At 40.3% G+C, this 72,089-nt stretch overlaps 2 protein-coding genes and 1 long non-coding RNA gene across 3 annotated transcripts; 1 reads left to right on the top strand and 2 right to left on the bottom strand.

Annotated features, from left to right (window-relative positions):
- Positions 1–26,034: 26,034 nt before the first annotated feature.
- Positions 26,035–29,776, bottom strand: LOC138908748 (uncharacterized). The gene is made up of 3 exons (XR_011415154.1): positions 29,313–29,776; positions 27,298–27,366; positions 26,035–26,390 (listed from the first exon to the last, which is right to left on the bottom strand). It is a non-coding gene; the product is annotated as an uncharacterized lncRNA (long non-coding RNA).
- A 7,076-nt stretch (positions 29,777–36,852) lies between these two features.
- Positions 36,853–44,628, bottom strand: LOC138907863 (uncharacterized). Its single transcript, XM_070198483.1, has 4 exons — positions 44,492–44,628; positions 44,299–44,440; positions 43,493–44,014; positions 36,853–36,972 (listed from the first exon to the last, which is right to left on the bottom strand). The coding sequence occupies exons 1-4, from the start codon at positions 44,626–44,628 to the stop codon at positions 36,853–36,855; spliced, it is 921 nt and encodes a 306-aa protein (XP_070054584.1).
- A 6,139-nt stretch (positions 44,629–50,767) lies between these two features.
- On the top strand, positions 50,768–51,513 carry LOC138907862 (uncharacterized). The gene is made up of 2 exons (XM_070198482.1): positions 50,768–50,999; positions 51,086–51,513. Exons 1-2 carry the CDS (start codon positions 50,768–50,770, stop codon positions 51,511–51,513), a joined length of 660 nt encoding a protein of 219 aa, XP_070054583.1.
- The last annotated feature ends 20,576 nt before the right edge of the window (positions 51,514–72,089 follow it).

Below are 72,089 nucleotides of genomic sequence, written 5' to 3'. Positions count from 1 at the left end.
TGAAGTTCTTGTTTCCTTTATTCCGTATTCATTATTTATTCGTTGAAATCTTTACTTGAAGTTGTTAAATCATGGAATATCTTGTTGTTTAAATTAGTATTGAGATATAAAGGCCGTAATTCACATTGAGTCAAAGTGTTAAGTTGTGAAATACCATTCTGTTGAGTTGTTCATTCCGGTTGTTATTGTTGAGATTCTTGTGTACTTTGTGGTTGAGCCATGGTATCTTTACTGTGAAAATACTATTATTGTTTGGTTTCTCTGGCAAGTTATGATATTGGACACTTGAGGTGCGATTTATTATACGTTGTGATATTGATACACATGCGGTGGTATAAGGTTTTGGGGTTGAAACGCATGCGGTGAGATAAGGCGGGCTTGATACGCGTGGATAGTAGGAAAACTACTAGAAGTCATGCGGTGTGATAAGGTGGGCTAAAACGCGGAATGCGATTTCGGGAAAATGGTTTTCAAAGCTAAATATAAAGGCTCCGGCGGTGATATAAGGAAAGATTGTGATTTATTCTTGTGATTTGAGACTACGAGGTGGTACCTCGGTAGTGACTCTTGTTGGCATTTCTCCATTTTTGCACTTGTCTTTGGTTGTTGTTTTTCTTAGCATATTATTAATTGTTTTCTCCATGTTGCACTAATTGCTTAGTTTTGTATAGCTAACCTTGTTATGCTATTTGTTGTTTTGATTTCATTACTGTCATTATTACACCGCCTTACACTTGTTCAGTCCTTTATTTATTCTAGTAGGGCCTTGACCTGACCTCGTCACTACTCTACCGAGGTTAGGTTTGGCTCTTATTGGGTACCGTTGTGGTGTACTCATGATACGCTTCTGCACATCTTTTTGTGCCGATCCAGGTACCTCCTACTAGTCCAAGCATCAGTGATTTGAGTCCGTGCATGGAGACTTCAAGGTATACCTGTCAGCGTTCGAAGGCCTCGGAGTCCCCCTCTACCTAGATTATTTGCTTCCTTATCCTTTATTAGACATTATTGTATACAGATATTCATTATTACTTCATAGAGTTTGTGACTTGTTTTTCGCCGGGTTTTGGGCAATTATGTATATAGTGAGTTGTGGAGATTTTGTTTTTATATTAGTTGTTGGATTTTGAGGCTTTAAGTATTATTTCAGTTATCTGTACATAAATGTTAGGCTTACATAGTCTTAGAGAATATGTGTCATCACGACATTCCACGGAGGAAAATAGGGGTAGTGACAAGTTGGTATCAGAGTTCTAAGTTCATAGGTATTATGAGTCATAAGCAAGTTTAGTAGAGTCTCGCGGATCGGAACAGGAATATCTGTACTTATATTCGGGAGGTTATGGAGTTGTTAGGAAAAGTTTAACTACTTTGAGTCCTTATCATGCGAATTTATTGACTTCGGAATTCTAAATCTCTGTCTTTCTATTATCTCACAGATGATGAGGACACGCACAATTGGATATGATGATTAGACACCCGCGCCCCCTATTAGAGCCACGAGAGGCCGGGGCCGGGGCAGAGGCCGAGGACGGGCACGTGGTGCATCCAGAGTAGTGGCCCGAGCTGCTACAGAGGAGCCACCGGTAGCTCCAATTGGAGGGCATGCACCTGAGATGCCTGTTACTATCCCTGCACTTCCGGAGACTCTCGCCCAATTTCTGAGCATGTTCGGTACTTTGGCTCAGGCAGGGTTGATTCTACTTGCTCCTGCCACATCTCAGGCCGGGGGAGGAGCATAGACTCCCACCACCCATACCCCAGAGCAGTATGTCCAGGTTGACCAGGTCCCAGAGTTCATACTAGTACAATTGGTTGTCCCAGTTCAGCCCAAGGTTAGGGCAATAACTTCTGAGGGGGAGCAGATCAGGCTCGAGAGGTACAAAAAGTACCACCCTCCTACCTTCAGCGGGTTAGTTTCAGAGGATGCCCGGGGTTTTCTTGAGGAGTGCCACCGCATCCTCCGTACTATGGGTATTGTGGAGTTGAGTGGGGTTGCTTTCACTACGTTCTAGCTTAAGGGAGCGACATATCAGTGGTGGCGAGCATATGAGTTAGGTAGTCCGGCTGAGGCAACTTCACTCACTTGGGCTTAGTTCTCAAAGATAGTTATGAGGGAGTTTGTTCCCCAGAGTGTTAGGGATGTATGACGCTCAGAGTTTGAGTATTTGTGCCAGGGTTCTTTGACTGTATCGGAGTATGCAGTCCGGTTCAGTGATTTGTCCAGGCATATACCATCCTTGGTTGCAACTGTGAGAGAGCGAGTTCGTTATCGAGGGGCTCAACCATAGTATCAAACTCAGCATACCCCGAGAGTTGGAAATAGACATCCCACACTAGCAGGTAGTGGAGATCGCTAGGAGATTGGAGGGTATGTTGGCCCAATAGAGAGAGAGAGGAGAGGGAAGCCAAGAGGCCTTGATATTCTAGCACATATAGTGGTGCCTGTTCCCTAGTTGTGGCCCGTCATGATAGAGATTATGTGAACCGCCTTGTTCATTCAGCACTTCCAGCTTCCAGCTGACCAGGACCGAGTCAGTCTCAGCAGCCACGTCCTCCGAGAGCTTATTTTGAGTATGGTGACACTCGTCATATGGTGATGGATTTCCCCAGACTACTCTTGCCCTGCGTATTCCACGGGGCCCTTAGGCTTCTCAAGCCATGGTTTCCGCACCAGTTGCCACTCCATCTACACAGCCAGCCATGGGTGGAGGTCAGGCAGGTAGAGGTCACTCTAGAGGTGGAGGCCAGGCCAGATATTATGCGCTTCCTACTAGGATAGAGGTGGTTGCATTCGATGCAGTTATCACAGGTATTGTTGCAGTTTGTCATAGAGATGCATCAGTCTTATTTGATCCAGGATCCACTTATTCCTATGTATCATCTTATTTTGCTCCGTATTTGGGTATATCCCATGATTCTTTAGGTTCTCCCATCTATGTGTCCATGCATGTGGGATATTCCATTGTTGTTGACCGTGTGTATCAGTCGTATTTAGTTGTTCTTAGTAGTTTTGAGACCAGACTTGACCTATAATTGCTCAGTATGGTAGATTTGGATGTTATCTTGGGTATGGACTGGTTGTCACCCTATCATACTATCCTTGATTGTCACGCCAAAATAGTGACGTTGGCTATGCTAGGTTTGTCGTGGTTAGAGTGGAGAGGTACTTTAGATTATGTTCCTGGTAGGGTGGTGTCTTTCCTTAAGGCACATCAGATGGTTACAAAGGAATATGATATGTATCTAACATATGTGAGATATGCCAATGTTGATACTCCTACCATTGAGTCAGTTACGGTAGTGATGGATTATCCAGATGTATTTCCAGCAGATCTTCCGGGCATGCCGCCCGACCGGGATATCAATTTTGGTATTGATTTATTGCCGGACACTCAACCCATTTCTATTCCTTCCTATTGCATGGCCCAACAGAGTTAAGGAGTTAAAGGATCAGTTGCAGGAGTTGCTTGATAAGGGTTTCATTCGGCCTAGTGTATCACTTTGGGGTGCTCCGGTCCTGTTTGTAAAAAAGAATGATGGTTCTATGCATGTGTGTATTGATTATCTCCAGTTGAATAATCTATTGCCACGCATTAATGACCCATTTTATCAGCTATAGGGAGCCAGAGTGTTCTCAAAGATTGACTTGCGTTCAAGCTATCATCAATTGAAGATTCGGGAGCCAGATATCCCAAAGACTGCCTTCAGGACTTGGTATGGGCATTACGAGTTCCTTGTGATGTTATTTGGGCTGACCTATGCCCCAGCAACATTAATGCACTTGATGAACAATGTATTCCACCCCTATCTTGACTCATTTGTCATTGTGTTTCTTAATGACATCTTGTTGTACTCCCGGAGCCGGGAGGATCATGAGCATCACTTGAGGACCGTTCTTTAGACCTTGAGAGAAAAGAAGTTCTATGCAAAATTTTCAAAATGTGAATTCTAGCTTGATTCGATGGCATTTTTGGGTCATGTAGTGTCGAGTGAGGGGATCAAAATGGATCCAAAGAAGATAGAAGTAGTGCAGAGTTGGCCTAGACCATTTTCTTAGTTTGGCAGGGTATTACCGTCGATTCGTAGAGGGTTTCTCATCTATTATTGCACCTTTGACCAGATTGACCCAGATGGGTGTCCCGTTTAGGCGGACCGAGGAGAGCTTTATAAAGCTTAAGACCGCTTTGACTACGACCTTAGTGTTGGTGTTGCCTACAGGCTCGGGGTCTTATACTGTGTACTATGATGCATCACATATTAGTCTCAACGTGATGTTGATATAGGACGGTAGGGTGATTGCCTACGCTTCTAGACAACTGAAGGTACATGATAAGAACTATCCTGTCCCCGACCTTTAGTTAGCAATTATTGTTCATGCCTTGAAGATTTGGCGGCACTATTTGTACGGTGTCCCTTGTGAGGTCTATACCGACCACCACAGTCTACAACATCTATTCAAACAAACGTATCTTAACTTGCGGCAACGGAGGTGGCTAGAGTTTCTTAAGGACTATGATATCACTATTCTTTATCATCCCGAAAAGGCCAATATGGTGGCTGATACCTTGAGTCGTAAGGTGGAGAGCTTGGGCAGTTTAATATATCTACCGGCAGCGGAGAGGCCATTAACATTGGATATTCAAGCCTTGGCCAACCAGTTTGTTAGATTGGACGTTTCGGAGTCGAGTCGAGTTTTGGCTTGTGTGGTTTCTCGGTCTTCTCTTTATGATCATATTAGAGAGCGTCAGTATGACGACCCCTATTTGCTTGTCCTCAAGGACACGGTTCAGCACAACGGTGATAAGGAGTTCACTATTGGGGATGACAATGTGTTACGGATGTAGGGCAGGCTATGTATGCCAAATGTAGATGGTTTGCGTGAGCTGATTCTTCAGGAGGCTCATAGTTCACGATACTCCATTCATCCGGGTGCCGCCAAGATGTATCAAGACTTGAGGCAGCACTATTGGTGGAGGAGGATGAAGAAGGACATAGTGGAATATGTAGCTCGATGCCTAAACCGTCAGCAGGTGAAGTATGAGCATCAACGGCCATGTGGATTGATTCAAAGGCTAGAGATTCCAGAGTGGAAATGGGAGCGTGTTACTATGGATTTTGTTGTCTGGCTCCCACAGACTCAAAGGAAGTTCGATGCAGTTTGGGTGGTTGTGTATAGGTTGACCAAGTCAGCTCATTTTATTCCAGTGGTGACTACTTATTCTTCAGAGAAGTTGTCTCGGGTTTATATTCGCGAGATTGTCAGACTTCATGGCGTGCCGGTATCCATCATCTCTGACCGAGGTACGCAGTTTACATTAGGGGTGTTCATAAAAACTTGAAAAATTGATAAAAATCAAAAATCGAACCAAAAAAACCGATACATTTTAGATTTCGTTTGGTTTTGGTTTTGAATTTTAAAAACCGATCAAATTTGGTTTGGTTTTGGTTTTAATAAAAAAATAACCGAAAAAAACCAAACCAAACTGACTATAGAAGTAACTATTTAAATTTATTATTACACCTATATATATGTATATTTTTATATAAAGTTTCTAAAATTTTATGGTACATATTAGTCATTTATATTTTTAGTCTAGTTCTTTGCTATTATAATAATCTTCTAGTTTGATTGGTAATTAAATTATTTATCACTATTTGATTCAATTATCATCAATATATCTTGGTAAATGATAGATTTCTCAAAGAGCAATTGGTTTGATAGTGTTACATTGAAAATGTATTCGGCGGAATATGTGTTTGGTAGTGTATGTCTCATATTTAAGATTAAAACCGAAAAACCGATAAAAACTGATAAAAAATTGACTTAATTGGTTTGGTTAAAATATTTGAAGAACCGACTTACTTGGTTTGATTTCTTTTTAGGGTATAATCGATCCAAACCAAACCATGAATACCCCTAGTTTACATCGCGGTTCTAGAGGGCCGTACAACATGAGTTAGGCAGGCTGGTTGAGTTGAGTACAACATTTCACCCTCAGACGGACGGACAGTCCGAGCGCACTATTTAGATATTAGAGGATATGCTTCGTGCGTGTGTGATGGAGTTTGGTGGTTCTTGGGATCAGTTCTTGCCGCTTGCGGAGTTTGCCTACAACAACATCTACTAGTCAAGAATTCAGATGGCTCTGTATGAGGCTTTGTATGAGAGGCGGTGTTGGTCTCTGGTTGGTTGGTTTGAGCCCGGTGAGGCTAGGCTATTGGGTACAGACTTGGTTCAAGATGCTTTGGAAAAGGTTAAATTGATTCAAGATCGGCTTCGCACAGCCCAATCTATGGCAGGAACTGTTGTGGGAACTGAGGATGGTGGTGGAGACATGGCTGGAGCATTAGATGAAGTCTTGGCCGAAGTGGATGGAAGATCAACTGCCTCTGCAACTACCACCGATGGCTCATCAGACTGGCCTGTGGTGGTAGACGATTGATCCTTTTCTTAGGGTTGTGTGCATCCATCAGTGAATACCTTGAGAAGGGCTTCTTCGGCCGCGCCTTTCTATCAAAATCCCTCGGCTTTACCTTCGCATTCGTGAGATACTCTATAATGGTGTTGGGATATATGTAGGATGTGTTAGCTTGTCGAGTGACTACAGAGATGTTGGACGACATCACAGCACCCACATTGATAGGGTACCCGTCCGTGATGGAAGCAACTAGAATAGCTCGAGGGATCGAAAGATATGCCTCGTTCTGGCACGGGTTTAGTCTGTTGCATACAAAGGTTGGCCACTCTTTTGCCTCAAAGCTCAGTGTACTCTTATGAATAAAAACCCATGCTGTGATCCATGGTGGTGGTGGCCCAGGAGCTGCTAGAATCTCTGCTAGCCAAGGACGAGCTGCATCCCCAAGTGCACATTTCTTTAAGTACTCTGTGGGCTCGACATCATCAAACCCCAAGTAGGTGTTCAATGTGTGCTGATCAAATCGCACTTTGAGGTTCCTCACTTTAGTCACCTTTGTCCCTTTCTTGATATGCGCCACATTGGTGTAGAATTCTAGGACAAGGTACTTCTTCGCATCCACCACGCTTTGGGTAAACCACATCCACCCTTTGCGTTCCTATAACTGCCTCAAAACTGTGGGGTTATACTTTTCTAAATCTTTGAACTGAAATTGTCGCTCAAGAGTGAGCGATCTCATTGGCCACCAATCACGGAAGCTGGAGAAAGCAGCCAAACTGACAAACCGATCCTCCCACACTTCTTTCTTCTTCAACCGCTCAAGGACGACAACTGTAGCATCTCCCCTCTGCCATCATCGGGGATGTCCTGAACTGATGTCTCTGGTGCCTGGGGGACAGGTGTAGTAGAAGGCTAAGAAGCCTGACTGGCACTCTCCGAACCCTTGGAAGTGTTGTGTGATCTAGATGAATCGTCCCTGAGCTGATACCTCTCTGGCGGCCTTGACTGGACAACCGGCTGCTCATGTACAGAGGTTGAGTTTCCCTCTGATGCTTCCCTAAATAGGGCATAAGAACTGGTCTCGAAAAGGTCTGCACCTCTCCCTCTGCCGGCTGCTGTTTCCTTCCTGATTTCCTGCTGTTGGGCACTAGGCAAGGGTCTCTTCCCTCGTCCTCGAGAAGGGTCACCCCTTCCTTTTGAAGTGTCGCCTCTGCCTCAATATCGAACCATTTTCTATACCAAGCAAAGGCGATTATTAGATGCACTTCAAGTTCAGACATACAATGAATGTAAGGACACACCAGAAGATAGGAACACAGTTGAAACATGTTTGCAGGGTAGGGATTTGCGGTTCGTATATTTTTCATTACGGCCACAGAATGGGACTTGCAGACCGTAAAATTCTCATTTGCGGCTGCAGAATTGGATTGCGGTCAGCACATTTCTCATTGCGGCCGCAACTCAGATACCACCAATATGCCAACTCCCTGATAACAGAGAATTGGCTCTTTTGCCTCCGCAACCTATTTTCTACGATCCGCACAATTTGTTTTGCGTCCGCACAATTTGTTTTGCGTCCGCACGTGTGAGTCACCAATTCGAAAACTCTCTCATCAAATGAAATAGGCTGTTCTGCGGCCGCAATGGGATTTCTGCGGTCCGCACAAATTTCTTGCGGCCGCAGAACCATTCCTTACTAAAGTACCCTAGACTCAACTTCTGCAGACTGCACAATTTCTTGTGCGGCCGCATATTTCAAACAATGAGGAACACGCAGTGCATTTGCCTAGGGCTTGCTATTTTTGCACAGTTTTGACATGGAAATAACATATAAGCATGAAAATCTATTGACCCATTCCCCCTAGAGCATTTTCTAGGCAACCCACTACAGATTTAGCCCACATGGTTGTTCAATTAGACTCAACATACAAATGGTCTAAGGTTTTACTAAAACTCTAAAAATTAAAAGAAATTAACAAGATTATAAAGATTACCAGATATGAATGAGTGCAAGATACGAGTGATCAACAGTTGCTAGGTGGGTAGGCAGACAATTTAAGATGAAATTTCAAATTTGTACAAGGTGTGATCTCAGAGAGAGAAAAGGGGAACAATGCCCTAGCCTCTCTATTTATACTGTTTGATGTTTGCCAAGGGAAGGGGGAAGTGAGTGCGGTCGCAAAATTCCAATTGCGGCCCACACTCTATTACCTGGGGCTCAATTTCCCTTTCATTTTATGGTCCGCAAAATTATGTATGCGGCCACCGATTTTGTTGCGGACCGCATAATTTGTGGTGCGGCCGCAGAATGGCCATTTTTCTGACGGACCAACTTCAGAGAGTTGTCATTTTCCACCTTCAATTTGTGCAGTCCGCAATGTAATTATGCGACCGCAAAGTACCTTTTGCTGCAACAACCATAATTGTGTAGTCCGCACAATATAATTGCGGTCTGCAATTCTTTCCACAGTTAACTAAATTTCTAGGCACAATTCCTGTAAAGCACACTCATCCCTGCAACATACTTCAAATCCAGTTAGCACAAAAATAACACCTAAATACAAAAGAAGAGAAGAAAAGAAAAAGAAACATGGGTTGCCTCCCAAGAAGCGCATGATTTAACGTCGCGGCACTACTCAAATTACCATCATTTGAAATGAATCACCGCCACAACGTGGCCATCACCAACTTTTCCCAAATAGTGCTTCACCCGGTGACCATTGATTAGGAATACCTCATTATTTTTGTTCTTCAAGTCCAATGCAGACTTTAGCTTTTCGGGAAACATCCTCAATCGTGATTTGAACAATAATACAAGATCACCCACCTTGAACTCTTTGTTCCAAATGTATTTGTCATGAAGATATTTCATCTTTTCTTTGTACAAGGACGAAATTTTATAAGCATGGTACCAGAACTCATCCAATTCATTCAAATGTGCAACCCTCAAGTTAGCGGCTACATCCCAATCAAGATTCAACCTCTTTAGAGCCCACATGGCTTTATGCTCAAGTTCCACCAGAAGATGACAAGCTTTGCCAAACACTAACCGGTATGAAGACATTCCGATAGGAGTTTTGAAAGCATCCCGATAAGCCCATAATGCATCATCAAGCTTCTTGGACCAAGCTGTCCGATTAGCATTCACTGTTTTGAACAAGATACTCTTTATCTCCCTATTGGAGACTTTCACTTGATAGCTAGCTTGTGGATGATCAGGAGTCATAACTTTATGAGTAACACCGTACTTGCTAAGTAAAGTGTCAAAATCCTTGTTGCAAAAATGCGACCCCCCCATCGCTTATGATAGCCCGCAGAGTACCAAACCTTGTGAAAATATTCTTCTTCAAGAATGCCACCACACTCCTCGCTTCGTTGTTGGGTAGATCATTGGCCTCAAGCCATTTAGACACATAATCAACCGCGACCAAGATGTATGTGTTTCCACAAGAACTCACAAAAGGACCCATGAAGTCAATACCCCACACATCAAAGATATCAGTATCCAAAATGATAGTGAGAGGCATTTCATTCTTCTTCGAGATTCCACCGGCCCTTTGACATTCATCACATCTTTTTACTAAATAACTTGCATCCTTGTAAAGAGTGGGCAATAGAAACCGCAACTTATCACTTTGGCCGCCGTTCTTCTTCACCATGGTGACCACCATATGGTGAAAAATGACAAGCCCCAAGAATAACACTTTGCTCTTCTTCCGGTACACATCTTCTAACTACCCCATCCGTACAAATCCTGATAAGGTATGGCTCATCCTAATAATAATCTTGACAATCCTGTTTGAGCTTCTTCATTTGATTTAAAGAGAAATCATCCGGGATAACTCCACACACAAGGAAGTTTGCTAGATCCGCGAACCATGGCATCTCTTTCATTGAAATAGCCAAGAGTTCCTCATCATGGAAGAAGTCATTGATTTCAAGTCCATCATGCGGCCTCCCCTCCTTCTCCAAATGAGACAAGTGGTCCGCCACTTGATTTTCACTCCCTCTTCGATCTTGGATATCAATATCAAATCTTGCAACAAAAGCACCCATCTCATCAATCGAGCTTTGGAATCTTTATTTCTCATAAGATAACGAAGTACCGCATGATCCGTGTGGACAATAACTTTCGCACCCATCAAGTATAGGCATAACTTCTCAATTGCAAACAAAATGGCAAGAAGATCTTTCTCCGTAACAGTGTATTTGACTTGGGCACCAGTCATGGTCTTACTGGCATAGTAGACTGGATTAAAAATCTTGTTGATGCGTTGCCCCAAAACAGCTCCAACCACTACGTCACTAGCATCACACATGAGCTCAAAAGGGATACTCCAATTAGGAGAGGTGATAATGGGAGTGGTTTTTTGAACTTTAACAATTCAAAGGTTCTCATGCAATCATAATTGAAGTGAAACTTAGCATCTTTCTCTAAAATCTTGCACAATGGGTTCACCACTTTAGAGAAATCCTTTATGAAACGTGTGGCCTAAGAAACTCTGCACGCCTTTCACCGAAGTTGGAGGTGGAAGTTTAGAATCACCTCAATCTTTGCCTTGCCGACTTCAATCCCATTCTTTGAGATCTTGTGGCCAAGGACAATGCCTTCCTCAACCATGAAATGACACTTTCCCAATTTAGCACCAAATTCGTTTCTTCACATCTTGCCAATACTTTATCCAAATTTTCCAAGCAATCATCAAAGGAATCTCCAGCCATCGAGAAGTCATCCATGAAAACTTCAAGGTAGTCCTCTACCATGTACGTGAATATAGCCATCATACACCTTTGAAAAGTCGTCGGTGCATTACATAAACCAAATGGCATCCGCTTGAATGCGAAAGTACCATAGGGACATGTAAAAATTATTTTCTCTTGATCTTCTGGAGCAATAAGGATTTGGTTGTATCCCAAATATCCATCTAGAAAGCAATAGAAAGCACGGCCGGCCAACCTATCAAGCATTTGGTCAAGGAAAGGAAGTGGAAAATGATATTTCCTTGTGGCTTTGTTGAGCTTACGATAGTCCATACACACTCTCTACCCGGTCACCGTTCTTGTGGGAATCAACTCATTCTTCTCATTAGTGACCACCGTCATGCCCCCTTCTTTGGGACACATTGCACCAGAGAAGTCCACGAACTATCGAAAATGGGGTAGACAACCCCGACATCCAACCACTTGATAATCTCCTTTTTGACCACTTCTTGCATAGCCTCATTGAGTCTCTTTTTATGTTCAGTAGATGGATTGGCGTCTTCCTCCAAGTTGATCTTGTGCAAAATGCGGGGCTTATTCCCCGAATATCCGCCAATGTCCATCCAATAGCCTTCTTCCTCTTATGTAGCACCGCTAATGTAGAGTCAACCTGAACGTTAGTCAAACAAGAGGAAAGAATAACTTGTAAAGTAGAATAAGGGCCAAGATATTCTTACCGAAAATGTGGAGGCAATGGATTCAACTCCAAGGTCGGAGGCTCTTCAATTGAAGGCTTTGTAGGAGGAGTTTTCCTATTTTCAATATCCAAGGAGAATTTCCAGGGTGCATAGATGTACGACTTCTTTACTTGCAATGAATTCACACATTCCATGAAGCCATCATCAAAGTTGAGCAAGACTTCCTACAACATATTACCCACATTGATCATGGCACTTGTATCATCAATAATCACATCGGTCACCAAGTCTACAAAAGAATACACTTTTTTGGTATTTGGATGCCGCATAGATTTACACACGTGGAATACCACCTTTTCATCACCCACCCAAAAAGTGAGTTCTCCGGCTTCCACATAAACAAGAGCCTTCCCCGTAGTAAGAAAAGATCTTCCAAGAATAATAAGTACCTCATAGTCCACTTCACAATCAAGAATGACAAAATCCGCCGAAAGAATGAATTTATCAACGTGAACCAATACATCTTGAATCACTCCCAACGGTCTCTTCATGGTGCGATCAACCATTTGTAATCTCATAGATGTGGGTCTTGGTTTCCCAATTCCCAAGGTCTTAAAAACCGAATAGGGCATCAAATTGATACTTGCCCCAAGATCAAAGAGTTTTAGCAAACTCGAAATTTTGCAATGGTACAAGATATTGTGAAAGCACCGGGATCTTCCAATTTAGGAGCCATTGAATGCACAATTGCACTCACTTGATGAATGACTTTGATAGTTTTAAAATTTATCGACCGCTCTTTTGTCACCAAATCCTTCATAAACTTTGCATAACTGGGCATTTGTTCCAAAGCTTCAATTAATGGCACATTGATCAAGAGACTCTTCATCATGTCAATGAACTTTTTGAATTGATTCTCGCCATTTTGCTTGGCAAGCCTTTGAGGATATGGAGGAGGAGGCTTAGGTAATGGAGCCTTAGCATTTTGCACTACCGATTTCGGTATGTCAATAACGTGATCCCTAGATGGGTTCACTTTCTCTTGAGTCTCTTCCACATTGTCATCAATATCAATCCAAACTTCATTATTTGATTGCATCACATTGCTCATGACCTCTTCTTCTTGTACCACTTGCTCATCATCTACAAGTTGCCTTTGACTTGATGGGGGTGCATTCCCACCTCTTTCACTTCTTGTAGTAATGGCCATGACATTCCCTGTGTTGTTCCCACCCTTTAGGTTCACCACCGTGTCACTTGGTAGTGCCCCCTTAGGACGAGAATTTAGAGCTTAAGAGATTTGCCCCATTTGAACTTCTAAGTTGCAGATCGATGTGTTGTGTGAGGCAAGTTGGGCATCAGAATGATCATTCTTTTCCATCATTTGCTTGAACATGTTCTTAATATACCCCATCTCATTGTTTAAAGAACTAGGACCATGGGAAGGATAAGGTGGTGGGTTGCTCGGGTATTGATACATCGTGGGCCTTTGAAAACCCGACCCCCGGTTTCCTTGATTATTGTTTCATCCACCTTGATTGTTACCTTCCCAATTACCTTGATTATTTCCATTCCAATTTTCTTGCATGTTGTTATGCCAATTCCCTTGATTGTTTCCACTACTCCAATTACCTTGGTTGTTAGAATTCCAATTGCCTTGATTGTTTTGAGGTCGCTATTGTTGTTGATTTGGGCCTTGAAAATTATTTCGTTGCCCTTGAAAGTTGTTCACATATTACACCTCCTCTTCTCGGTCATTGTAAGAATCATCTTGATCAAACCCACTATCTTCTTGCACAAAAGTTTCCACTCATTGTTGCACTTGTGGACCCTTGGTTTTTCATTTGTTCACCATCATGTTTACTACCTCCATGGCATTGACTTGCCTAGGATTTTGCACTTCTTGAATTTGAGCCTTTGCTAGATGATTCATGGTGGTAGTCAATTCGGCTATGGCTTGCCCATGGTCATGCAACTCTTTGTGGAGGTGAATCACATTGGGGTCACCTTGTGGAACATTAGCCCGAGATTTCCATGCCGATGATGTGTCCGCCACTTCATCTAAAATATCACATGCCTCCGCATAAGGCGTAGTCATGAAGTTCCCACCAGCAAGTTGATTCACTACACATTGGTTGGTTGTGCTGATCCCGCGATAGAAAGTTTGTTGAATCATGTTCTCCATCATATCATTGTTGGGATATTCTTTAACCATTGTTCTATATCGCTCTGATATCTCGTGTAGTGGTTCATTGGGTTCTTTCTTGAATGCTAGAAACTCATCCCTAAGTGTAGCCAAGTGCCCCGGAGAGAAGTACTTAGAAATAAACTTTTCCACCAATTTATCCCAAGTGTGAATGGAATTGTTCGGCAAACGTTCCAAACAATATCGTAAAGAGAAGGGAAAAATCCTTAGCCTCAAAGCATCCTCGGATACATTTGTTTGTTTACTCCCCCAACACATGTCCACAAACCCCTTCAAATGTTTGTATGCATTTTGACCTGGAGCACTAGTGAAGAAGCCTCGTTGCTCTAGCAAAGTGAGCATCACATTGGTTATTTGAAAGTTTCTCGTCCTAATATGGGGAGGGACTATTGCACTTGCATATCCTTTATTGGGAAACACCCGGTGTGGAGCCTATCATGGTGGAGGTGGGTATGGAACGGGCACATTGTCATGAGGCACTCGGCCTCTTCTATTGGCCCGAGGTTTAAGAGAAACCTCATCCACTTTATCATCCTCAATGTCCACATCCCCCAAAGCAATATTTCCGAACTCATTGTTTGATATGGTTGCACCTATAATTTCTCAAACACGTTAGTAACACGGAAGGAAAAGAAGATATTCCAAAAACACACCTAAATATATAGCTAACACCATTTTTAACTCCCCGGCAACGACGCCAAAAATTTAATCACGCTCAAATTCACACTTCAAAATAAGGTATGGAACGGTCAATTGGAATTATAGTAACCCAACGAAGAGTCGGGGTCGAATCCACAGGGAGCAAGATGGGAGTTAGGGGTATATATTCTAATACGTGAAATTGAATTAACTTAATTTGTACTTCCACACATTTGACTTTGTTTATATTTCTAAGTTTATACTAAAGATTGCAGAATAAAGAAATAAGACTAGGATGATTGTTTTTGATATTTTTTAAATTGGTAAAAAGCCTAGGGTTGTGACCATTATCTAGGTGTTTTCCTAATAGGATGAATAACTTAATGCTTGTTTTGTTGATCGGGGTGTGTTGTAGCTATTAACTCTCAATTACGCACTCAATACCTCTCGGTCAGAGAGTGGTTTTGCCCAATTTGTCTTTCTCAAGACCAAATGGGTAGCACACAAAACAGTTGATAAAAGCTCTAGTTGGGTTATTACTATCTCTAGGTTGAACCCTTTAATTGGGTTAATCATTCTCTCGATTGGCCCAATTCCTTGTTAGCCATATTTTCCGAGACTAAGTTTCTCTTTCTCAAGTAGAGACTAAGTCAAATAGGCATGAACCAATATTTGCAACTATTAATTCCACAAATTAAAGCATGAACTAGGCTAAATAACAAACTCCCATTCATAAACAAGCACTAATTTAATTACACATAAGATTAACACACTATGGTTGAGTTACAACCCTAGTAAAAATCTAGCTACTCATGCTTGGGTTGAAGAAAAAGAAGAAGAAAGATTAATTAAACTCATAATGTAAACTTAAAATGATAAAATATATTGTAAATTACACCAAAATAAAGAAAACTTTCAAAATAGGCAAAGAAAAATGGCTATAGTACTTGCTGATGTCAAAACTTAACCTAATTTTGTGAAACTCATCTATTTATACAAGGCTGGAAATTTCGGAAAAAAATGCCCCTCGGGAGGTTCTGCGGCCGCACAATTCCATGTGCGGTCCACATATGTCTTCAATTTGCAGGATCTGGGATTCTGCGGCTGCAAAATTCTGAGTTGCGGTTGTGAGGCAACATTTTTGCGGTCCGCAGATAATGTCTACGGTTGCAATCCAGTCTTCTGCGGTCCATATATTTATGTTTGCGGCTGCAAGACAGTCTTCTACGGCCGCACAAATCTTGTGCAGACCGCAATTCCATGAAGCTCTGGACTTGGTCTTTATGTCATCTCTCTGATCTTGGTCTCAAGCCCTTCTTTTGTGGCCGCACAATTCATGTGCGGTTCGTAATTTGCTAAAAAGTCTGCTGCATTTTCCTTCATTGTTTGCGGCCGCAGATGGAATTCCGCGGACCGTAATTTCTTCTGTGGACCGCACTTTGTTTGCTTCTGTGCCCTCTTTGAGCCGGATTTCATTTGGGAGTCTAACTTCCAACATTCCTACAATTTTGCATATTTCATTAGTTTCAGGAACGCAATTCAATGCCTTTAGACTAAAACAAAAGCTAAAAGGCGCTAATAATTAGTCAAAATACCCACTTATCATGATCCAGTCTTGTTTGTAAAGAAGAAGGATGGTTCTATGTGCATATGCACTGATTATCCCTAGTTGAACAAGGTTAGACTGAAGAACATGTATCCATTGCCACATATTGATGACCTATTTGATCAGCTACAGGGTGCCAGAGTGTTCTCCAAGATTGACTTGCATTCGGGCTATCATCAGTTGAAGATTCGTGAGTCAGATATCCTGAAGACTTTCTTCAGGACTCGGTATGGTCATTACGAGTTCCTTGTGATGTCTTTTGGGCTGACCAACGCCCCAACATCATTCATGCACTTGATGAACAGTGTATTCCGGCCCTTTCTTTACTCATTCATCATTGTGTTTATTGACGACATTCTGGTGTACTCCGGGAATTGGGAGGATCATGAGCAACACCTGAGGACCGTGCTCCAGACCTTGAGAGAAAAGAATTGTATGCAAAATTTTGAAAGTGTGAATTCTGCCTTGATTCGGTGGCATTTTTAGGTCATGTAGTGTCGAGTGAGGGGATCAAGGTAGATTTGAAGAAGATTGAAGCAGTGTAGAGTTGGCCCAAACAGTCTTGAGCTACAGAGATCTAGAGTTTTCTAGGGTTAGCAGGGTATTACTGTCGATTCGTAGAGGGTTTCTCATCTATTGATGTGACCAGATTGACCCATAAGGGTGCTCCGTTCAGGTGGACTGAGGAGTGTGAGGAAAGCTTTCAAAAGCTTAAGACATCTTTGACTACAACCCCAATGTTGGTGTTGCCTTCGGGTTCAGGGTCTTATACTGTGTACTGTGATGCGTCGCGTATCGATCTCGGTCTCGGTGCAGTGTTGATGTAGGAGGGTAGGGTGATTGCCTATGCGTCTAGATAGATGAAGGTGTGTGAGAGGAACTATCCTGTCCACGACCTTGAGTTAGCAGCTATTGTTCATGCCGTGAATATTTGGCAGCACTATTTGTACGAACTCCCTTGTGAGATCTATACTGATCACTGGAGTCTACAATATCTGTTCAAATAGAAGGATCTTAACTTGCGGCAGTGGAGGTGGTTAGAGTTGCTTAAGGAATATGACATCACCATTTTGTACCATCCCGGGAAGGCCAATATGGTGGCCGATGCCTTGAGTCGCAAGGAGGAGAGCTTGGGCAGTTTAGCATATCTATCGGTAGCAGAGAGGCCATTATCCTTGGATATTCAGGCGTTGGCCAACCGGTTTGTCAGATTAGATATTTCTCAGCCAGTTTTGGATTGTGTGGTTTCTCGGTCTTCTTTTTATGATCGTTTCAGAGAGCGTCAGTATGATGACCCCCATCTGCTTGTCCTCAGGATACAGTTCACCACGGTGATGCCAAGGAGGTCACTCTTGGGGATGACAGTGTATTACGAATACGGGGCAGGCTATGTGTGCTCAATGTAGATGGCTTGCGTGAGTTGATTCTCCAGGAGGTTCACAGTTCACGGTACTCCATTCATTCGGGTGCCGCTAAGATGTATCAGGACTTGAGGCAGTACTATTAGTGGAGGAAGATGAAGAAGAACATAGTGGAATATGTAGCTTGGTCGCTAAACTGTCAGCAAGTGAAGTATGAGCATCAGCGACCTGGTAGATTGCTTCAGAGGCTAGACATTCCTGAGTGGAAATGGGAGCAGATCACTATGGATTTTGTTGTTGGGCTCCCACAGACTCGGAGGAAGTTTGATGCAGTATAGGTGATTGTGGATAGATTGACCAAGTCAGCTCATTTCATTCCAGTGGTAACGACTTATTCTTAAGAGCAGCTGGCTCAGGTCTATATTCACGAGATTGTCAGGCTTCATGGCGTGCCGATATCCATCATCTCTAAGTAGGGTGCTAATAACTAGGGGTTTTAGCCTATTATTTGCTCTCTTTTGCTTAGATGTTGGGTTAAAAATGCGTAAAGGTATTCCCGAAAACTAACTTAATGTGCTTGCTTGCAGGGTTTGGTCAAAATGAGGCAAATAAGCCATAATCAACTCATGAAGGAGTCAAACTTGCACGAATCCAAGGCTGGGACTGGAGCACTGAGAGTGACAGAAAAGCAAAGCCGCATAAGGACCACCGCTGAGGTGGCCACTATTACGCGAACCGCGAAAGTAGATTCAGAGAAGCTGCTTTCAGTACTAAAATCATCGCTAACCGTGTTGGAAAAGCGCGACCACAAAATCTTTGGCGCGGTCGCGAGGGGATTTTCGCTGAGAGCATGTTTTGAGGTTCAAAGACTCTACAGTTTGGGCTCAAATGAAGAATGCAGCCCGCGTCCAAATTACGTGGCCGCGAATTGATCTTATGCGGACGCGAAGGGAATTTCGCTGAGAGCGCATCTTGAGGTTCAGAGACTCTGCAAGTCAGGCTTAACTGAAGAACGCGGTCTGCATCCAAATTATGCGGCCGCGATGGAAGCACACACGGACTCCGTTGAAATTACACGGTCTGCGAAACTAAGCCCAATCCAAGCCCAGTATTGAAGAAACGCGGACCGTACTCATTATTACGCGGCCGCGAAAGCTCAAGCGCGGACGCGGTCAGAATTACGCGTCCGCGAATCCTCCGCAGGGGCATTTTTGTCCGAAAATTTTAGCTGTATATAAATAGACCTTTTTGACATTTTTAGGTTAAGTTTTGTTTAGTAGAGCACTTGAACTGCTGGGTTTTCCCCTTTTGGGCAATTTTAGAGTAGATTTACCTTAAAACTTTAGATTTTCATCTTGTACTTTAATATTATGGCTTATATTTCATCTTTATCTTTGATTTGTGCTATTATTATGAGTAGCTAGACCCCATAGCTAAGGTTGTGACCCAACCCTAGTGTGTGTATTTAATGGGTCTTGAATTTTAGGGCTTATCTGTTTATGGGTTAGTGATATTTAGCCTAATTCATGCTAAAATTATAGAATTAGTGGTTGCAAACACTGAATCATGCCTTTATGATTTAGGCTCTTCTTGAGAAAGAGGGACTAAGTCTAGGAAAATTAGGCTAACAAGGAATTGGGATGAACTCAAGAGATTGATAGCCCAAATTAAAGGGTTAAACCTAGAGATAGTAATGCCCGACTTGAGCCAATTTCACTTGTATGAACACTTATTTGGGTTTGAGAAAGCCAAATCGGGCAAAGTCCCTCAAACTACCGAGAGGTATAGAGTGAGCACTTATGTGTGATGGTTATATCACGACCCCAATCATAACAAGTTTGTCCTAGATTCTTGATACCCATTAGATACTCACCTAGGCGGAAGTCACTTCCCTAGTGCTTTTTAACACTTGAAAACTTTCACCAAAAATATTGTACTTAGCTTACACTTAGCATACAATAGTATAAAATTAGAATAGAATCAATCGCAACAATGTTTGGAAGTGCAATTAGGAACAACATGCACATCTAGATTAGTTAGATACCCAACTCCAAACCAAATTAACTCCCTATGGAAATTGATCCCGACCTCGTTGGGTAAAACTGCATCGACCATCCTCGCTACTCTATAATGGTGTAGGTTTGGCCTCGATCAGGTAGGCAGTTTACATCGTGGTTCTGGAGGGCCGTACAGTATGAGTTAGGCACGCGGGTGGAGTTGAGTACAATATTTCACCCTCAGACAGACGAACAGTCCGAGCGCACTATTCAAATATTTGAGGATATGCTTCGTGCGTGTGTGATGGAGTTCGGGGGTTCTTGGGATCAGTTTTGCCGCTTGTGGAGTTTGCCTACAACAAAAGTTATCGATCAAGCATTCAGATGGCTCCGTATGAGGCTTTGTATGGTAGGCGGTGCCGGTCTCCGATGGGTTGGTTCGAGCCGGGTGAGGTTAGGCTATTGGGTACAAACTTGGTTCAGGATGCTTTGGAAAAGGTTAAATTGATTCAAGATCGACTTCGTACAACCCATTCCATGAAGAAGAGTTATGCGGATCGGAAGGTTCGCGACATTGTATTCATGGTTGGGGAGCGATTCTTGCTCCGGGTTTCGCCCATTAAGGGTGTTATGAGGTTCGGGAGGAAGGGCAAGCTAAGCCCTAGGTATATCGGACCCTTTGAGATTCTTGAGAGGATTGGAGAGGTGGATTACAAACTTGCACTACCACCCAGTCTAGTTACAGTTTATCCAGTATTCTATGTTTTTATGGTCCGGAAGTATCACCACAATACGTCTCATGTGTTGGATTTTAGCTCAGTCCAGTTGGACAAGGATTTGTCTTATGTTGAGGAGCCGTTGGCCATTTTGGATAGGCAAGTTCGAAAGTTGAGGTAGAAGAACATTGCTTCAGTGAAGGTTCAGTGAAGGGGTCAGGCAGTTGAGGGGGCAACTTAGTAGACCGAGCATGATATGCGTAGCCGTTATCCTCATCTTTTCACCATTTCAGGTATGTCTCTATACTCGTTCGAGAACGAACGTTTGTTTTAAGAGGGGGAGGATGTAACAACCCGGCCGGTCATTTTGAGTGTTTTAGCCCCGATCACCTATTTATTGCCTCCTCTATTCTATATTGTAAAAATGACCGGCCGGGTCGTTACATCCTCCCCATCTTAAAACAAACGTTTGTCCTCGAATGAGTATAGAGACATACCTGAAGTGGTGAAAATATGAGGATAACGGCTGTGCATATCATGCTCGGTCTCCCAAGTCGCCACCTCGACTGGCTGTCCCCTCCACTTAACCTTCACTGAAGCGATGTTCTTTGACCTCAACTTTCGAACCTGCCTATCCAAAATGGCCATCGGCTCCTCAACATAAGATAGATTCTTGTCCAACTGGACCGAGCTGAAGTCTAACACATGATACGGATCGCCTTGATACTTCCGGAGCATAGAAACATGGAACACTAGATGAACTGCAGAGAGACTAGGTGGTAGTGCAAGTTTGTAAACCACCTCTCCAACCCTCTCAAGAATCTTAAAAGGCCCAATATACCTAGGGCTCAACTTGCCCTTCCTCCCGAACCTCATAACACCCTTCATGGGCGACACTCAGAGCAAGAACCGCTCCCCAACCATGAATGTGACGTCGCGAACCTTCCGATCCTCATAACTCTTATGTATGGACTGGGCTGTATGAAATCAATCCAGAATCAATTGAACTTTTTCCAAAGCATCCTGAACCAAGTCCGTACCCAATAGTCTAGCCTCACCCCGCTCGAACCAACCCACCGGGAACTGGCACCGCCTACCATACAAAGCCTCATACGGAGCCATCTAAATGCTCAACTGATAATTGTTGTTGTAGGAAAACTTCGCAAGTGGAAAGAACTGATCCCAAGAACCCCCAAATCCATCACACACGCACGAAAAATATCCTCCAATAATAGCTGAATAGTGCACTCGGACTGTCCATTCGTCTGATAGTGAAATGCTGTACTCAACTCCACCCGAGTACCCAACTCATGATGTATGGATCTCCAGAACCGCGATGTAAACTGCGTACCCCGGTCAGAGATGATAGATACTGGAATGCCATGAAGCCTTATAATCTCGTGAATGTAAACCTGAGCCAGTTGCTCCGAAGAGTAAGTAGTAACCACGTGAATGAAATGAGATGACTTGGTAAATCTATCCACAATCACCCACGCTACATCGAACTTTCTCTAAGTCCGTGGGAGCCTAATAACGAAATGTATAGTGATCCGCTCCCATTTCCACTATGGAATCTCTAGCTTTTGAAGTAATCTACCTGGCCGCTGATGCTCATATTTCACCTGTTGACAATTTAGGCACTGAGCTACATACTCCACTATGTCCTTCTTCATTCTCCTCCACTAATAATGCTGCCTCAGGTCCTGATACGTCTTCGTGGCACCTTGGTGAATGGAGTACCGTGAACTGTGAGCCTCCTGGAGAATCATCTCATGCAACCCAACTACATTGTGCACACATAGCCTGCCTGCATCCATAATACACCGTCATCTCCAATAGTGACCTCCTTGGCATCACCGTGCTGAACCATGTCCTTAAGGATAAGCATATGGGGGGTCATCATACTAACGCTCTCTGATACAATAATAAAGAGAAGACTGAGAAACCACACAAGCCAAAACACGACTCAGTTCAGAAATATCTAATCTAACAAATTGGTTGGCCAAGGCCTGGACATCCAAGGATAAAGGCCTCTCTGCTACCAGTAGATATTCTAAGCTGCCCAAACTCTTTACCTTGTGGCTCAAGGCATCGGCCACCACATTGGCCTTCCTGGGATGATATATAATGGTGATATCATAGTCCTTATGCAACTCTAAACACCTCCGTTGCCGCAAGTTAAGATCCTTCTGTTTAAATAGATGCTGAAGACTCCGGTGATCGGTGTAGACCTCACAAGGGACACCGTACAAACAGTGCCGCCAGATCTTCCAGGCATGAACAATAGATGCTAACTCAAGGTTGTGGATAGAATAGTTCTTCTCATGCACCTTCAACTGTCTAGATGCGTAGGCAATCACCCTACCATCCTGCATCAACACCGCGCCGAGACCAATGTGCGACGCAACATAATACACCGTATCGGACCCCGAACCAGTAGGCAATACCAATACTAGGGATGTAGTCAAAGCAGTATTGAGCTTTTGCAAGCTCTCCTCACATTTGTTGGTCCACCTGAACTGAGCACCATTCTGGGTCAACCTGGTCATAGGTGTTGCAATAGATGAGAAGCCCTATACAAATCGACGGTAATATGCTGCCAAGCCAAGAAAACTCCGGATCTCTGTAGCTAAGGACGATCTGGCCAACTCTACATTGCTTCAGTCTTCTTCGGATCTATCTTGATCCCCTCACTCGATACTACATGACTCAAAAATGCCCCTGAATCTAGCCAGAATTCACATTTCAATGATTTTGCATATAACTTCTTTTCTGTCAAGGTCTGCAGCACAGTCCTCAGGTGTTGCTCATGATCCTCCCGACTCCGGGAGTACATCAGAATGTCATCAATAAACACAATGACGAATGAGTCAAGATAGGGCTGGAATACACTGTTCATCAAGTGCATGAATGCTGTTGGGGCATTGGTCAACCCAAAAGACATCACAAGGAACTCGTAATGACCATACCGAGTCCTGAAAGCAGTCTTCGGGAGATCTGGCTCCGAATCGTCAACTAATGATAGTCTGAACAAGTCGATTTTAGAGAATACTCTAGCACCCTGAAGCTAATCAAATAAGTCATCAGTACGTGGCAATGGAAACCTGTTCTTCATTATAACCTTATTCAACTGGCGATAATCAGTACACATTCGCATAGAACTATCTTTCTTCTTTATAAATAAGACTGGAGCACCCCAAGGCAACACTCTGGGCCGAATGAAGCCCTTATCGAGTAACTCTTGCAACTGTTCCTTTAACTCTTTCAACTCTAGTGGGGCCATACAATAGGGTGGAATAGAAATGGACTGAGTGCCCGATAACAAATCAATACCAAAGTTGACATCCCTGTCGGGCGGCATGCCCGGAAGATCCACCGAAAATACGTCTGGATAATCCCTTACTACCGGAACTGTCTCAACGATAGGAGTATCAACAGTAACATCCTTCACATATGCCATATACGCATCACACCCCTTCCCAAACATCCGCTAAGCCTTTAGAAATGAGACAACACTGCTAGGAACATAATCTAAAGTACCTCTCCACTCTAGCCACGGTGGACCTGGCATAGCCAACGTCACCATCTTGGCGTGACAATCAAGAATAGCATAATGGGGAGACAACCAGTCCATGCCCAAGATAACATCGAAATCCATCATACTGAGCAACAATAAATTGGCTTTGCTCTCAAAACCACTAAGAACAACCAAACACGACTGATACACGCGGTCAACAACAATATAATCTCCCACGGGTGTAGACACATAGACAGAAGAACTCAAAGAATCACGAGATACACCCAAATACAGAGCAAAATAGGATGACACATAGGAATAAGTGGATCCTGCATCAAATAAGATTGATATATCTCTATGACAGATCAGAACAATACCTATGATGACAGAGTCAGATGCAACTGCCTCCGTCCTTGCAGGAAGAGCATAGTATCTGGCCTGGCCTCCCCTCTAGGGAAACCTCTACCTACTCGACCTCCACCTCTAGCTGGCTATGCAGATGGGGTGGCAACTAGTGCGGCGACCATGGACTAAGAAGCCTGAGGACCCGGTGGAATACGCAGAGCTTGAGTAATATATGGAGGTGCACCTCTCCTGAGTCTGGGACAATTCCTCACCACATGATGAGTGTCACCACACTCAAAACAAGCTCTCAGAGGACGTGGCTGCTGTGGCTGGCTCGGGCCTAATTTGCTGGACTGAGCGCTGAAAGCACCATGTGTAGGAGATGCACTAGACAATGGCGGTGCATAATAGGGAGCCTGAGGCCTAGGAGTGGCCAGAATACCACTGGAAGCTGGAAGTGATGAATGAATAGGGCAACTCACATAGCCCCTACCGTGACGAGATGCAATTGGGGCACGAAGTGTCAGACTCTCGAGACCTATTGGCCTCCCTCTCCTCTCTATCCCGAGTCAGTATACCCTCTAATCTCCTAGCAATCCCCACTACCTGCTGGTATACGATGTCCATCTCCAACTCTTGGGCCATGCTGAATCTGATACTGGGGTTGAGCCCTTCGATAAATCAACAAACCCTCTCTCGAACAGTAGCAACCAAGGATGGTGCATGCCTAGCCAAATCACTGAATCGGACCGCATACTCCGACACGGTCATAGAACCCTAGCGTAACTGCTTAAACTCTGTGCGCCATGCATCTTTGAGACTCTGGGGAACATACTCCTTCAAAAACATATATGAGAACTGAGTCCAAGTGAGTGAAGTTGCCTCGGTCGGACTACCCAACTCAAATGCTCGCTACCACTGATTGGCCGCTCCTCTAAGCTAGAACGTAGTGAAAGAAACCCCACTAGACTCCGCAACACCCATAGTACCGAGGATACGGTGGACTCCTAAAGAAAACCCTGGGCATCCTCTGATGCCAAGCCACTGAAAGTAGGAGGATGGTACTTCTTGTACCTCTCGAGCCTGAGCTCCTCCTCCTTAGAAACAGCTGCCCTAACCTCGGGCTGAACTGGGGCTATCGGCTGCATTGGTATGACCTCTGGAACCTGGTCGACCTGGACCTGCTGCTCTGGGATATGGGCGGCATGATTCTGTGCTCCTCCCCTGGCCTGAGATGTGGCAGGAGCAAGTGGTATCAACCTTTCCTGAGGCAAAGTTCTGAACATGCTTAGAAACTGGGCGAGAGTCTCCTGGAGGACTGGTGCAGTAACAGGCATCTCAGGTGCCTTCCCTCCAAATGGAGCTGCTGGTGGCTCCTCTATAGCAGCTCGTGCGGGTGCTCTGGCTACTCTATGTGGACGTCCTCGGCCTCTAACCCGACCCCGGCCTCTCGCGGCTCTAGCAGGGGGCGTGGGTGTGTGGTCATCTAATCCAGCTATACGTGTCCTCACCATCTGTGAGAGAAGAGAAAGACAGAAATTTAGAATCTAAAGTCAAAAATTTTGCATGATAAGGAATCAAAGAACTGAAGTGTTTCCTAACAGTTCCATAGCCTCTCGAAGATAAGCAAAGACGTCTCCATATCGATCCACGAGATTATACTAAACCTGCTTGTGGCACATAATACCTATGAACCTAGTGCTCTGACACCAACTTGTCACAATCCCAATTTTTCTCTGTAGGATGTCGTGACGACACCTAGTCTATACGACTAGGTAAGCCTAACAAGTATGCGGAATAACTAAAATATTAAGCTAAAACTCAAAACATCAACAACTGTAATAAATAAAAACTGCAACCCAAGTATAAACAACTCACAAAACCTGGTAGATATAAGTCACAAGCTCTAAAGAGAAATATTAAATATCCCTATACATCAGAGTCTAGTGAGGATAAGGAAACAACATAATAAAGATAGAGGGGGACTCCGAGGTCTGCGAATGCAGGTAGATGCACCTTGAAGTCTCCACGTACAGACTAGCTCTCTGATACCTGGTCTCGTAGGCAGTACCTGGATATGCACAAAACGATGTGTAGTAGCGTAGTATGAGTACACCACAACGGTACCCAGTAAGTGCCAAGCCTAACCTCGGTAGAGTAATGACGAGGCCAGGCCAGGGCCCTACTGGAAATAATAAGAAACAAGGTAGTAGATAAAATAATATAATGAAATGATAGAGAAGGGAAACAATGAGAATTTACGGAAGGTAATAACACAAAATCAAAGATAGACAAATACAACATGAAAGAAAAGGGAAAATCTTACAAGTTAGGGAAAGACAATAACAACCAATACAACAGATAGAGGAAATCAATAGGGGCACTCCCGAGGTACCGACTCGTAGTCCCAAAAGTAAATATCTCACACTCTTTTCTTATATCACTGCATGAGCCTTTATATTTTATTTTGAAAATTATTTTTCCGAAATAGCATCCCACGTTTTAGCCAACCTTATCAAACCACATGACTTCTAGTAGTTCCCCTACTATCCACGCGTATGAATCCCACCTTATCTCACTGCATGCGTTTTAACACCCAGACCTTATACCACCATATACGTATCAATAATCACAACGACACGGTAGAAACCTCGTGTAAACAATAATAACCACCTGGCATAAACCTCGTGCAACAACCAAACAATCATCTCAACAATAATCACGGAAACCAAAACATAACAATTGAAACGATGATATTTCAAGGATAACAATTTCAATAAAGAATCCCACAGTCAAATAAGGAATATGGAATCAAGAAAGTAGGTAATTCGACTAAGCATGTAGTACAAGTTGCAAATAAGAGATAAGAAAAGTAGACATGTGAAATAGGCTAAACGTGATGACTATACATGCTAAAGTAACTCAGTTAAGGCATAAAAAGGAAACTACTTAGATAAAATTGAAATTTCAACATTTAGCCTGTGTACTCACTCATCACCGTGCGTACATAGCCCTCACATATCACAAAATGTCACAACAATACCAAATCCTAAGGGAAGTTTCCCCCATACAAGGTTAGATGAGTCACTTACCTCAAACCTTGCTCATTCAATTAATAAGAAGGCATTTCCCTTGATTTTCCAACTCCGATCGGCTCAAATCTAGACAAAATAATTTCATACTATAAATATAACTATAGGAAACTAATTTAAATAATGAAATTACGACTTTAGCAAAGAATTGAAAAATCGCTCCAAAAAGTCAACCCTAGCCCACATCTCGGAACCCGACCAAAATCATAAAATTTAAACACCCATTCGATATCGAGTCCAACCATACAAGAATACTCAAATCCGACCTCAAATCGCCTTTCAAATCCCCAATTTTTAGCCTAAGAAGTTTTTCCAATTTTTCCCAAATTTCCAACTAAAATCACTAATTAAATGATGAAAACAACAATATATTCGTGGGAATTAATCAAAAAAGAATCCTTATCCAAATGCTTCCTCTGAAATTCCATAAAATTTAGCCTCAATGCTAGCTCTCTAGGTCCAAAAATGGATAATGAAATCAAACCCTCGAATTTAGGCCTTTTCTGCCCAGCGATTTCGCATCTGTGAACCAACAACCGCATCAGCGGTTCTGCACCTGCGGAATTTACATCGCAGGTGCAGACTTCACTTAAATCCACTAAGTCCGCTTTTACGAGCAAACGGCCGCACCTGCGACAAAACGTGTCGCGCCTGCGACCTCACTCGCTCCTGCGCATTCCCCCACTGCAGAAGCGAAGCCGCTTCTGCGGAACCTTTTTCGCACCCGTGAGTCATGCCTGGACTGCCAATTTCCGCTTCTATGCTCCATCGCTAGCACATGCAAGTCTGCATCTACGTCGAATTCCACCGTAGGTGCGATGACACCAGAAGCTGAGAGCTTCAGCCATTGTATAAGTCTAAAAATGATCCGATATCGATCTGAATCACCCCCGAAGCCCCCATGACTTCCACCAATCATACCAACAAGCCCTAAAACACGACACGAACTTAGTCGAGACCTCAAATCACATCAAACAACATCAAAAATATGAATTGCGCATCGATTCAAACCTAATGAACTTTTGAACTTCTAACTTCCATATTCGATGCCGAAACCTATCAAATCAAGTCCGATTGACCTCAAATTTTGCACACAAGTCATAATTGACATTACGGAATCGAAATCTAATCTCGATATCAAAAAGTCCACTCCTGGTCAAACCCTTCAAAATCTTTCAACTTTTCAACTTCCGCCAATTAACACCGAAATAACCTACGGACCTCGAAATCAATATCCGGACACGCTCCTAAGACCTAAATAACTATATGGAGCTATTGAAAATGTCAAAACTCCATTCCGAATCCGTCTTCACATAATTTAAATTACGGTTGACTCCTATGACTATAACTTTAAATTTAGGGACTATGTGTCCCATTCCACTCCGAAACTTACAGACCTCTAAATCAACATTCGGATACGCTCCTAAGACCAAAATATCCATACGGAGCTGTTGGAACTGTCAAAACTCCATTCCGAAGTCATTTTCACACAATTTAAACCATGACTTTAACTTTCAATTTAGGGACTATGTGTCCCATTCTACCCCGAAACTCTCCCGAACCCGACACCAAGCACCCCGACAAGTGAAGTGACCACAAAATGAGATAGAGGGAGCAATAAATAGGGAATCGGGGCTAGCACTCTCAAAACGACCAGTCGGGTCATTACATAAAGTAGATGTTCGGTGTATGTGTGTGTGTGTGTGTATATATATATATATATATATATATTGAAGACAAACCCTAAGCAATAATTTAATTAAAAAAATTCAGTTGCTATATATATGTAAGTATATAATATATATTCTCATAATCTTTTTACTTGTTATAAATAAGAAACAAAATACGTGTGTTTAGGGGCATTAACCTTATGAAAAAGAAATTTTCATAAAAAGAGCAGGAAAATATGTGAATCATCCCATAAAATGTAATGGCAAATAGAAATTTGAATTCCAAGCAACTAATTTAGGGTTTATATCAAAAATTAAGGAGGAAAGTCATATGCACAAACATACCTCGAATTGGATTTTGGTTGGAGATGATAAAATGTAATAGCTGCTGGAAAATTGTGAATCTTTTCCAAGTAAAAATCCCTCCATTTTAGATAATAACCATTCCGATCTGAGGAGGTCTTAGCCCATTTCTAATTTTGTAAACATACGACGTTTTTGATGCTGAGTTTCTTCTCATCTTCGATGACCAAGTTATGTTGACAATTGAGTTAACATGAGAATTGAGAATGTTTTTAGGAAGAGATAGAGATAAGAAGGTATAGTAAATATGAAATACGGTTTTTTTGTTTAAGATGTAGTGTTTCTGTATTTTTTCAGTATTTTTAATTTATTTAGTTGAAAACATATACAATTAACTTTAAGTAATGAAATTTTTTAGAAAAGAGGCAATAAAATTGGGATGATTGAGTGTTTCTTGGCCTAAAAATCTGTGTATTACAATCTCTATTTTAATTGTACTAAGTTGCCAAGTGGCTTGATAATAGGTTGCTACTTGGCTTTTTAATAACTTATCACTTGGCTAAATGAGAAGGCAAACTTTATTGCTTTAATAATATATATATATATATATATATATATATATGATTTGCTTTCCGAAAATTATGCTGGCTTGATTTTCGAAAATCAAAATTTACTTTTAAATTAAATGATTTTAAGGAGGCGTTTAGCCAAGAGAAAGATGCGGCAAATGATTAGGCTAATCAAAATTTACTTTTAAATTATATGATTTCAAGTGTCATTTCACTTTCTTATTGTCATTGGTTGGGGCGGGATTGTGGTCAATGGACATTACGAAATTCTGTTGACATGCAAGCATGTAAATGCAGCTCGTCATATTTGGGCCCATCTTTCTTCAACTCAACAAAGTTGACCCAACATACACTCTATTCTTATGCTATACTTAGAAAATAAACGAGGGAGCAACAGAAAAAAGAAGATCTTGACGTCGTTTGGAGTTAAGAAGGAAAGGAAAGGTTAATAAGAAAATAGTGCATTTTCTTAATCAAATAAAGCCCGAGTAACAAAATAGTGCTTTTTAAACAAATGTACTAATCTTATTGTTATCGTTTAATTCAATAATGTCCTTTCTTTAATTCTCTGAAGTCTGACCTCTAACCTTGAAGGCAATTTTTGGTTTTGGAAGAACCAGGTTTGGTTTTGGGCCATAGTTTCCGGAACCAAGGTTAAACCCTATTTAACCTTGGGCTGTTTTGAAAGAAAAAAAAAAAAAACACTCAACTCAGTGTCTCGACCGTCGATATGATGGTTGTTTTTCATAAGTGCTGAAATTCTTTTGAAAGACTTTTTTGATTCTTTTTTCAATTAATCATTATTAAGTTGTTCCTGTTTTTGCCAAAAATTGAGAACATTTTTTCGTCGGTTTTTGGAACAAATAAAGGCCAAATAAGTTACCACTAAAATTTATAGTAATATAATATCAGTATAAATATTCTACACTATAAGCGTGAATTCAATTGTCACAACCCCCTATTTCTTTCCCTTCCTAATCCATTACGTAATTAATAGAATTAGAAAAACGCCAAATAAGTCTATATATACTGTTGCTGCCAAGCTAATTTGCAAAACCAGGGATTTCCTTTGGTAGATTTATGTTCCTCCGACAATTGTTGTTTACCCTCAAAATCGGATAACAATTGAATTTGTAAGTGGTTTTAAGGATACGCGTATTAACTTGATACAAAGTGATAAATTAAGTTGCAGTTGAAATAAACAATGATAAAGTAAATTCAAACCACACAAATTGGACAGTTTTAGTCCCGGAAGGTTAGCCACCCTCGAGCGAGATGCACTTTGATCGGTATCACGATACAGAAGAACAAGAGCTTAAAGAGAAAAATAATAATGTATTTATTTTGAATGCGTGTTCCAATGTGCTAAATGAATTATCAGACCCCCTTATATAGTATAGGAGTCCTACTTTAGGTACAATTCTATAAAAGGTAAAAAAATCTATTGATTTGCCGATTGCCATTTCCTCATTGATACGTGCCGAGATTCCCGCCGTAATATCCGATTGGCCACGGATATTTCGGTCTTCTGTTATGCTAACAATGTTTCTTCGAGCTCATTCGGGGCTAGGATCAATTCCGGGATCACGGCCTCGATATTCTCGAAGGCAGACGTTCCAACCCCCGGTTCTAGCCCGGTGGGACTTGGGTCGATCTCGATTTCGAACGTATACAGATAGTCCCCTTGTTTCTCGGAGAGTAGACGACGAGAAACGACATGAGCTTCCGATTCTTACTTCAATACCCGCGACATAAACGATAAAACAAACAAAACGTCTCGTCAGTCAAGTTTTAATAGCATTAAATGCATGTCAGTTGCCGGTTGGCCATTACTCGATGTGAACAACCACTGAAATACTATAAATACATCTTCCTTTATTTATTCCAACTTTACATTCAAACCTTCTACCATCGTACCTTCGAAATTTCAATACTTTCAACCAGTTATACTTTGGTTATTTGAGATCCTTTGCAAGAAACCTTGTTTATTTCCATCTCAAGCCATCAAGTGTACTCCTTTAACTTCCTCGTTTTCCTCATCTTTCCTCCACTTTCAAAGAAATGGCGAAGACTTCAAAAACCGTTCCCCAAAAGGAAACTCCTTCTATCTCGCGGTCAGCTACCGAGGAGACCATTCGCTTACTACTATCGAGGGACCAGTACCGAAACCCCCATTGAAAATGTTCGTCCTTGGAGGATGCTCGATAACCGCCAATTTCAAGGTTGAAAAACCTTACCCCGTACAAGGCCGGTGTGAGGAGGTCTCGAGATACATATGCTCGATCATCGAAGAAGTCCTCCCTATGGTCAAAAAAGATTACAATTGGGTTAACAAGCATGTGGTGGTTCCCGGACCCGATGAAGACATTACTACCCACGACGAGGGATACTTAAGTGTTTACACTTATCCATTTACACCGGGTCCATTGGATCTGATCATTATCGACTTTTGCAAAAGATACGAGGTATGCCTCTGTCACGCCCCGAACTCGGGGGGCGCGACCGGCACTCAATCGAGTGAACCCGGCCGAGCAAGCATGTTAGATTTTCTTCTAACCAAACTCATCCACGAATAAAGAGGAGATGTACTCTATTAATCAAATACTGAAAAGAGTTCATTAACAACTCCCATTTCATTCCTATTAGCAGCTTCATTTAAAATTTTTTAAATTATTACAAGTTTATAGATATAATAAAAAAACATGTTTGCCAAAATACCAACTCATCTAGTTCAATTCCCAACATCAAATACCACCCACAACCTATCTATGGAGCCTCTAAGTACAACATAAGAGTAGTATGTAAGTGCCGGCAATAAGGTCCTGGCTATACCTCAAAACATAATGTACAACATCAAATGACATTAGGCCCGGAATAGATTAGGGATCACCAAAACCTGTTGAAAAGGGAGTAACTGCTAACGAGGACCAAAATTGCCCGTTGATGAACCACTTGCATCCATTGAAGATGCAGCGTCCCCGACAAAAAAGGTCGTTAGTACATATGGAATAATACTAGTATGTAAAGCTAACTGTCCTATTTCAAAATAGAATGCCAATGTAAGAAAGGGAAAACCATGAAAACAACAATCAACAATCAATAATATCCAAATGCCAAGTTAAAACATAATAATTTCCAAAATACGAAGATAATACTCCTTCCGTTTCAATTTATGTGAACCTATTTTTTTTTAGTCTGTGCCAAAAAGAATGACCTCTTTCCTTATTTGGAAACAATTTACCTTTATGCAATGATTTATAGCGACACAAAATATATGTGCCTCATTTTACACCACAAGTTCAAAAATCTTCTCTCTTTTCTTAAACTTCGTGCCCAGTCAAATGGGTTCACATAAATTAAAACGGAGAGAGTATTATTTTTGGCAATACTACTATTCACAATACCAATATTCACAATATCAATTCCACTATACGTTTAGCACGGAGTCCGACCACGACCTGATCGGCTAGGCTATCTCATTAGAGACGCCAACCGCAATCACTCTCAACACCAATACCACCGTACTTTTAGTACGGAGTCCGTTCGCGACCCGATCGGCTAGGTAATATCATTAGAGACATCAACCACAATCATAATTTTAATTATAATTTCCAGCACAATCACCACCATGTGTGCGGCATGGTGTCCGATCAAGGAAAACATAAATATAATGGTGGTACTGGCATTGTGAATGGTGGTATTGTGAATAGTCGTATATCAGTACTAAAGATCTCCCAACCAAAATAAGGGGAATAATCTTTATGCAAGGGAAACATAAATATAATTGCATTTACCTCATAACCATTCGAATAATTTATAGCCTTATTGGTACTTTCAACCACTTACAACATCATTATTTCATTGGCTTTCTTGGCCATACATGTAATTTTTCATTCATGGCACAATGACCGTATTTCATATTCCACACTTTTATTTTTTTTCCTTTCATGTATCATTATCATAAATATCAACAAATCAAATATTCCATAAATCATAACTTCAAGTTCATTAGTAATGGAAACTTTAAACACAATAGGTTTCTTCCCAAAGAATGGGGCAGACTGACCAGCAATAGATGCACACGTTAAAATCATAAATGAGAAATATACCATTTATTTTTGAAATACTTTTCCCAAAAGGGCAATGCACAATTTCAACTCACAAATATGTAAAGGCTTAAAACACATTGGAAATATTTACAAAACATATCATTAGTTAAATCAGCCACATTGGGGCACGACTTGAGGACATAAGCTTTTAGGCAAATTTATTTTCGAGGTCCATTTGGAACAATTGAACCAAGGCAAATTTCATAACCTTTCTCATATCATTTTATTTCATTGGCACTATTAGACAGAAGTATAACTATCATTATCGGCACGGTGGCCACACATTACATCTTCAACCCACTTCTTTCACTTTCCATCATCCTTATAGATTATCAACAATAAGGCATTTCAAATCAAGACTTTAGGTACACATATGAGCAATAGGAGTTTTAGATGCATGGAGTATTCTTTCCAAGTTAAGCATAATGGACTCTCATTTAAAACACAACTCAAAGCCATAATATTTTAATACACATATCATTCTTGAACACATTCCCGAAGGATGACATAATGTGATAGGAACATTCGGAACACATTTTGAATACATAATTCTAGACACTTTGCTTACTCGGGACAATCAAATTTATTGTGGACAACTCCGAACATGGGAATAAGGAACTTGAGCCAAATCAAAACCCCTTCCCAAACTGTACAGGCACCATACTTGAAACTAACGGGAACATCATGGAATTCAATTCTAAGAGAGTAGTTTATCCAACATACCTCGCTTTGAGCTTTCCTTATATTACTACAACATTCCGAAAATCCTAGCAATCCTAATCTATTTTGAGACATAACAAAATTGAACACAAATTAGGAATTCATGGTTTCAACTCATTTAAGCATTTTATCAAACACTAGGTGTGCAAATTTGACTACAAGGTTCTTTTACAAGATTTCCTTCATTCCACAACCCAATCTTTACTTATTTGAGCTCAAATATCTTCCCACAAACCTTATTGGTACATGCATGTATAAATAATACTCTTACACCCAAGATTTATACTCCTAATTAACCATCTTCTACCCAAATTCAAAATTGAAAACTATGGTATTGAATCGTACCTCTTAGATGAAGAACTTGTGAGATTTCTTGTTACATTTCAAGGCTTGAGCAAGATTGGATGATTAGAATGTTAGGTTTCCTCCTTCTCTCCCTAAAATGCTCTTATCTCTCTCTTAAATCATGAGATAATGGCCCAAAAATAAACCCCAAAGGCTATTTAACAAAATGGGCTCGGGTTATAAAAATAAGAAAATGGACCTTCCGATCTCAACTCTGCGGTCCGCAAACAGGACCGCGAAATGGTCCTAAAATATCCGGGCTAGACTGGTCAGGTCTGCGACCGTTCTGCGGTCCGCAGACCACTTATGCAGCCGCAAAATAAATCATGCAACTGCAGAATGGGCGCAAAACAACTTGCAAAATTCAACAACTCTCTGCTCAACTATGCGATGGATATGCGGCCCACAAACCGGTTTTGCGGTCGCGAAATAGACCGCAGAATTGCCTTATTCTTCCAAAAATTTTCATCAACTCATCAGTAAATTCTTCAAACATGTAAGCCTACCTCGACACCACGAACCCTTAAATTCCTTGTCGAAATTTTACGGGGCCTTACAACCTCGGTCAAATTCACCCCTCCTTCTGGAGGATCATGATCCTTCTTAGGTTCTTCGTGAGCAAGATAGATGGATACTCGTTCACCGTTGACCACCTCATATTCCTATATAGTCCCCGAATCTTTCGGGGGGGGAGGGGGGGGGGGGAGGGAGGGACTGATCAAGCTCGCGTGTCGGGCCAGTAAAGCCCCGTTTTTGAGTATTGATGAAGATCAGGATAGTGGTTGGATAGGATGTTTCGTCCGAGTAAGGACCTCATACTTGGTCCCAGTTGAGCGCATGTCGTTCCCCGAGAAGTGGAATATAAAATTTAAGTGAAATTTCGTTTTCAAAATCTTATTTTATACCTTTTTCTTTCCTTCTTATCGGTGCTTTGTGGTGGTGCAGCTGTCGCTCGGGTCCCGAATGCAGTCTCTCGACTCAAGGAGTGGGTCGAGGGCATCGTGTTACAAAGGCCGTATTTCGAGTGATCATGGCGCTAACTTTCGAAGGGCCGGTGGGAGGCCTATTCTCATGGTGAGATTCCTTTCCCGAGTAAGTAATATTTGGGTTCCTCTCGTGTCATTAAGTTCTCATTTGTTTCATTTCCTTTTGAATGTTTATCCAAGAACATCACACTGAGGCCTCCATCCGGTGGCGAGAACTTCTCCGCCTAGTCCCCTGCTTCGAGATAGGGTGATGATAAGAAAAGGAAGAGGGCTCCGAGTTCTCCGAGCTCAGAAAAGAAGAAACTAAGGAGAAGGTTGGTGCGCAAATCCAAAGAAAGTAGAAGTGCTCGAGCACCATCTTTGGATTCACTCTATCCGTTAAGGGGAGAATCTAAAGAATAAGGGGAAGCCTTCGATCTGATGGCCTGCGTGTCATCGCAACTCGGGGAGCAAGGGGCCTCCGAACCGAAGAGAGGTGAGGCCGGTTTGCCTAAAGTTAGGGAGGCCGACGAGGAGGCTGTAGCCGAAGCTTTCTGGGATGTCGGCAATGCCCCAAAGGAAGCACATGGTGTGATAGACATCAACAAGTCGCCCTCGTTCATCGAGTCCATATATAACGAGACTCAGACGGTGAATGAACCTCCCATCGAGAGGGACTACAGAGCAGGCGACCCCTTCCGTGACTTTTTTGATGGAGTAGATTCTACCGCCACGGAATAAGTCACCAGATTGGGTGACTTGGAGGTCCCGAAGAAAAGTCCATCTTAGGGAACAAGTAGGCCTTCCTCAAGCCTGAAATCGATCAGCCGGTTCCCAGCTCCGAGTGTGGATCCTGACCGGAAGCGGTCGATCGTCATCTCCATTCCGGAGGATGCTCGGGGTCCTCTCTGCCCCTGTAGGAGTGGCCATCTACCTTCAATGTCTGGTAACCGAGGAAGACCAAGCTAAGATGAACGAGGTAGACGCCCCCTGCCTGTTTAATGAAGCAAAACAAGCGCTAAACCGGGTAGCTTTATGTCACGACCCAAACTAACCCTGTAGTGATGGTGCCTATCGTGGAACTAGGCAAGCCGACTCATTTCCAAAACAAACCGATATTTTTATTTCAAAGAAAAATTTCAAGGCTATTTAACATAAAAACTTTCATAAATGAGTCCAAATCAAAAACAAAAGTGCGGAAAAGAAAAGCCCGACATCAGAGTGTCACTAGTCATGAGCATCTACTACAATTTGTCTAACAATATCGAGACTAACATAGTCTGGAAAATAGTTAAATACAACTAAAGGAAGATAAGAGAGAGAAGAGCAGTGCTGCGATCGTCAGGCAGCTACCTTGCTATCCCCGAGAAACTCTGCAACCGGAATAGTCAACAACCGCTACCGTGTCCAGCTACACCTGGATCTGCACACAAGGTGCAGGGAGCAGCGTGAGTATGCCAACTTAGTAATCAACAATAGTAAATAAAGACTGAGCAGCAGTGATGAAGAATAAAGCATATAAAGTTCATATCATGAAATCTCGGTAAAATACAACAAGCTTTAAAAATCAGTGTTTGAATCAATTCATCTCGTTTAAACCCAGTTCCAGTAAAAATCGTTTAAACATATTTTTCAACAGTTTCAAACAAAGGCTCAATAAAAAGGTGAGCAAAAATGATGAAATCATACACAGCCCCTCGGGAAACATCACTCGTATACAGCCCCTCGGGCAAACCTCACAATCACTCATATACAACCTCTCTAGCATACCTCACAATCACTCATGCCTCTCGGGCATACCTCACAATCACTCATGCCTCTCGGGCATACCTCACAATCACTCATGCCTCCCAGTCATTCAACACTCGACACTTGCACTTAGTAGGTACTTGCGCTCACTGGGGTTGCGTACAGACTCCGGAGGGGCTCCTTCAGCCCAAGCACTATATCAAGCCAAATCATGGCATAAATCACTCAGGCCCTCGGCCTATATCAAACATGCTGCGGCGTGCAGCCCGATCCCATAAATATCCTCACAAATCAGGCCCTCGGCCTCACTCAGTCGTAAACCTCTCAAGCCGCTCGAGCTCTCAGTAAAAATATGGTACTCAGCCCAAAACAACATTTATATGCATCAAAACAGAGTGATAAAATCGAGTTATGCAGTAAACAGGTATAACCATGACTGAGTATAGATTTTCAATTGAAAACAGTGAGAGAATAGTAAGAAAAAGACCCCTAAGGGTCCAAACAGCAATGGCATAAGGCCCAAACATGGCATTCCGCCCAATTTACAGAAACTCATTTCTAAAACTCATAAGTATTATATAGTTTCAACAAAATATGCAACTTTACAATTGCTACAGGATGGACCAAGTCACAATCTCCAATGGTGCACGCCCACACGCCTGTCACCTAGCATGTGCGTCACCTCAAAATAGTAAAATGATACAAAATCCGGTTTTTCATACCCTCAGGACTAGATTTACAATCATCACTTACCTCAAACCGATCAAATCCCTACTCCGCGATGCTCTTGCCCCTCGATTCGGCCTCAAAACGCTCTGAATCTATTAACAATCAGTACAATACCATCAATTTATGCTAATGGAATGAATTCCACAAGAAAAATTATCAAATTAGCCCAAAATCCCGAGGTTGGCTCAAACCCGCCCCCCAGGCCTACCTCTCGAAATTCGATAAAATTTATAAAACTAGAAAGCCCATTCACTCACGAGTCCACATATACGAAATTTATCAAAATCTGACATCATTTGGTTCCTCAAATCCTTAAATTAAACTCTCCAAAATTCCAAGCCCTAATTCCTCATTTTCATCCCTAATTTCCACTAATTACATGATTAAAAAATGGGAAATCACAATAAACACGAGTATTAGGGCTCAAGCAACTTACCTCAATGAAAACCCCCTTGAATCCCTCTTCAAATCACTCCCAAAAGCTCCAAAACCGACTGAAAATGGTGAAGAATGAACCAAAATTCGCGAAGTGTGCAATATATGCCTTCTGCCCAGGTTTTGCGCACCTGCGGCCTATTCCACGCGCTTGCGGGACCGCACTAGCGAAACCTACTTAAATCCTCAGCCTCCGCACCTGCGCCCAGGCCTCGAACCTGCGGGCTCGCATGTGCGGCCAATCCTTCGCACCTGTGCTCCAGCCTTGGCCTCCCATTTTCCGTATCTGCGCTCCAAATCTCGCGCGTGCGCATCTCCCTCCGCTTCTGCGAAGCTTGCAAAAATCCCCTTCTCCGCATCTGCACCCCAAGTCTCGCACCTACGGGCTCGCATATACGACCAATATCTCGCACCTGCGTATCCTGCCTAGCCTAGAAATGCCCGTACCTGCGAACTTCCCAAGCGCACCTGCGACCTCGCACCCGCGACTCCCCTTCTGCAGGTGCGGAAACACCAGCAGAATTCACACCAGCAACTCTCAAACACCAAAAACCAATCCGTCGACCATCCAAAACACACCCGAGGCCCTCAACCAAAAATACCAACAAGTCATATATCAACATACAAACTTAGGCTAACCTTCGAATCACTTAAAACAAGATCAAAACACCAAATTACCCTCGGATTCAAGCCTAAAAATTTCAAATATTCTGAATTCTACAAACAACGCCGAAACTTACCAAACCACGTCCGAATGACCTCAAATTTTATACACACGTCAGAAATGACACCATGAACCTACTCCAACTTCCGGAAATCCATTCCGACCCCGATATTAAATTTTCTAGTGCCAACCGAAATCGCCAAATTTCCAACTTTTGCCAATTCAAGCCTAATTCCACTATGGACCTCCAAATCATATTTCGGACGCACTCCTAAGTCCAAAATCATCTAATGGAGCTAACAAAACAATAAAAATTCAAATCTGAGATCGTTTACATATAGATCAACATCCGGTTGACTTTTCCAACTTAAGCTTCTACTTTAGAGACTAAGTGTCTCAATCCACTCCGGACTCGAACCAACTAACCCGGTATATCATAAAATAGCTGAAAAGCACAAAAAGAAGCAGAAATAGTGGAATGGGGGTATAACTCTCGAAACAACCGGCCGGGTTGTTACATCATCCCCTTCTTAAACAATCGTTCGTCCTCGAACGGGTCTAGAAACATACCTGGAGTCTCGAATAAGCATGGATATCTGCTCCGCATCTCCTGTTCGGTCTCCCAGGTGGCCTCCTCTACAAGCTACCCTCTCCACTGCACCTTCACTGAAGCTATGTCCTTTGACCTCAACCTTCGAACCTGCCGATCTGAAATAGCCACCGACTCCACATCATAAGTCATATCACCCTCCAACTGAACCGTGCTAAAATCTAAAACATGGGACAGATCTCCGATATACTTTCGGAGCATGGAAATATGAAATACTGGGTACACACTCGACAAGCTGGGTGGCAAGGCAAGCTTATAAGCCACCTCCCCTATCATCTGAAGCACCTCAAAAGGCACAATGAACCGGGGGCTCAACTTGCCCCTCTTCCTAAACCTTATAACACCCTTCATGGGTGATACCTTCAGCAAAACCTTCTCCCCAACCATGAAAGATACATCACGGACCTTCCTGTCCGCATAACTCTTCTGCCTAGACTATGCCGTGCAAAGCCGCTCCTAAATCAATTTCACCTTATCTAATGCATCCTGGACTGAGTCTGTACCCAAAAGCCTAGCCTCACCCGACTCAAACCATCCAACCGGAGATATACACCTCTTCTCATATAAAGTCTCGTACGGAGCTATTTGAATACTCGACTGATAACTGATGTTATATGCAAACTCCACGAGTGCCAGAAACTGGTCCCATGAACCCCCAAAGTCAATGACACAAGCACGTAACATGTCCTCCAATATCTGAATAGTGCACTCGGACTGCCCGTCCATCTGAGGGTGAAAGGTTGTGCTCAACTCAACCTGAGTACCCAACTCTCGCTGCACGGCCCTCCAAAATTGTGATGTAAACTGAGTCCCCCTATCTGAAATGATGGAAACTGGGACACCATGCATGAGAACAATCTCTCGGATGTAAATCTCAGCTAGCCGCTCTGAAGAGTAAGTAGTGCCCACTGGAATGAAGTGCGCTAACTTGGTCAGCCGATCCACAATAACCCAAATAGCATCGAACTTCCTTGAAGTCCGTGGGAGCCCAACTACAAAGTCTATAGTGATCTGCTTCCACTTCCACTCTGGGATCTCTAACCTCTGAAGCAAGTCACCTGGTCTCTGATGCTCATACTTAACCTGCTGACAGTTGAGACACCGAGCTACAAACTCAAATATATCCTTCTTCATCCACCTCCACCAATAGTGTTGCCTCAAATCCTGGTACATCTTCGCGGCCCCCAGATGGATGGAATACTGCGAACTGTGGGCCTTCTCAAGAATCAACTCCCGAAGCCTATCTACATTAGGCACACATATCCGGCCCTGCATCCTTAACACACCATCACTGCCAATAGTCACATACCTAGCATCACCTCTCCGAACCTTGTCCTGAAGAACGAGCAAGTGAGGGTCATCATACTGACGCTCCCTGATACCATCATAAAGGGAAGACCTGGAGACCACACAAGCCAACACCCGACTCGGCTCCGAAATATCTAATCTCACAAGCTGGTCTTCTAAGGCATGAACATCCAATGCCAGAGGTCTCTCTGCTACCGAAAGATATGCTAAACTCCCCAAACTCTTCGCCCGGCGACTCAAAGCATCGGCCACCACATTGGCTTTCCCCGGATGGTACAAAATAGTGATATCATAGTCTTTAAGAAGCTCCAATCATCTCCGCTGACGCAAATTAAGATCTTTCTGCTTAAACAGATGCTGGAGACTCCGGTGATCAGTATAGATCTCACAATGAACCCCATACAAATAATGGCGCCAAATCTTCAAGGCGTGAACAATGGCTGCTAACTCAAGATCATGGACAAGATAGTTCTTCTCATGGGTCTTCAATTGATGCGAGGCATAGGAAATCACCCTACTCTCCTGCATCAGAACACAACCAATGCCTATCCTCGAGGCATCACAATACACAGTGTAAGAACCTGAAGCTGATGGCAAAACTAACACTGGAGCTGTGGTCAAAGCAGTCTTGAGCTTCTGAAAGCTCTCCTCACACTCGTCCGACCACCTGAATGGAGCACCCTTTTGGGTCAATTTGGTCAAGGGCGATGCAATAGATGAAAATCCCTCCAAAAAGAGACGATAGTAACCCGCCAAACCACGAAAGCTCCTAATCTCTATGGCTGAGGATGGTCTAGGCCATCTCTGCACCACCTCTATCTTCTTCGGATCCACCTGAATACCCTCACTGGACACCACGTGTCCCAAGAATGCTACTAAACTGAGCCAAAACTCACACTTGGAGAAATTTGCATAGAGTTTCTCCTCCTTCAATCTCTATAATACAATCCTTAAATGCTGAGCGTGCTCCTCCTGGCTACGAGAGTACACCAGGATGTCATCAATGAATACAACAACTAATGAGTCCAAATAGGGTTGGAATGCACTGTTCATCAAATGCATGAATGTTGTAGGGGCATTGATCAGCCCAAAAGACATTACTAAGAACTCATAATGGCCATATCGGGTCCTGAAAGCTGTCTTAAGGATATCCGAATCCCGAATCGTCAGCTGGTGATAACTGGACCTCAAATCAATCTTGGAGAACACCCTCGCCCCCTGAAGATGGTCAAATAAATCATCAATACGAGGCAAAGGATACTTGTTCTTGACTGTGACCTTGTTCAACTGCCTGTAATCAATGTACATTCTCATGGAACCATCCTTCTTCTTCACAAATAGAACTGGTACACCCCAAAGTGACACACTAGGATGATTAAACCCCTTATTAAGGAGTTCCTAAAGCTGTTTTTTCAATTCCTTCAACTCCACCGGTGCCATACGATATGGTGGAATAGAAATGAGCTGAGTGCCCGGCACCAAATCAATACTAAAGTCAATATCCCTGTCAAACGACATGCCCGGCAGGTCTGCAAGAAACACATCCGGAAAATCACGTACTACCAGAACAGAATCAATGGTAGGAGTATCTGCCCTAACATCCCTCACAAAAGCCAAATAAGATAGGCAACCCTTCTCAACCATACGTTGAGCCTTCAAATATGAAATCACCCTACTAGGTACATAATCTACAGAACCGCTCTACTCAACCCTCGAAAATCCCAGCATAGCCAACATCGCGGTCTTTGCGTGACAATCTAGAACAACATGACATGGAGATAACCAATCCATGCCTAATATCACATCAAAGTCAACTATACTGAGCAACAATAGATCCACTCGGGTCTCCAGACCCCTAATAGTCACCACACATGACCGATATACGCGGTCCACAATAATAGTATCGCCCACTGGAGTAGATACGTGAACATATGAAACTAAAGAATCATGGGGCATATCCAGAAAATGAGCAAAATACGAGAAAACATATGAATACATGGAACTAGGGTTAAATAATACAGAGGCATCTCTGTAACAAACTGAGACGCTACCTGTAATCACACCATCTAAAACAATAACATTTGGTCTGGCAGGGAGGGCATAGAAATGGGCCTGGCCACCCCCTGATCTGCCTCCCCCTCTAGGGCGACCCCTACCTGACTGACCTTCACCCCGAGCTGACTGGGCAGGTGGTGAAGTAATTGGTGCTGAAGTTGAAGTCTGGCTCCTCTGCTGAGATAGACCTCCATGACGATGAGGACACTGCCTCCACATATGCCCAAACTCCCTACACTCAAAATAACTCCTCGGTGCTGGTGGCGGTAACTGAAGGGAACCCCTAGCACCGAGATAACTGGCAGAAGAACCTGGCATGGATGAGACTTGAACTGATGGAGCACGAGCTGAACTCTGAGCTGGAAGGGCACCGAATGATGAGTGTCCCTGATGAGAACTGTGAGAACGATGGCCAGATGATGCACCACGGTGAAATGCCAGAGCTGACTGAGCATGTTTGAAATGATGACCTCTACCATGCTGGAACTAACCCCCAAAAGGAGCACCGCTGAATCCACCTTGACCACGAGGCCTCTTGGACTCCCTCTCAACCCTCTCCTGACCGCGAACCATCTCAATCTGCCTAGCAATGTCGACAACTTCATTAAAGGTAGCACCAGACACCCTCTCTCTGGTCATAAGCAACTGTAGCTGAAAAGTGAGATCATCAATAAACCTCATGATCCTCTCCATGTCCGTGGGAACCAACTAGATAGCATGACGGGCCAACTCCAAGAATCGCATCTCATACTACTTCATAGACATATTACCCTGGCGAAGCCGCACAAACTGTCTCTGCAGCTCCTCTCTGCGGGACGAGGCACGAGCTTTTCCAAAAAGACCACGGAGAACTGCTGCCAAGTAAGGGGTGCTGCGCCAATAGGCCTACGCCTCTCGTAAGTCTCCCACCATCTGAGTGCAGCCCCAGAAAACTAAAAAGTAGTGAATGAGACCCCATAAGACTCCAGAAAACCAGCAGTACGAAGTATCCTCTGACACATGTCTAAGAAGTCCTGAGCATCCTCTCTCTCTGTGCCACTGAAAGGTGGCGGCTGGAGTTTACCAAACCTCTCCAACCTACGCTTATTATCCTCAGGCATAGCAGGAATCACATAATCATGTGCAGCTGCAACCGGTTGGGCTGGTGGTGCCACCTGTGTTGGGAGTCCCTGACAACCTGCTCGGGTGTGCGAGCGATGAGAGTGTGAGTGCCTGTGCCTCCCACGGCCTGAGAAGTGGCTGCGGCCGTCGAGATAGAGACTGCCTGAGCAAAGCCGGTGCACGCTGTTAGAATTTGAGCCAGGGCCTACTGAAGGCCTGGAATCACAATAGGCACAGGTGGTGCCTGAGCTGGTGCATCAACAACTAGAATCTGGTACTGATCTGGGGCAAGTGGTAGATTTGTAGGTACTGTCCCAGCTACGGTGCGGGCTACACCTCTGCCCCTACCACAGCCTCTACCGCGGCCTCGGCCTCTCGCGACCCTAGCTGGTGGTACTGGTGGCTGACCCTCATGACTGGTAGTACGAGTCCTCACCATCTAGTGGTACCAAATATGTTGGTAGATATTTCCAACATATTTTGAGCTCTTGCATAATCATGAGTAGAAATGGTGTGTTACACGTTTATGATTTTAAATTGTGCTTTGATTGCCAATCATTTTAATCCATTCCTTGGAAAGAAATCCATTGTGTTTAAAGTCTTCATTACTAATGAACCTAAAGTTGTGATTTTCAGAATATTCTATTTGTTGATATTTATGATGATGATCCATGAGAAGGAAAAAAATAAATGTGTGGAATATAAAATACGTCCATTGTGCCTTAGATGAAGAATCATATGCATTGCCAAGAGAGACAATGGAATAATGATGTTGAAAGTTGTTGAAAGTGCCAATGTGGCTATATACGGTATGAAAGGTTATAAGGTAAATGCATTTGTATTGTTGTTTCCTTTGTAAGCAAATCAAAAATATTTTTGGGAGTATCGATAGTCACTGAGGAATGGTAGGCTGAAATAACCTAACCTCGAAACTACACGTGTCGGTGTAGGAGTGGATTATAATTATTCCCCTTATTTGGGATGAGATTGATATGATAAAATTATTCCCCTTAATTGGGATAAGATGATTGATAGAAAAGTATGATATCGATCCACACGGCATTATGGTGAGATGGCCTAGCCGATCGGGTCGTGATCGGATACCATGCCGCACACATGGTGGTGATTGTGCTGAAAATTATAATTAAAATTATGATTGTGGTTGATGTCTCTAATGAGATGACCTAGCCGATCGAGTCACGATCGGACTCTGTGCTAAAAGTACGGTGGTCTTGGTATTAAGAGTGATTGCGGTTGGCATCTCTAATGAGATGGCCTAGCCGATCGGGTCGTGGTCGGACTCCATGCTAAAAGTACGATGGTATTGATATTGTGAATATTGGTATTGTGAATAGTGGTATTCCAAAAATAATATTATCTTCGTAATTTGAAAATTATTAGGTTTTAACTTGGCATTTGGATATTATTGATTGTTGATTGTTGTTTCCATGATTTTTCCTTTCTTACATTGGCATTCTATTTTGAAAGAGGACAGTTAGCTTTACATACTAGTACTATTCTATATGTACTAATGTCCCTTTCGCCGGGGCGCTGCATCTTCAATGGATGCAGGTGATTCAGCAGCGGGCAACTTTGGTCCTCGTTAGCAGTTACTCCCTATTCAGCAGGTTTTGGTGAGCCCTACTATATTCCGGGCCCGATATCACTTGATGTTAGACTTTGTGTCTTGAGGTATAGCCAGGGCCTTGTTGCCGCCACTTCCATACTATTCTTCTGTCGTACTTAGAGGCTTCGTAGACAGGTTGTGGGTGGTGTATGATGTTGGATATTGAACTAGAAATGTTGGCATTTGGCAAACATGTTTTTCATTATATCTATAAACTTATAATATTTTGAAAATTTTGAATGAAGCTACTAATGGAAATGAAAAGGGAGTTGTTAATGAAATCTTTTTAGTATTTAATTAATGGAGTGAATCTCCTCTTTATTCATGGATGAGTGTGGGTAGAATGAAATCTAACATGCTTGTTTGGCCGGGTTCACTCGGTTGAGCGCCGGCCGCGCTCCTCGACTTCAGGGTGTGACAAACTTGGTATCTGGATTAGTTAACACATGATTAATTCGAGATTTATTTACGAGTACCGATATTACCAGTGCATCATTATGAGGCTTCACGATCCCCTCAATGTCTTCATCATTGAAAGATAAAGTTCCTTCCGGTACGTAATCCCAAGTACGTTTTTCCCTTGTGATGGATACTTCAGTGCGCTTTATCATCGGACCCTAGGGAATGTTGACTATACCAATGATCATGTTAATGACGTGTTGAGGCTCTTCCTACTCGGTTTGCTTATTAGAATCCCTGTTCCTGAAGTGGTTCTTGGCCTGATCACTCAGGAATTCTCGGAGATGCCCGTTGTTGAACAGTCGGGCTACCTCTTCCCTTAATTGTCGGTAGTCTTCTGTTCTGTAGCCATGAGTGCCGTGATATTTGCACATTAGGTTGGGATCCCTTTGGGTTGTATTAGACTGTAAAGGTCTAGGTCACTTGGTATCTTTGATGCGTCCGATGGCAGATACGATAGCGGTGGCATCAACGTTAAAGTTATACTTTGATAATCTTGGCGCTTCTTTAGGTCCGGTGGGCCTGTTGAAGTTATTTTTGCTCATGAGTCCCCGATTGCTCTGACCTCGATCACTTCTCCTTTCATTTTCATAGAGTTTAGTCCGGACCCACTGTTTCTTCGGTCCTCATTGTACGACTGATACCAATCCCTGTTTGATCTCAGTTAACGATCAATGTCTCTCTTGACTCTTACATAGCGGCGGTTATGGACATTCGACCCTGATTTTCAATTGATACCGGTTATGGACATCGGCCCTAGTGACAGCTGGATATTCCACCAAGTTTTGTTTTAACTGCTATGAAGTCAACGAGCTCCGAATGTTGACTCTTTGGGTGAAAGCCTGAACATCCCAATCATCAACGACTGGTGACAGGTCCATCATTTGAAACCGGGAAACGAACTTTGAGCATCTCATTATCCTTCTGTTTTACTTTGAAAAGGTCCGACTTCCTAGTCTCGACCTTGATAGCCCCGGCGTATGCTTTCACGAAAGAATCTGTAAGCATAGCAAATAAGTCAATAGAATTAGGAGGTAAGTTGTGATACCATATCAAAGCTCTTTTTGACAAGGTCTCCCCAAACTTTTTTAACAAGACAGACTAGATCTCATCATCCTCCAAGTCGTTCCCTTTGATGGTACATGTGTATGACTTTGGAATATTCCTAAGTTCGTGCAACTCGTTTGGGTCGGTTGTTCCGTTATACTTAGGAATATCGGGCATGCGAATCTTCTTAGGGATTGGATTTGGAGCCGCGCTCGGAGGAAAAGATTTTTGCACGAACTTCTTTGAATCCAGGCCTTTCAATATCGGTGGTGTGCCTGGGATCTGGTCGACCCTGGAATTGTAGGTTTCTACCTTTTTGTCATTAGCTTCGATTTTCTTCTCCCCTGACTTTACCCGTTTTGTCAGTTCTTCGAGCAACTTTATGATCTCGGGGTTAGTCCCCGATTCATTTTCATTCGATCTCTTACCAACCGATTCATCCCTGCGGGTGACTTTCCGGGACGGATCGGGTTCAATTCTGCTCGATGTGCGATTTTGGTTCTGTAACTGAGCTATCGTCGCCTGTTGAGCCTATAACATTTCGAAGATCATCCGTAAATTGATCTTGTCTCCTTCAATAGTTTGTGTATTTTGAGTTGCCGATCAGGCTCCACCACAGACGTAATTCTCGGGATCGGTAGGCAGGTTTGCGTTGATAGCCACATGTGAATTAGCGTCAATAGGGTCCGCAACCCGAATTTCGATGGGATCAACGAGCGGTACCTCATCATTGGGCACTATGTTATTATTTTCACTGTGATGGCCGGACTCATTGTCAACATGTAGGGGTGTTGATTGAGAGTTTGACATTTTGAGCTTTAACCTGAAATTAGAGACACTTCAAGGAACAAGTGTAAAGTAGTGTGTGTTATGGAAATTTGTATCAAATAACCACTATTATCATTAGTTCCACGGTAAGCGCCAAACTGTTTACCCTCAAAATCGGATAATAATTAAATTTGTAAGTGATTTTAAGGATACACGGATTAACTTGATACAAAGTGATAAATTAAGTTGCAATTGAAATAAACAATGATAAAGTAAATTCAAACCACACGAATTGGACAGTTTTAGTCCCGGAAGGTTAGCCACCCTCGAGCCAGATGCACTTTGATCGGTATCACGATACAGAAGAACAAAAACTTAAAGAGAAAAATAATAATGTATATGCATGTTACAATATGGGAAATGAATTATCAGACCCCCTTTATATAGTAGATGAGTCCTACTTTAGGTACAATTCTATAAAAGGTAAATAATCTCTTGATTTGTCAATTGCCAGTTCCTCATTGATACGTGCCGAAATTTTCGCCGTCATATCCGATCGGTCACGGATATTTCGGTCTTCTGTTATGCTAACAATGTTTCTTCGAGCTCATTCGGGACTAGGATCGATTCCGGGATCACGACCTCGATATTCTCGAAGGCAGGCGTTCCAAACCCGAATTCTAGCCCGGTGGGACTTGGGGTCGATCTTCAGTCCTTTATTGCCATGTTTCGAACCTGGCCTACCATGTCGTAAGCGAGCTCGATTTCGACCGTATACAATTGTCCCACTAGATCGTTCTTCATGTGGAGCAATCTTCTTGTGACAAGTACTTCTCCACAATCAAACATATTTTAATTTGATCAATAAAGTACCAACAAATCATAAGCAAAAGCTTTGGAGTCAATTACCAAAATTAATGAAATTTGTTGTGCTTATTAGTAGTAAAACGTAATCTTGTGTAGTCCTACTACACTTCCACCACTCCTGTCTTCATCATCCTTACCTTCCGTCCTATTATATTTCATTTTCTAATAATCGTATGGCAATATTGTGGAAACAAAATGATGTTGTCCCACGTGCGTTTAAATCCAAAAAGGTGGTGGCAATTTATTGTAGAAAAACCTAAAGGAAAAAGAAAGAAAGAAAGAAAGGAAAGTTTCTTCATCATTATGTCTAACACACTTTGTTAGAGCAACCCAATAGTGAAGCTAGAGTTTCACTCCCGAGTGCCAAAATATAAAAAAATAAATAAATAAAAGAAATAAAGAGATTTAACATATAATATATATGCATAAAACAAAAAAAAATTAAAAGGATGTTAGTTGACACTTCTTGGTTAAACATGGCTCCGCGGTCACTAGAGCAACCCTTATCTCCCCCCTTCAGTCTAATTGGCTTTTTACTGTTTCATTGGAAAAAAACAAGTCATCTCATTATGGATGATGACGGATTATCTTAATAAAAAGAATGACAAAAGGTGAAATAAACTCACCAGCTCCATTGTACTTTGTGATTCTTCCTAATTGACATTACGCATGAAATATATGAATATGAAGAAGGAGAAAGAGAACAAATGTGTGGTATTGACAAGACTTGGTCGTCGAACTTACTTGGGGTAAAGCCAATGTATTGCGCGCCAATTTTTGTGCTGACCAGTGACCAGGGTTTTCTTGTTTGTTTCGTTAGCTACTTTTTTTCCCAATTGATAAGATTGGTATTTATTAATCACGTGTATATCAGACCTTTATATTATTTCCTAATTTATCACTATCCGATTTTTGTTTGCATTCTAATATCGACTCGTCGAACTCCAATTAGATCGTTACCACGGATTGAAATATTATTATTTTCATATTGGAATGCTATTGAAATAGTTAGTTAAATAATTGGCTGTGTTAGTGAGTAATAAGCTAGCTAATGTACAACTATTATTAGAGTTGGTTAAACACTGTTAGTGGTGGTTAGAGTCACATGATAGTCACGTGTGTATGAGTCTACAAAGGCAGCTTTCTTGTACTCATTCAAGCTAATGAGAAAACTTCTTCCTCATTCATATCGTTTGCTTCTAGAAAATTCTTCCATGCATGAGCCCTAGGTCACAGAATCATTGTCGTTGTAGACCAACTCTCAATTGTCCTTAATTTTGACATGGTATTAGAGCGGTGATCGTGAGGAATCTTCATCGGCGCAAAGTTCCGATGAAATCGAGCTATTTTTCGAGGTGAAATCTGCAGATATGGCCGAAAATGAGGTAAGCTCACTTGATCACACTCATCTGCTATTTCTCCAAGCAGGAGATACTCCAGGGCTGGTTTTAATCTCAATTAAGCTCACAAGGCCAGAGAATTATGCCCTGTGGAGCAGGAGAATGAAATTGGCTCTGCGAGAAAAGGGTAAGCCAGGATTTGTAGACGGATCTTGTGTGAAAAGTAGATACATAGGTGAATTAGCTGAACAATGGGAAAAATGTAACGCGAAAGTACTGTCATGGATTGGGAGTCACTACTGTCATGGATTTCGACTGAGTTAATGCCGGGTATTGTGTATGCCTCAGATGCGAGAAAAGTCTGGAATGATTTTCAGGAAAGGTTTGACAAATTAGACCTCACTAGAATTTATCACCTTTGGACTGCAATTGCAATAATGAGGCAAGGTTTAGACTCAGTGACTAGCTACTACACAAAAATAAAAGACCTATGGGATGAATTGGATGTTCTAGCCCCACTATCTTCCTGTGATTGTGAAGAGTCTAGGACATATGTAGTCCACTTAAAGTCACAGCGTGCGCTGCAGTTTCTTATGGGCCTAAATGAGAGCTATGACAATGTGAGAAGCAACATCCTTGCTAGAAGACCAGTTGTGACAGTGAATGAGGCCTATGTTGTTGTTACTCAGGAAGAAAGCCAGAGATCACTAGGTTTAGTGGACACTCATAGTGATCCACTAACTATGCTTGCAGGGAGGATACAAGGCTTTAAGTAGAAGGCTACAGGATTGGTGTGTGAATATTATGGTTAAAAAGGTACTTAAAGGAGAATTGTCACAAGATTGTAGGGTATCCTCCAGATTTTAAAAGCAAGAAGAAATTAAAGCAGGACATTTTGGTGGAAACTCAGGACAATCGAATATGAGAGCACAAACTGGTGGAGGTTTCAGACCTTATGCCAATAATGCAGCTACAGAAGATCAGATGCAATGACATTTCTTCACTGAGAAAGAATATTCACAACTGATGGGTTTGCTGAATAAGCCACCACCAACTGATTGCAATACAAATATGGTAGCAGGTAATGTTTCATTGCTATCTACTACATATGCTTGTGAGTGGATAATTGATTCTGGAGCTTCACATTACATTACACCCTGCAAAGAGTTATTAGAAGAGTTAAGGAGTTTAGAAAAATAACATGATAGTAGAGTACAAGTACCAACAGGGAATAAATCATCCATAAGAAGTGCAGGCAGTACAGTGATCTTAGAATGTCAAAAAATCACAAATGTGTTACATGTACCAGACTTCAAGTTCAATCTGCTTTCAGTCTCGAAGTTAACCAAGGAGTTACTATGTTCAATCACTTTTTTTCCTAATTACTGTGTGTTTCAAAGACTTCACAATGGCGAGGTGATGGAGATTGATAAAGAAAACAATGGCTTTTATATTCTTCAAAGAGGGTGGAAACCTACTGTAGGTGCAACAATAATAAGGAAAGATGAAAATGGAGTAAAACTATGGCGCTTAAGAATAGGTCATCCATCAGCAGTTGCGATGCAACACATACCTAGTTTAAGAAATAAAGCCAATGGCATAGTGCAGGAACACTGTCCAGTATGACCAATGGCAAAACAAGTCAGGTTAAGCTTTCCTAATAGTAAAAGTAAGCCCAGTAGTATCTTTCAGCTAATACATGTTGATGTTTGGGAACCCTATAAAAAGCCTACATTTGATAAAAAGCAGTATTTTGTAACCATAATTGATGATTACAATAGATACACTTGGATCTGTCTGATACAGTCAAAGTATGAGGTCTCAATTATACTCAAGAATTTCCTGGCAATGATAAGAAATCATTTTGGTGTCACTGTGAAAACACTAAGATCAGACAATGGAACAGAATTTTCAACTCTCAATGTAATAAATTATTCTCTTCTCTAGGTATAATTCACCAAAGCAGTTGTGCCTATACACCACAACAGAATAGAATAGTAAAAAGGAAGCATATGCATATATTGAAAGTTGCAAAATCCCCGAAGATTCACAGTTCCATCCCTGTCAAATTCTAAGGAGAATGTGTAAAGACTGCAGTCTACTTGATCAATAAGTTACCTACTGTAGTGTTGGATGTGAAGTCACCCTATAAACTGTTTCATGGTAAGAAGCCTAAACTGGACCATCTTAGGGTATTTGGCTGTTTGTGTTATACAAGCAATCTACCTAGGGGTGACAAGCTAACTCCAAGAGCTAGAAAGGCAGTACTGATTGGGTACTCTGAGACTCAGAAATGATACAGACTGTTTGATCTAGACTCAAGAACTTTCTTTGTTAGCAGAGATGTCAGCTTCAAAGAAGAGATTTTCTCATTTTAGGTCAATACAGTTGAGCAGGAAGAAGAGGTGTTGTTCATGCCTCTTACAGACATGACAAGCAATGTCAAACATACACAATATTATAATATGTATGAGGATCAACCTCCCATTTTAACAAGTAGATAACTCTGCTGGATTGGAGGAAATAGCAAAACCAGTTTCCAATGTTGATCATGAGATACAGATAACAGAAATTACAAACACATAAGACAATGCCACCTCTTCACAGTCTAATGCATCTGCAGATCCCATAGAACCGATATAGGCTACAGAACCAGTTGAAGAAGTCATTATTGGTGAACAAATTCCTGATTGTGGCAGAGAAAAGAGAGTAACCAAGCCACCTATTTGGCTGAAGGATTATGTCATCACTCCATCAAAGCCTACTATATGTCCATACTTCATTGCCAATTATATGAGGTATGGTCACTTGTCTGCAGCCTATCAAGAATATCTCAGCCTATTCTCAGCTCATACATAACCAAAAACCTTCAACGAAGCATCCAAAAACCAGAAATGGATTGAAGCTATGCAACAAGAAATTAATGCACTGGAACAAAATCAGACTTGGGAGCTAGTAAACCTACCTAAAGGGAAGCAAGCAGTTGGGTCAAAATGGGTGTATAAGATCAAGTATAAGCCAAATGGAGAAGTATACAAGTACAAGTCAAGACTTGTAGCTAAAGGCTACACTCAACAAGAAGGATTGGATTACCATAAAAATTTCTCTCCAGTTACCAAGATGGTAACTGTCACGACAGTGATTGGTGTTGCAGCCTCACACAATTGGCCTATATACCAAATGGATGTCAATAATGCCTTTCTACAAGGAGATTTATTAGAAGAATTCTACATGGCTTTGCCTCAATGGTTCTAAAACCAGGGGGAGTATAAGGTGTGTAAGCTTCTCAAATCATTATATGGTTTGAAGTAGGCATCCAGGCAATGGAACATCAAGCTGACTGATGCTCTTCAAACAACTAACTACATTCAGAGTCCCTATGATCATTCCTTATTTATCAAAAGAGAAGGTGAGGAGATAACTATCATTCTAGTATATGTGGATGATCTCCTTATTACCGGAAATAGTGGAAGATTAGTTGATCAAGCAAAACAAACACTACATAAGAACTTCACAGTAAAAGATTTAGGTGAGCTCAAATATTTCTTGGGGATTGAAGTTCTGAGATCTCAGAAGGGGATATTACTTAATCAAAGAAAATATACCCTTGAGCTAATCTCTGATATTGGCTTAAGTGGAGCCAAACCAGTGAATACACCTTTGGAAGTAAATGCTAAGTTCACCACAATAGACTATGATGCACATGTAGGAGGGATCACAGATCCTATTCTTACAGACATTACCTCATATCAGAAGCTCATTGAGAGATTGATCTATCTCACTATCACCAGACCAGATATCAACTTTGATGTACAAGTGCTTAGCCAATTCATGCAGCAACCTAAGGTCTCATATAGGGAAGTAGTACTCAGATTGGTAAGTACTTAAAAGGGTCACCTGGCTAGGGTATTTTGTTGAAAAACAGTCCATGCACACATTTAATTATGTACTGTGATAGTGATTGGGCAGCCTGCCCAAACACCAGAAGGTCGGTGACTGGTACATTGTGAAGCTGGGGGATTCTCTTATATCATGGAAATCAAAAAAGCAACACACTGTGAGTAGAAGCTCAGTAGAGGCAGAATATAGAAGTATGACAACTGCAGTTTCAGAGGTGATTTGGTTAACTGGATTGCTAGAAGAGCTGAATATATCTGTCACTAAGCATGTGAGATTATTTTGTGATAGCAAGGAAGCTATCCAAATTGCATTCAATCCCATCTATCATGAAAGAACAAAGCATATAGAGTACACTGTCATTTTGTTCGAGGCACCATTAAAGATGATCTAATATTGCCTGAGCATATCAATACCAAAGCTCAGTTGGCAGACCTTCTGACAAAGGCTCTGGGAACTGCTCAGCACCAACTGCTTTTATCCAAGCTTGGAGTGCTCGATGTATTCCACCTTCCAGTTTGAGGGAGAGTATTGAAATAGTTAGCTAAATAACTGTCAGTGTTAGTGTATAATAAGCCAGCTAATGTACAACTGTTATTAGAGTTAGTTAAATACTGATAGTAGCAGTTAGAGTCACGTGATAGTCACGTGTGTATGAGTCTATAAAGGCAGCTCTCTTGTACTCATTCAAGCTAATTAGAAAACTTCTTCCTCATTCCTATTGTTTGCTTCTAGAAAATTCTTCCATGCATGAGCCCTAGGTCATAGAATCATTGTCGTTGTAGATCAACTCGCAATTGTCCTTAATTTTGACAAACGCCAATATTGAAAACACAATTCATGTAGAATTTGATGACCACATTTGGAAAATATAAACATAGCTTCCTTTTACATCTAAATTTGGTAATTTGATCCAAGGGAAAACGATGCTTTCTGCATTCACTTAATTTGATAACAATATTGTGCGCAGAAACTACAGAAGAAAAATTGGAATTTTCTATCAAGAAAAAATGTAACAGTCTCACAATTCACAAACAATTATGTAATTGATCCATATTTATCAAATGTTACGATAATCTGATATTCAACCAAACTGAGGAATATATTGCAACTGATTCATGGAACAAAAAAATGAAAAATAAGAAAAGGGAGATTCAAGATTGCTATTACAAAATAGCAAATGAAAAGAAAAGACCAAGTTCTAGTTTCGCCTAACAACTACTACACACTCCTGCCATTTATATTTCCTCTATTTCACTTTAATATTTTAATGAATTTTCTCAACCCGGATCCCACGTCACATATTCCCATATTGGTATTTCCTCATTTTAACAACTGGCCCAAATACCAGCCCAATAATATAATTGGTAAAGGGCATGTTCATAACAAATTACAACATAAAAGGTAGTATTCAGTTTTTTAGAAAATCGGTTTTATACTATAATCAATTTTTCCTTTTTTTTTTGTTTACAATTAAATGTGTTTTTAATTGTTCTTTATTTAAAACAAATTAAATTTTTACTTGGTGATTTCTTTTATTTTCTGATGTGTAATTTATAAAGTGAAATATTTACATGCCATAACCTCTATTTCTAAATCGCATAATTGGAAAGTATATTTGGTCCCAAAAATTGGGGATAAGTAGGATATGAATAGTATGATGGAAGGACTCCAATGTCACGACACTGATTTAAGATGATTGGTGTCGACATTAAATTAACTCCACAGGTTCATGTACTAGTCTAATAAGTCAAGTAGCAAAATAGTTGACCTGTAAAAAAACTCTTATTAAATCATCAACATCTATGGCGGCCACCCAAGCTGAAAGGAAGAAGTAGAACGTACGTTCTTACGTAGAGTAATCTAACAGCTTTACAATACAGAGAACAATGGCACTATTTTGAAGAATAATAAGTTTGACTAGCAATTAAGAAGAGTGCTCATTCAACAATATTAGGCTGTGAAATGGTCCATCAAAGCAAACTTATATTGGCTCCATACAAGATCGGACAAGTATATATTATGCATGGTGCTTCTGCTTTGTTTTATTTAGGGTTGTATAATTGTGATGGGGTTGAAAAATAGAGAGGTGGAATCCTGTGGTTATCATTCCGTTCTTCAACGTCATAGATTTCGATTGAGAAAAAAATGATCGGACATTGTCCCACTTGGATTATATATCTAGAATCCCTAAAAAAATATTTATGGTGTGCCTTATACAACCACAACTGACTGCGTGAGGCCTCTTTTTATCTCACAAATTTGTGGACCCATATCTTACACTTTTGGATCAACAAAATTGTGAGATAAAAAAAAGGACTCACACAACTAGCGTGAGGCACAAAATAAAATTTTTCGTTAACGAGTAATCTATAACCACTATCTGACTATGGATGAAGACAAGTGTTAAAATAAATTAGACATTGTATTTGCATCAAAACTTCAAAGTACAATTTTTGTTTTACTAGTAGCTATAATGACAACAACGCCAAAAAAACTTTCCTTCAGAATAAGTTTCAGAAAAGAAGAAAACAAACCACTTCATAAACGTCACACAAAAACCAGATTCAATTCTTCTCTATAAAACTATCTGGTCTTATAATCTTGAACTTATATTAATATTCATGAACAAAGGTAGTAAATTATTTCTTACTAAAATATGGCAACAATGAATTGTTAATCGTTTTTATGCACTTAATCTAGCCATTGAATACTTATTTAGGGTGTGTTTGGAATTAAATTGTTTTTCAAGAAAATATCTTATGTAAAGAAATTATTTTTTGGTGTTTGGTTGCTAGAAAATATATTCTTTCAAAAGGGATAATGAATTCCCTTACTTATGGACGAAGTCATGTTTTTCTTCTTAATTTTTTAACTCTGTATTTACTTGCTCTAATTAGCAGTTAGACATTCTTATTAATCTTTAGTACTCAAAATTTTGGGTTAGGTGTCCTTCTCCTATTACTGGTAAATGTAAACTGCAGACCCACAATGTAAACATTTCTACTTAAAGGTGCTGCTTTAGAGCTCCACCTGTTACATGCACTGAATACACCATCGACTGGACATGTACCTATAATACAATTCATAGCATAGGGTTTCTGTTCGAGGAGTTTAGGTTATTCTACGACCTTAGAGAGGTCCGAAAAGGTTGGTTTTAGTATCCCTTAAATTCTTCCTTCTTTACGTTTAATATCTCAGGACCAGAGAGCAAATATGTTGGACCATTTAGAATAAGATGGCAGTTATTCTCAGGCTTTGATTGATTAGTAATATGTATGCTCCTTTCCTGAGGCGGACCCAGAGCTTTTTATACATATTATTCTGCTCAACTATTGCCCCCTAAATGATTTTAGTATTCAGGGTGCCAACGGCTTTAAATTAACCATTTTCAAAGTATATACGTATATATATACATAATTTTGGCCGAAGTTTACGGGGTCCGATGACCCCTCACCCGTACACATGGGTCCTCCTCTGCTGAGTCCTTTCTGACTAGTAGATATATTTAGACAAGTTAACTACTTTGTTCACGCCTCAATGTACGTTGTATACTGTTTGGTCAAAAAGTATAACTTTCGGTTAAAACTATTGTATTTATGTAATGATGGTTAAACCTAGTTAATGATAATATCTCTAAATGCGAATTCTGAACATGTGGATAATGTGAAACAGATTTAGTGGGAGACTAACAATAACATACATTAAATATTCCAAAAGGTATGAGCAATAATGGAGGAGTAACTAACAATAAATAACAATAAATAAAATTTAATTAAGTAAATAGGAGAAGTGGTTCACCCAATAATGAATGAACTAGATGATTGTGCTTCCTCACAATGATGAGTGACAGATAAATTCTAGAATGTTCGAACTATTCTCGGATCTGATGGAAAAATGTGGAATAATATGAACAAGAATCTTGATGAAAAAGTAATTTTTGTATCTTTTACAAGAGAGAGAATCTTTATCAGAAGTCTATTCTTATCCGGTGAATATCACATGCCCCCTTCCTTATCGTTTTTCTCTTTATACGGGACATATCTTTAAAAAAAAAACCTAATAGTACATGTGCCAAGAATATTCTTTAGAATATTTCCTCTATTATACTATTCTAAAAACTAGTTGTTACGACCCTTTCCACAGTGCTCGACTTCGGTCATTGTTGACATCTCGATCACGAGCTTCGCCGTTTCCTGATCGACCTCGATTGACTCTTCCCTCGATATTACCTCGCCCTAATTGGTCGACGGTAGATTTTGACCAATACATATACCAACGCAGTTAGGCTGATTTTATGGAAACTGAAAAAAAGTATATGCGATCATGCTTCTACGCCTTTGACAATGACACAACAGAAAATATACAAACCTAAGAAGGCGACTATACAAATTTATTTTTTCAGTTTCCTGAATTTCCACTAACTTTCGTCCTCAGCTAACTGCCTAATATTGAACTGTAAAAAAACGAGGCAGCAAAACTAATCACTGTCATTGAAAAATAATTTTAACGTTATTGAGAAATGATTTCCTCTCCTCTAGTTTTAGGCTCGGATTAGAATGCTTCTCTAATGTTGAATTCACCACTTCAAATAAAGAAAGTCTAAACTATTCGAAAGAGTGTCTCAACTACAATTAGGTATGTATGATCAAATTAAATAAGGAAATAATATTTATTTCGGACTGATGGATGTGACACGAAATCCTCAATTAAGCATACACGGATAACTCTTATATGAAAATATCACATTATTCTATTCCATTAGTTCTCTTGGCACCACTACATGCCATACGCATAGGTATAATTCCAAATTACCTAACTTCATTTTGTTTTTATTGCAAGCAAAAATGTATCCTACCGTTGCCCTACTTAAATAAATTAAACAGCTCTCCTGCTAAGAACATTGAGAACATGATTAATCACTATCATGTTTGCCGTCCCAGATGAATGTTTGCACAAAAATAATTAAAGAAAGAAATCCCAACTTGCTTTAAAAAAGTAAGCTTGAGTTGACTCCGAGTGGGATTTGGTGGGCTGGAACTTTCAAGTTTCATGGGAATATCTTTGGTGGCCGGCTGACGACTAACTTAATAGTAGTAGAAAATTTACCTAACTATATGGTGCATTTTAAGTGATTAGTGTCTACGAACGTGCGTTGCACGTTATTAATGACACATGATGATTTAAATATCATTTATATGAAGGAACAATAAAATTTAATTAATGAGAGAAATTTTATGTTTAATAATACAACAATCATCTAAATGTCGAAAAATATTATTACATTAGCATAATACATGAATTTAAAATAAACGAATATCATCAAAACTTACACCAATGATCAATTTTGTCATGTTAGTTAGATAATTATGTATAATAGTTTAAAAGTATTTAATGTGATGGTATCTTAATGAACACTTCTTTGTGGATAATTATTGTTTTGTATATGTTTCCTCCTAATGCTTTGGGTTCTCTGCCTTAACCAGAATTCTTGTTGTCGATCTTGATATCCCTTTTGAAGGTGCAACATACAGTTGTTCATGCAAGAAAACGTATTGCGGTAAATATAGTCCAATATTTACGATGTTTGTCCTTGTGCTTTATTTATTATATTTGCAAAACATAAACATACTAAAAATTATTTTCACATAAATTTAAAAGGATATTCCTTAGTTTCGGAAGACGAAAGTTGAATTCAGGGATAAGAATATACTTAGAAGCACATTGACCAGTATCATAATTTTTGCACGTTATTTGTTAAAACTTCTATATATCATATGTGTGCTATTACAAAAGCTATTCGGCGTATCTAAGTTTTTCAGTAGCATGATGGGCATAGTTTTCTTCAAAATTAATCTATATACAATGGAAGATCAATTTTAACTTAGTCTATTATATATACGGTGGCACTAACATACGTAAGAAATAATAAATTTGACGACAAACATGTATAGTAGAAGGTCACTTGGTATTAAAGTATTTAATATTCTTCTTAGTAGTAATTATTGGTATCATTTTCTATTGAGTCAAAAGCTGAAAAATATTTATTTTTACTATAAAATTTTGCAATCAACCTTTTATTTAGTTGATCAATATATTCAATTCTGCTGGCTAAGATATCTTTTTAATTCTATAGTATGATTTGCACAAATTGCGTTTAAAACTAATGATAGAAATATTTTTCTTATTAAATGCACTACCATTACCATTGTGATTGATAACCAAGTGTTCAGGAAGAATCAAATCATCTTTTATTGGATGCTCTTCTTTGTGTCTGACACGAAGCAAGAAGACAATGAATACTGGAGTTATTCTTAATTTATATTTCTTGTCAGTTTAATCTTTTTTATTTGAGACCAAAAGTATAACTTTGGTAAGATAACTTTTACAGTCTCTGCTTTTGTCGCTTTTGGAACTACGGGTAGTACTTGACAGAAATTACCTCTCAAACCATTAATTTTTCACCAAACGGTTCATTAATATCCAATATTTCTCTAGAACTACGAGCAATTATTTCGATCGTTTGACACTTAGCCTGTAACGATCCGACCGGTCGTTTTGACTATTGCAATCCCGTTGCCCCATTTACTGCTCAAATTGTAAATTACAATTGTTATTTGGCTTGCTGGGGTAATTGGTTTGGGTTCAGCGAGGCTTTAAAATAATTTAGAGCGCTTAGTTTCAAGGTTTAGAATTTAAGTTGAAAAGGTTGACCGGATGCTAACTTATGTGTAACGACCTCGGAGAAATTTTGCTAAGGAAATTAAGTTTGGTGGTGCCGAGGTAGATCAATTAGTACAAAGATTATAGAAATTTCTCGCGACAAGCTTGCGGGCCGCGGTTCGGACTTTTTGGGTTGAACAATGCACCGAAGTGTAAAGGATAATTTTGTCGGAAAATGGTCATTTCTGCGACTACTATGCGGTCGCAGAATTACTCCGCGGACCGCATAATGGTCGCAAAGTGGATCAGTAGAGGGGCAAGATTTGAGGAAAATTTGCAGTACACTATGCGACCGCATACCTGTTTTGCGGTACATTATGCGACCGCAGAACAAGTATGCGGACCGCATAATGATCGCATACCGGGTCAGTAACGCCCAGCTTTGGAGGCCAAATTATGTGGCCGGTATGCGGACCGCATACCTATTATGCGATCGCATATGCGACCGCATAACTGCGTCGGAGCTTCCATTCTTTCTAATTTTTAACTCGACCCAACTTCGATTTATACCCCTTGAGGCTCATTTTTTAGCCAAAATCTGATATTTTAGAGAGAGGTGAAAGCATTTTAGAGAGAGAAAGTGAAGACTTAGTCATTTATCCATCAATTCTTGTTCAAGGTTTGAAGATTTCACAAGGATCTTGCTAGGGCTTCAAAGAGGTAAGAATTTCTTTCCTCAATTCTTCAATTTCGGGTTTGGAGTAAAAATGGGTGATTTATAGTATGATTCTTGGTTGTAAGAGTATTATGTATACATACCAATGAGGTTGTGGAAAGATTGTTAAGTTCAAATGGGTAAGGATTGGGTTCAAAATGGTAGAAATCTTCATAGGTTTTAATTGAAGATTTGAGGGTTGAATTGGTGTCGGATTTTGGTGAAATTTATATGGTTGGACTCGTGGTTGGACAAGCATTCATATTCTGTAACTTTTGTCGGGTTCCAATATGTGGGCCCCACGGGCGAGATTTGATTTAATTTCGGATTTTATTAGAAAAATTAGTATCTACTTATGGAATTAATTACAATAATAGGTATTAACTTAATTGAATTAATTGTGGCTAGATACGAGACTTTCAGAGACCAATTCTCGCGGAAAGGGCATAGCAGAATAAAGAATTACACGGTTTGAGGTAAGTAACAGTTATAAATCTGGTCCTGAGGGTATGAAACCCCGGATTTTAGTATCATGTGATTATTCTAGAGGTGACGTACATGCTAGGTGACGGGCGTGTGGGCGTGCACCGAGGGGATTATGACTTGGTCCATCCCGAAAAACTGTAAAGTTGAATAATTTGTTGTTAGCTATATGCTCTCTATGTGTTAATAAAATTTGACTGTAAATCATGTTAGAAATCATGCTTAGGCTATGTGATAGTACTGTTGGGACCCACAGAGATCGTGTACATGTTGAATTGCCTGCTAAATGCTATATTTACTCAGTCTCAGTTTTTACTTGCACATTTTATCTCAGTCTCTGTTATTATTATTGATACATCATATCATTGTTGTTTGGACTGATTTCATGATTATTGAGAGCCTAAGAGACTGGAGAGATTTATGACTGAGGGAGGCCGAGGGCCTGATTGTGAGGATATTTTATGGATCGGGGCTGCCCGTCTGCAGCAGGCCTTATTGGCTTATTATTGCACGTGAGTTGATCGTGCATCACGTGAGTTGGCCGTGCGGATCCTTATATTATTATTATTGCACGTGAGTTGGCCGTGCGGATCCAGACATTTATATTATGGCACGTGAGTTATCCGTACAGTACGTGAGTTGTCCGTGCTTATAGCGCTTGGGTTGTAGGAGCCTCTCATGAGTCTGTACACTTCCAGTGAGCGCGGATATCCATTGAGAGTGAGTGATAAGGGCTGGAAGCCCAGTGAGTGATGAGGGTTGGGAGCTCAGGGAGTGATGAGGGCCAGGAGCCCAGTGAGTGATTGTTGTCCTAAGAGGTTGTACTTGATTTCCATTTGTTGTTGCACTTAGTTGCTATCTGTCATTGTTGTGAAATCTTTGAAAGATTGTTGATATACGGATTACATGAACATGAACTGTATAAAAATTGATTTGACATTAAACTGCCAAATTTGATAGCATGTCTATTCTTTTGCTGGAATTACTGGAAATGAAACATAACTGTGCAGCTCGTTACTATCTTTAGTTCCTTATTTATTATTGTTACTTGCTGAGTTGGTTGTACTCATACTACACCCTGCACTTCGTGTGCAGATCCAGGTATTTCCGGATATAGCGGGTGTTGATCCTTTCGTGCGGTTGATTTTCAGGAGATTTTGAGGTAGATGCCGTGTTCCGCAGACCTTGTCTCTCCTTCTCTATCTCTTTGTTCACTGTATTTGGTCTCAGACTATTATAGACTATATTTTTCAGACTTATATTCATATTAGATGCTCATGTACTCAGTGACACAAGGTTTTGGGGAGTGTTTGTATTGTATTTAAATATTATATTTTCAATTTTGAGAGAAATTATGGTTTATTGAGATTTTCGACTTGCCTAGTATTGAGATATGCGCCATCACGACGGGTGAGATTTTGGGTCGTGACATAGCCATAAGTGCTTCATCCTATATTATCAATTTTGCTTTTCTTATAAATTTAGCACCATTGCTCTTCTTTGATATATTTGTGATGATTATTTAAGTTGTTTAAAGAGGTATTTCAAATCTAAAGTGGATGGCCTCACAATAAAATTGTTGATGGTACACCACTGGCTATTATTGCTAATTGTGTCATGCCTCTTAATATGATATTTGCAAGTAATGCATGATATAGAAATATTATTTCAATTCCGCCAGAGGCATCTATAAAGAATAATCCCGTTATACCAAAGTCGACTCTTTATAATATAGTCTTGAAAGCTTGTTCTTGATTAAGATTTAGCTTTGACTGTGCTTCCTCATACACTTGTACATCATTTTGATTCTTAATAATATACTATCATTTTAACTTTGTGTTCTAACGCTCTTTTTATGGAATAAATTTATGTACCCTAAGATTTGTTTTAACTTGAATGAGAATTACTCATATGATGAATTTAAAAAATAATTGAATTGGATTCTCTTGCTAAATAATTAATTAAAATATTTAATTATTTGGTTTTAACATAAAAAATAATTTATTTTATGTTGATTTAGATCTTAATATTAGTTCATCTCTTGTTTTGAATATTTCTTAATTATAATTTTATCCACCATAAATTTTATCCTCAAAGAGTAAAAGAATGATATCACATTTCACATTTAGATCGTTATGTTTGTAGAATCATTAGTGGTATTGACTCTTACCAACCATTTTTTTCTTTCTCACACATTTATATTCTTAAATATTTTCTTAGTTGTTGTTTAATAATTGGGTATTTTTCAATATTACACGAAAATTTGATTAAAAAATATTATTTGAGCAAGAAAATAGTTTAAATATAAAATAAAAATATATTAAAGTGGAGGTATCTTTTTCTCAATTTCAACTCTTTATGCAGTCCATTTAATATTACTGTTATTTTTTCTGGTATTGGACATTATGGAGTGGTAATGTATTGCCAATATGGAGGATTCTTATGAAATTAATTTTATTAAACCTTTCTGCATATTTTTAATAAGAATTTAATAGACAAAATTTTATTAAATTTAAAATTTTAAATATTAAAAATTAGCATAGAAGGTATTGTAGTCCAAAAAATAGGTTATTACAGTTATGTCATTTCCCTATGTGTTCTTTCGCTTAATATTTTAGGGCTATTTTGGTATATTAATATTATTTTTTATGCTTTTATAATAATATAGGCTCTCATTTTCTAAATGAATTTGGACAATATAATACATTCTCAAATTAAATTAGTAATAGGACATTATAATATATTTTCAAATTAAATTAGTAATATGAATTTTTTAAGAAGTATATCCTAAAAGTAATAGGATTACATAGCTAAAGATATTTACTTGTTCAATTTTATATGAATTAGACATCCCGAAAGTAATTATACTAATAGGATTCTTAAAGGTGATCATGTAGGATTCCTAACACATCCCGAAAGTAATTATACTAATATGATTCCTAACGTGTAGTATTATGTCCTAAAACTAATAGGATTATAACGCTAATATCTAGAATTTCAGTTATGTCATTATATTATGAGTTATTATGCTTAATATTATAAGGTTATTTTTGTAAACCGACGTTGTATTCATACTTATATAATAAAATAGATTAATTAGTGGAAGCATACATGAACGCATATCCATTAAAAGTAAATCCTGATAAGTCTCTAAATTTTGACCACAAAACCTGAGAGTTATTGCAAGAAAAGTTAAGCCACGAGCGAGCTGGCTGAGTTAATATTTCTTGTACAGATACCATGAATATTCGATAATTTGAGAATAGTTAGCTGTTATTTGTTGAAAATATCATAATATAACAGAGTGTGGTGTATTTTTCTGTTAGTATTAGTTACTTACTTCTACTCTATAATTACTCTTTTATGTGTGATGATAAATGATAGATGAGTGAATTGCTTGCTCAAGTAACCACAAGAAACAAAGCAGTAGTCGTTCATAAGCTACAAAACTAGGTTGATGAAGTGAATGAAGTTAAATAGATGAAATGCATGTGGCTTGACTAGCTAGTAGTAATAATTAACTAGTTTCATTTTCACAATTGAGGATACTGTATACCTTTGCAATAATTCAACCTCTAGCTAGCTAGTCATTCATTCATTGTATATCGTACTAATTTTCCTAATTCTCCCCACTATTTCGGTCGGTTAACAATCTTTAGTTTTTTTCTTTTTAATACTCCTTTTATGTAAACTTTCATAATTCTCAATTTACATGTTTAAAATCTACTAGCTTTTACTGAGCGTAGATCCTGCAAATTATCGTTAGAAAAGTAAAGGAAGTGGTATTGGTGAAGGAACAAATAAACATTATAGACCTTGAGCCTAACTCATCCCCGAAAGCTAACTATTGATGCGGGGATCGTAAAAGCCATATAAGGATACCAAATACATCTATCCTCATCCGGAGTGAAAGACTCACCACCCCCGCACGCTCATGCCTGCCAACTGGAGCATGTATAATATAATATTAGGTCCCAATATCAGTAAAACAAGAATTGAGATGTGTTTGACTCTAATACCATAATAAAAAAATGAATCTTGAACCTAACTTAACCCACAAAACTAGCTCATGAGATGGAGATTACCCAAGCTAAGGATCGGCTAAGTTCCCCATCCCATGCGATGTGGGAGACTCCAACAATGTCGTAAAATTTTCATGGGACGCCCTATTTGGTCGCTCCAATTTAACCTATATCCACATTTTAAATTTATTTTAACTAGTACCCAAAAAGTATAGACAACTTCAGGCTGTTTTCTCCTCCTCCTCCTCCTTCTTCGCTGTAATAATAAAGATGATATTGAATTTATATGATACTCCCTCTGTTTCAATTTATGTGAACCCATTTGATTGGGCACAGAGTTTAAGAAAAGAGAGAAGACTTTTGAACTTGTGGTGTAAAATGAGGCACATATATTTTGTGTGGCTATAAATCATTGCATAAAGGTAAATTGTTTCCAAATAAGGAAAGAGGTCATTCTTTTTGGCACAGACTAAAAAGGAAATAAGTTCACATAAATTGAAATGGAGGGAGTATTTGTCATCATGTTTTAAGGTGGTTTATGGTGTTTTACAGGAGTGAGCTGCTATGAAGCTTTATTTTTTACTACTGCTTAAGGTTTTCTTCTTCTTAATTGCAAAATGAGTTTGTTAGATTTATTATTGTTTTGACAAATTGATGATTGTGTTTTGTTCTTGATGATATTTGGAGGTAATGTTTCAAATTTGAACTCATTTAAAGTAGATTTAGGTGTTAAATCGTGTATTGGATTGTTAAAATTCGAAGAACAAGAATCTGTTTCTAGACAATTTATATTTCAGACCTATTTGGCCTTAAGTGGATAAAAATATTGGGTGCACTTCAAACCTATTTGGCTTTAAGTACATATGAAGTGCAATCTTTTTACCCAAGACTTATTTGGCCTTAAGAGCATGAAAACATTGGTTGCTCTTCATACCTATTTGGTCTTAAGAGCATTTGAAGTGTAATTTTTCACTTCAAACCTATTTGGCCTTAAGTGCATGAAAATATTGGTTGCACTTTAGACTTATTTAGTCTTAAGTGCATCTAAAGTATAATTTTTCACTTTAGACCTATTTGATTAAGTGCAAGAAAATATTTGTTACATTTCATACATATTTGGCATTAAATGACTAGATGAGGCATGCCCGCGCTCGTCCAATGTTGCAAAATTGTGAATAAGATTTTAGAACTGTTCGATTTTTATATTCTTTTTGTTTACCTATACATATTTCTTTTCCAGAGTGGGATGGTTATTTGCCTTCTTTTTCCCAACAAAAGAAGGCAAACTTAAGAACTACTATCACGTAGAAAGGATTAACGAAATACTCACATTGAAAATGGGAGAGAATTTCTAATCTCTTACAGTGACCAGAAGCAATAAAATTGGAGGCTTACAACAACAAAGTGCAGGAAACATGTGATGGGTAACCTTCTCTGAAAAAATATAATCACTTGCTCAACATAGTCTTAAGAGTTTCATGATTTTCTTTTAGTAGGTAAATACAAAATTATATGGCACATAAAACTAGTTAATAAATGCAAGTTGGAATTGTATTCCATACATTTCTCAGATGTTCTTTACTTTCTCGCCCATCCAGCTATGGCTACTTCTATAAATCCAAGAACATGCAATAAAGCTAAGAAACAATGGTTCATGGAAGAAACAATGGACTTCAGCTTCCTCTAAGCACACGTAACATCTTAAGCATATGATTTCACCATCATGTGGGAGGTTTGCTCGAGTTAGGTCATTATGACATGTAGTCCACTCCAAGAAAAATTAACTTTGGTGCTGCTTTGCTCTTCCAAATACACCTCCAAGTTCTTGTTCCAGACGAGCCAGTACTTTTTGAAAAGAACAGATAGCAGGACTTCATCAACTGAGAAAAAACCATAGGTACTTCTATTCTATTTAATAGAATCAGGTTCACTACATTACTACGTAGAGGGGCTGACTGCTTCAAGAATTTTTGTAAGAGAGGAAGTTCTTTCTATTCTCCATTTACTGCAGTTTCTCTTGAACGCAAGCTCCCACCCTAATTAATCTTGCATCGAGCAATGGTTCCATCTAGATCATTAACAATTTCTCTATCAAGATCAATAAGTAATTATGGATTAAAAAAAAATCAATCTCAGCAACAATTCCATGTAAGAATGGTTTTACATTTTATGTTTAAAAAGATAAAATTTATAAGATTTCTCACTACTGTATAACGTAGAAATATGTAACGCTGTAAAGTTGAAAGTAGAACTGAAAGAGAGAGTTCTTAGTAGAAAAGGGTAAAAGGTCGAAGAGAGAGTTCTTAGTAGAAAAAGGTAAAAGGTCGAATAAATAAATACAGAGTACTTTTCTATGGAAAAAGGACCGGAAGCATGAGAGACGATTAAAACAAGAGATACATGATATGACCAATCAGAGGACAAAGAAGTGCAGATAAAAGCAAGGAGTCGTAAAGCATCTAGGTTTTAAGAAAGAAGCTTTGGCAGCATTACATTAGATGTATGAACCTCTAGGTTTTCAAAATTCAGAATGAATGCCAAAAATATGTAACCGCTTTCAACCCTGCACTTCAAGAAGGAAGAGATGCAAATGCAGCTTGTATAATCTTGAAAATAGTAGTTAAAAGAGAATTTTCCCTTCGTTTGATTGAAAGGAAGGATCTATGATCTGAGAAATACAGTCTTTTGCAAATTCTGCCTATATTTGTCAAGTCCATATTTGACAAAAGTTTCTTGTACTTGCAATGTTTACCAATTTTGGCAACTGAATTTCTTTTAAGAAGTCACAAGTTCACTTATAAATTAAACAATAACGCAAGCAACATATTATCTGTTTTCATGATGAAGCAAATCTCCAGTTGAGCTAGAAGAAAACCAGACAAAGCATAACTTATCCATAAATGAAATCATTTCTCTGAAGGCACCAAATAGCAAAGAATGGTAGAAAAATAGAGTAGATAACGATAAGCTCCTTCAAGAAAAAATAAGGAAAAGACACTTCCTCCTATTTTTTTAATGGTAATCATCCACTAAAGGGATATTTCTGACAATGCCATACTGAGAAATTCATTGTGTGTGTTTTTAATGCTTTTCCTTGAAGAGAAAAATATACAAAAGGGAAAAAGAAGAAGAAGATAGAAAGAGTTTTAAGGAAGATAACTGTGACTATTTTTGTTTTTCAACACCCCTGGGATAAAAAGTTATCGATGAAACTCATTTAAAAAAACTCGTGGAAAATATTATACAGCCAAGGAAAAATGCCCTGTAGCTAAGAGCTTAAAATAATAGACAAGCTTAAAAATAAGAGCCAAGGAGAAATGCTCCTTAGACAGACTTGTAAGTCAGCCACACAAAGTGCCACATAAATAACATTAAGAGTGATTTACCTAGATTGTTGTTATCCATATTTTACCTCAGATTAGAGAGGACACAAAATCTTGAAATCAAGTATAAAGTTTTTGTAACAACCCGACCGGTCGCTTTGAGTGTTGTAGTCTCGTTCCTCCATTTACTATTTATTCTTTTCTCAATTATTGTTATGTGACTTGTCGGGGTGCTTGGTTCGGTTTCGGGGATATTTCAAAATGAATTGGGATACTTAGTCCCAAGGTTGGAAGTTTAAGTTGAAAGAGTTGATCAGATATTGACTTATGTGTAAACGACTCCGGAATAGAGTTTTGATGGTTCCAATAGCTTCGTAGGATAATTTTTGACTTAGGAGTGTGTCCGGATAGTGATTTAGAGGTTCGTAAGTGATTTTGGCTTAAAATGGCGAAAATTGGAAATTAAAAGTTTGGAGAGTTGATAAGTTTGATCAAGAGTTGACTTTATGGTTATCGAGCTCGAATTTTGGTTCCAGAAGTTGGAATCGGTCTGTTGAGTCATTTATGACTTGTGTGCAAAATTTGAGGTCAATCAGAGTTGATTTGATAGGTTTCGGCATCGATTGTAGAAGTTGGAATTCATTAGTGTTCATTAGGCTTGAATTGAGGTGCGATTCGTATTTTTGTTGTTGTTTGATTTGATTTGAGACCTCGACTAAGTTTGTATCTTGCTTTAGGACTTGTTGGTATATTTGGTTGAGGTCCTTTGCGTCTCGGGTGTGATTCAGGTCATGTTCGGCGCATTTTGAACCTTGGAAGAATTCTGATTTCGCTAGTGCTGTTTTTCTTGTATGCGATCGCGAGAGGAAGATCGCGATCGAGTAGTGTTATTGTGGCAGCTGGGATTTTGTTCTATGCGTTCGCGAGCTTAAGTCTGCAATCGCGTAAGTTGGTGAGGTAGTGAATCGCGAACGCGTGAGTAAGGTCCCGTTCGCGAAAAGGAAAAGAGAAGGATGGGGTTCACGCGATTATAAAAATCTTAAAATTAGAGTGAAATTTCATAATTGTACTTTGGGAGCTCGGATTGAGGCGATTCTTGGACGGATTTTCAAGGGATTGATTGGGATATGTGATTTTAATTCGGATTTGATTAATATATATGAATATATTATTGATTTTATCATTTAATTAGTGTTTTGGGTTGAAAATTGTAGAAATTTCCTAGGCTTTAATTTGAGGATTTGAAGGTTGAGTTGTGATCGGATTTAAGTAATTTAGTTATGATTGGACTCGTGGTTTAATGGGTGTTCGGATTTTGTAACTATTGGTGGATTGCGAGACGTGGGCCTGGAGTTGGCTTTTTGACGTTTGATTAAGAACTTAGCTTTTCATATGGAATTGATTCATATAGCATGTGTTGATCGTATCGAAATGTTTGTGGCTAGATTCGAGGCGTTCGGAGGTTGATTCACGAGGCAAGGGCTTGTTGGAGTAAAGATTGCACGATTTGAGGTAAGTAACACTTCTAAACTTAATTTAAAGGGTACAAATCCCTGAATTACGTGTTATGTGATTGGTGTTAAGGTGACGCACATGCTGAATTACAGGCCTATGTGGGCGTGCTCCGTAGAAATTATGATTTGGTTGATTTCGCGGTACTGTGTAGTCATCAGACCTTGTAGCCATTTATGTGATCTCTATGTGTTAGAGTAATTGAGCTACCGATTCATGTTAGAAATCATGTTAGGCTATATGTTTATCCCGTTGAGACCCACTGTGGTCATTTCTGCTATTGACTTATTTGCTTAGATGGCAGTTTTGTACTCAGTCACATCCATTATTTGCAAATCATATCTCAGTCTCTGTTTCTATTATTGTTGTGTTATATATTATTGTTTGGGCTAATTGGCATGAGATTTGTGAGCCCGAGAGACTTGAGAGATTGATTACAGAGTTGGGGCCTAAGAGTCGTGTTGTGAGTGAGATATGTGGATCGGATTGCATGCTCCAACATGCCTTATGGCTATATGTGGATCGGGTTGTACGCCGCAACAAAGTCTTATGGCCATATGTGGATTGGGTTGCACGCCGCAACAAGACTTATGGCTATATATGGATCGGGTTGCGCGCCACAACAGGCCTTATGGCTATACGTGGATCGGGTTGCACGCCGCAGCAGGCACTATTCAGTGCTGAGTGACTGAGTGTGAGGAGCGAGAATTGAGACAATCAGATTAAGTGCTCTGAGA

This window comes from Nicotiana tomentosiformis, chromosome 3, assembly GCF_000390325.3.
Source record: "Nicotiana tomentosiformis chromosome 3, ASM39032v3, whole genome shotgun sequence".
In the NCBI taxonomy this organism is placed as follows: domain Eukaryota; kingdom Viridiplantae; phylum Streptophyta; class Magnoliopsida; order Solanales; family Solanaceae; genus Nicotiana; species Nicotiana tomentosiformis.
This window is presented reverse-complemented; position numbering and strand designations above follow the sequence as displayed.

What these genes read in the sequence shown, in the direction of transcription:
- LOC138907863 (XM_070198483.1), bottom strand. Translation starts at nt 44,628, where the DNA reads ATGCCTGAGGATAATAAGCGTAGGTTGGAGAGGTTTGGTAAACTCCAG. An exon ending in GTTTGTGCGGCTTCGCCAGG is followed by an intron (nt 44,015 to 44,298) that starts GTAATATGTCTA and finishes TTTGGGGGTTAG; the next exon opens with TTCCAGCATGGTAGAGGTCA. An exon ending in TTTGTTACAGAGATGCCTCT is followed by an intron (nt 36,973 to 43,492) that starts GTATTATTTAAC and finishes TTCATTAAACAG; the next exon opens with GCAGGGGGCGTCTACCTCGT.
- LOC138907862 (XM_070198482.1), top strand. Translation starts at nt 50,768, where the DNA reads ATGGCCGAAAATGAGGTAAGCTCACTTGATCACACTCATCTGCTATTT. An exon ending in AGCTGAACAATGGGAAAAAT is followed by an intron (nt 51,000 to 51,085) that starts GTAACGCGAAAG and finishes TGTATGCCTCAG; the next exon opens with ATGCGAGAAAAGTCTGGAAT.